At 36.9% G+C, this 72,089-nt stretch overlaps 2 protein-coding genes and 1 long non-coding RNA gene across 10 annotated transcripts; all 3 read left to right on the top strand.

The window, feature by feature from the left end:
- The first annotated feature begins 30,078 nt into the window (after positions 1 to 30,078).
- LOC147496226 (pre-mRNA-splicing factor cwf26-like) lies at positions 30,079 to 35,147 on the top strand. Of its 4 annotated transcripts, none has more exons than XM_086562435.1 (8): positions 30,079 to 30,208; positions 30,471 to 30,574; positions 30,852 to 30,924; positions 31,163 to 31,343; positions 32,276 to 32,476; positions 32,564 to 32,730; positions 34,399 to 34,581; positions 35,080 to 35,147. In XM_086562435.1, the coding sequence occupies exons 3-5, from the start codon at positions 30,874 to 30,876 to the stop codon at positions 32,359 to 32,361; spliced, it is 318 nt and encodes a 105-aa protein (XP_086418561.1). In that variant the 5' UTR covers positions 30,079 to 30,208; positions 30,471 to 30,574; positions 30,852 to 30,873; the 3' UTR covers positions 32,362 to 32,476; positions 32,564 to 32,730; positions 34,399 to 34,581; positions 35,080 to 35,147. The 4 variants fall into 4 exon arrangements, with proteins under 4 accessions (XP_086418561.1, XP_086418560.1, XP_086418558.1 ...); XM_086562434.1 differs by having other exon boundaries at positions 30,204 to 30,337; XM_086562432.1 differs by lacking the exon at positions 30,079 to 30,208 and having other exon boundaries at positions 30,344 to 30,574.
- Positions 35,148 to 36,969: 1,822 nt separating this feature from the next.
- LOC147496225 (uncharacterized) lies at positions 36,970 to 39,818 on the top strand. Of its 5 annotated transcripts, none has more exons than XR_015196546.1 (4): positions 36,970 to 38,274; positions 38,691 to 39,233; positions 39,512 to 39,640; positions 39,768 to 39,818. It is a non-coding gene; the product is annotated as an uncharacterized LOC147496225 (long non-coding RNA). The 5 variants fall into 5 exon arrangements; XR_015196545.1 differs by lacking the exon at positions 39,768 to 39,818 and having other exon boundaries at positions 36,970 to 37,489; positions 38,077 to 38,274; positions 39,512 to 39,761; XR_015196547.1 differs by lacking the exon at positions 39,768 to 39,818 and having other exon boundaries at positions 38,691 to 39,070; positions 39,180 to 39,233; positions 39,512 to 39,761.
- A 2,089-nt stretch (positions 39,819 to 41,907) lies between these two features.
- Positions 41,908 to 43,063, top strand: LOC147496224 (protein CASP-like). Its single transcript, XM_086562431.1, has 4 exons — positions 41,908 to 41,981; positions 42,272 to 42,324; positions 42,523 to 42,685; positions 42,817 to 43,063. The coding sequence occupies exons 1-4, from the start codon at positions 41,928 to 41,930 to the stop codon at positions 42,889 to 42,891; spliced, it is 345 nt and encodes a 114-aa protein (XP_086418557.1). The 5' UTR covers positions 41,908 to 41,927; the 3' UTR covers positions 42,892 to 43,063.
- Positions 43,064 to 72,089: the final 29,026 nt, after the last annotated feature.

The raw sequence follows: 72,089 nt of genomic DNA, 5'->3' as shown, positions 1-72,089 counted from the left end.
AAACCCAAAGCTTATAGAATCAGGAAAGTTTGGGGAAAATTGGCAAGGACCTTACATCATAGATCGTCCAGCATCTAAGGGGTCATATTTCCTCCGTACTGTTTCTGGAAGAATAATAGAGAAGCCATGGAATGCTTACCACCTTCGCAAGTTTTACCGTTAGGAAATTTTTTGCAATTTTACATTACTCCATCAATAACAAATCTATCCATCTATGTAGTTCGTTCTATGTTATCCATCAATAAAGGCATTAAACTTCCATTCTCTTAGTTTGGTTGTCATTTTACATTTCTCTATTCGTCTGTACTTTTACTTTAAACAATGTCATTCATTAACGTTCATTCTACGGAGTTCATTCATATTATGCCTTTTTCGGTCAAAGTAAGTCGCATTCATGCCTACTTGACGGAAATCCGAGTCAATAAGATGGTTATTCTTGCTCGGAACAATTATTGCAATACTCCCACAATACAATATCCGCGCTAATTCCACTACTAAGGCAATGACGTTGTGTTTTAGTTTGGTCCCAGTGCACGGGTGACGACTTTGAACCTGTGACAACTCCAACAGTTGTCAGGCCGTGCTTCACGTTCGGTACAAATATTTTAACACCTGAATAGCTAGGTTCATGGAAGACGATCATGTCCCCTTTACCTTTCAATAGCTTTCCAATGGTTCTATATTGGGAGTTTTTCTCTCTACATGGGGCGCCTCGTTCTTTTACATTCATAAATCAACAACACTAAGTTTTATATCTGGGTATGTTATCGACATCACAATGATATTCAATAGCCAACACATACTTTATTTTTATTTTCATAAAAGAATTTTTAGCTCTACGATATTACATACCGCAATTACATGATCATTGGTTTGGGAAAATCTAATGGTTTCTTCCCAACTTTTCGCGATATACAACTTCATACAAATCCTTGTAATTCATCTTCTCACGTTCTAGTTCATCTCCCGTTTCTATTAAAGTCTCTGTCAGTTGTCTTACGGACGATTCACAGTGTGCCATTTGCACATGATCTTGGCCGAGCCGCTCGTTTAAATCTGTCATTCGCTTGTTATTTTTCTCAACCTCTTTTTGCGCACGTTTAAGTTCCTGATCTTTGGTCGCCACGAGTGACTTCAATTCTATCACATCTGCTTTTAAGTGTTTGTGTTCCTCCGTTATCTCACAGGCTTTCCCAAATTCTTCGTACGCCATCTCTTCTGCTTCTTCCGTCCGCTCGGTTAAGTTTTTGTTTTCGTCTTCTAACTCTTTGATGGTTCCGCTTAACACTTTGTTTGCCTCTTCCAATTTTTGGTTGAGTATCTTCACTTTCTTTATTTCTTCTAAGGCATTGACTTCATTGAGCGATATTTTTTTCTTCGCGACTTTTTCATGAATTTCTTTTTGGCTCTGTACTACGCCCGTTTTAACTGCGGCAAAAAATATCTGATTTCATCATTTTTCCGACTTAAACACAAGTTTGCAATAACTGATAAAAATAATACTATCATACACGGGTTTATACTATCGAAGATCATTGACATTGCTGTCATATTCTCCGATGTTCTCCGTGATACGGTCACATTTTTGATATTTTTCGAGCCCTTCCATTGGCGTAATCCCGGTGACTTCACGCCGTCTTCCAAGCTTGAACATCTCGCTTCATCTGCAATTTTCATTTGGTTTAGTGTTGGACACAAATTTTTACCGTCCTAACGCAATAGTAAAAATCAAAGGTCAACTTATCGTTAACAGATTCTCGTGGTTTTCCTCCATGAGTAGTATTACCCTTGCATTCTTTGCTCCTGCATTTTGTTTTGCCGTTTGTTTTTTTTTTCACCGACTTTGTGTTCTTAGCTGCACTATCTTTTGTAAGTATCATTGTTTTCGTTCTTTTCTCCGCCATTCTTTTCTGTTATACCAAACCAAAGCGAGATATTACATCTCACCACACTTTTACATTTATATGTTTTCTACGGAACATACCTTTTCCTCTTGATGTTTGCATTATGTATTATCTTTAAATGCGGAATGTTTTGTGCATTGTAGTCTCGTCCCTCGAGGCATCATACATTGTAACGTTGGTTTTTTCTCTTGGTCTCCGTTCGCCCGTTTTCTTGTGGCACATCTTCTTTTGTACAATTCACTTTTTTTGCTTGGCAAACTCAGCACTAGTTCTCGCTGGGTTAACTCCGTTCCATCTTCTTTTTCACTCTCACTGTCGCTGCCGAATATTGCATTTCTGAGACTCTTACTCTTCTTCGCCATTTCGCTTTGTGTCTCCTTGGACCTATCGGGCCGTTGTTCGATAACCCCATAATTTCGGAAATCAACGATATCATCAAAGTAGCTAAGATCTACCAATCTTTCATCAGAGCATTCATGAAAGAAGAACCGAAGATTGCTCTCCACTTCCTTGTCCAATTCAATGTCTGGTAGTATACTCGCGTTTTCTGTTAGACACAAAAATAACTCATGTTAGTCAACAGTTTACTCGTAGTATAGTTTTCAATACTTATGTTTTGGCTTACCTCGAAATTTGTTCAGCACTTTAAACTCGGCCGGATTCCACTTCCCTCGTAAAGCGCATGAAATCTATCCCATCCGATGTATACTTTTGGAAACCCTTTAAAACTTCGTTTGAATCCTTGAATTCAACTTCAAATTTTAGGTACCCTTTCGTCGATTATGGCTTTCGGTCAGATATCAGCGAAGATTTCTTGAGCCCCGAACCTTCGTTAAATTCATTTTGTAAACGGTGCTCTCGTAAAGATTAGCCGAAATATATTGGCGGTTGTCCCGGTGCAATTTGCCACCATTCGATGAATTGCGCTTATTTCTTTGCTCAACGGAATTGCGTTCCGCAATTTAATTGTGTAAAGCCATTACTACTTCATCTTCTTCGACTTTTCGTTTCAAATTCGTGACACTTCCTCCATCCCAAATTTCGAGTCCTAGTATTTTCTGTATTTCCTTAAGCGACCATCGACGCGGTTCCAGGTAGTCGCTGTATCTGTCACCTTCTTTCCACCTCACCAAGTCTGCGATCGTCATCGCGTTTCTTCTTGAGTATTTTTCCCCCGTATAGTACGGTAGAGTCCACCTAAAAACATAGAACGGAAAAAAAATCGGGTCAGATTGCTTGAAAACCGGTTTCTCTAAAGCCACAAGGGTGAACCAAATTGGGATAAAGGGGTCCGCAGTGCGGTGCCCCTCCTTAGCAGTAATCGCACTATATCGTATTTGATTTATATCGGTTTACTGAGCCTTCATCCTCTTCATTCTTCACCATCTTTACAAAGCAGCATGAAGAGTTCACGCCAACACCAACAAGTTTGCTTTTTGGCTCGTCTCGACATGTTGAACGAGAGAGTTCCTAAAGACATAGTTCAACAGGTTCAACGCCATGCAACCAAAAAACCAAAGGCATGCTATCTTTTGGCGTAACCCCCGACTCCTCTTTTTGCTTCTAGCATGCTATCACCCCTACCGGTAGCTATCTTTTGGTACAATATAAAGTTCATGAGACCCACCATCGACGTCCGAACAAACCAAGATGGCATTTTCCGTAGGGCTGTAAAGACGAGTTCTAGGACCTTGGTTTAAGCTTGTGGAACCGGCCGCCGAATTGGGCTCACTTGAGTTTCTTTCGGGTTGAGAACTCATACAAACGCAGAAAACGATCCTTTACATAGTACATGGAATCACCACTCACGGAGAAAAAGAGGCGTTCTCTCTCTAACTTGAAGACAATCATACCACCGCCGCGCCTCTAGGGGAGGACTCGACCCTGTGTGATTGCTTGGCCCTTCCGACGAAGTCGCCACAACTTCTAGACGCGGGGTTAAGGGACGGTATGATGTTGGTGCCGTGTTAAGGTCGATTCGTGAACGAGCGAGAAGATCAAGAGAGGCGTGCACGAGAAGAAGACGATCGCGGCGAGGGGTTACCCGGAAGTAGAGGTGATGTAAGGCGAGGTTGAGTATCGGATATAAGACCGCCGCTTTTCTTCGTCTTCCCGCAGCTTTTCTTCGTCGAACCTACTTGGTTTGGATGAGTCTCTCCGTTATTTGGTTATTTATACTTTCCTTGCGCTTGTGGTCCGGTCTTTACAATGCGTGTATAAGTCTTCCATCCAAACCGACGGATGGGAGACTTCGCTGATAAGCCTTATCCAATCGGATAGAAACTATGAGTCCTAGTTTCGGTGGTATTTTCACGTGCACCTCTTCTCATTATTTCGGACATATATCGAATTCCACTTATTTCGTTCCACTTATTTCGGACATATATCGAATTCGCCGTTTTATGTCCGTTCCGTCGGATAATTCGCGGATTTTTCCTACGTTTAATTTTCAACGGTATAATCCAAATATCGCTATTCCGTTGGCACGCTTCATCGAATTCGGATTTCGCGTTATCACGTCACGCGTTCGGTACAGTTTTCGCCGCTCAATTTCTTTTGCACTTTTATTTATGTGCATATTTTATTCTATCTATGCGTTTTCGGCCGTTTTTTATTTCACTACGTCATTGCGTCCAATACACGTTAATTTAACATTTTTATTTCCGCTAATTCACGACTTTTTTCCGATTGTCCATTTTCTTATCGTTTACGTTCACCACGACACTTTGTTATACACTCCGCTTACTCTTCTTTGCCATGTGAACTTTGTTCACCGACAAAGAGGGCGATGTTCGACCCCACCTACGTGGCAAAGCGTCCATTAGTAGGGGTCTCTATTTTATTCATTTAATCAACGGGGCTAAAGCCCGGTCGCAATATCATGGATCAATGTACAGGCCCATTAACTCATGTGTCTAAGGCTGAACCTTAGCCACATGGCTTGCCACTAATATACATTGATTTATGTCCAGATTCATTTCTTATCAAAAAGATAATTATCAGTTGACAGTTATATTCTATCACAATAGCTCAAGCAACAAGACTACTTGAGCTACAAGGACTCTCTACTCTACCTCTATAAATATCAAACTATTTTTCATAAGGAACTACGTGGAAACTTGATCCCTAGATAATAGATCTTGGGTACGTAGGCAGCCATTACTTGGTTCAGTTTCATCTCCCCCAACATCAAAATCCTCTGTTTCTTAGTGCGTTCGTCACCATTGCTCTCGTTGTGTTGAAGCAGTTTATTGCCGAAACACATAACATAGTAACACTCAACCTAGGAAATTACTCCACTTTTTAAGCCTTAAATTGGTCAAGGTGCATCCATAAGGGTTGAACCCTTAAACTAAAAGTAATTGTTGTACCATTCCCTTCTTCAAATTTGCAAGAACACCCTGAGTTCGGCAAGCAAGTATCTAATCAAGCTAAAGCTTTTGATAAACTAACCCAAAAGCTAAACCTCTAGATTCTTTTGAGAATAAAAAATCATGGATCTATTCAAAGCTTTGCGATTTCCATCGATATAGATTTGAATAGACTATATTCTATCAAGCATTCAAGCCTAATTCAATCAAATCTCACAATCTCCAGCAGGGAACCATGAAACTTGTACCGAACAAAAAAAGAAGAACAAAAGGAGGGAGAGAAGATGACTTACCGAAATCAAAACCCTAGTAGCAGCAGCGGCAGCGGCAGCGACAACGAAATCAAAACCCTATTTTTCTTTTTAGCATATGTGATATTTCTCTTTTTAGATTAGATTACATGGGCGCCGAAGAACTAAAAAACTCCCGATTAACTTTTCTTTTTCTTTTTTTCCTTTTTTTATTTCCTAGCATGATGTTTAGCTTTGTCACACATTACTAAGTGTCACTAAATATCCAATAAATGTTACAGAATAATTCAAGAATTTGAATAGATACTTACTAACGGTTAGAAACATTGATAACAGATAATAAGTGTGAAAAATTACCTAATGAATCAATATATGTTACAAATAAGAAATCCCAAAGGTTGCAAAATCACCCAAAGCGCAGGCACCCCCCCCAAGCCGGGATAGCTTTTGCCGGCCTTGTTCACATCACATTTCATTTCTTTCACAACCAAAGGAAGGTATAAAAGGAACAGCTGTGTTTCTTCACTTTAAAAATTCAGGTAACATTCCTAATTAGGTTTTAACCTAAACTTAGCCTAATTCAAGGATTTTATGTGCTAATTATACGACCAAAATCCTTACAAAGAAAATATAAACTCTTATAAAATTTTGCAGTCTTGAAGTGGCAGCAATGTTTTAAACTCAAATTACATCTTATTTCAAAGGATTCCGGTTGTGGAAGCACACCTACCAAGTCCTTGAACCATAATACAATATCAGGATAAAAAAAAATCCCAATTCACAAGAAGAGCGGACAAAATAGAGTAATAATAGAATAGTGAAAGGAGAATATATTCTGTACCTATATCTAATCCTTATTTCTCGCAGTAATATTTGAAATGGTCCAGCAAGCTTCTTTCTTGATACTCTTCTTGTGATTATTTGTTAACAAGCTCAACAGGCAAGGAAGCGCTTGAAAGTTGATTATAGCCTATAAAAAGTAGAAGAAAATCATCAATAAAAACTCCAATTGCTACAAGTTGATTATGAGAACTCTCTATTTAATCACCATGTTTCGCATTTCAGGTGCATGAGTTGAAGAGAGAGAGAGAGAAATTTTTTACGGAGACGACTAGACGAGTGAGAGGGAGATAAACTGCTGGAGTCGTGCAATAAGAATAAATACGGCTATTTTTATTTTTATTGAAAGTGATATATCCTTTTTACCCTTTTTTGTAAACTTATTCTACCGGTTGCCAGTTTGCAGAATGAATGGACAAGAATCTTGCGTATCCCATACATCTCGCGCACCATAGATTTAGCCTAAAAAAAATTGCACAAAGAGCGAACCAAACACCTGGAAAGTTGGGGAAAACTTTATTATGCAAAATTTTAGTGAACAAAAGTTTCCACGCAAACTTTTCTAAATTTGCACCGGCCATTTTGGAAACAGGCGGACCCATAGACTATAGAGAGACGTGATAGATATCATGTGCTTCTAAAAAAAACAACTATTATTTGGGCTTCTAATAATTAAAGCCCAAAAGTTTTAAAATCCAGCCCAACACATTTAACAGCGGCTATCCATAAGATGTTTGTTGATTAGACCCTAGAACAAGTAGGAAAGAAAAGAAGGAAATTGAAGATGATCGCAGTGGAAATTCCTGACGAAGCTCACTTGAGGGAGATCGCAGGCCAAATTTATCACAGCGGTTTATTTATTTTCTTTTCCACCAAAAGTCCATTTCCTTTTATTTATGGCTAAATCTATGGTGCGCAGGTCGTATGGTATGCTATCAAATCTGGGCCACTCATACCAAAGGGTGCGTGTGTATTGCATGGCAAAAGTACTTATCCAAAGGCCCACATTACCTGCGCACCATACATCTCGCGCACTGAAGACATGCTCTTTATTTATTTATATTTTTTCTCTCACCATGTCCAGATCCAGATAATCGAGATGACCCGTCTTGACTACTTGACTTACTCCTCAAGTAGTCACTTCTTTTCTTCCTCAAGTAATCACTTTTATTCGTTAATTCCATCGACTTTTTTATTTTTTATTTCCATATCTAGGTGATTCGGATTCTCATATGGAGGATTCTTCCTCAGGTACTCAAATTTCTACTAGTTGTATATTTTATGTCTTCAATTTTTCCAATGCATACACAATTGCTTCTTTTTCCTATGTATTATAGCAAGTGTTGCGTATGACCTCCCCGAATGGGATGATGGATTTCCAGATTATGTATTTTTCTTCCCTGAACTTATGAATTTTTTTTCTGGTAAGTAAATTCTTTATTCTTGTGTTCTTTCTCGTTCTAGTTGATTAATTCATATTGAATTGTGACCTACCTTTGTTACTACAATATACTTTATATACTTGTGAAAAATATTTTTGTCTGCATCAATGTGTAATGTGTGTAGTGTCTGTTGGACATCAATTTTATTTATTTATCTTTTTTTTTCCCCCTTGAAGTGCCTTGCATGGGTTAAAGTTTGTGTTTTCATTGCCAAATGGATCTTGTTTTTCAATGCGAAGGTGAAATGTTGCATGACCATGCCTTCACCTATATAACGCAATTCGGAAATTGCTTTCAACATGTACGTTTCCAAAAGAAAAGAAAGAAAGACTAATGCAGTTAAAACTACATATTGGTCTAGGTATGCACACCGTTTGGCTTGCACCTAAAGCCTCATAAATTGTTTACATTGAATGTATGATAAATAATAAAATGAATAGTCTACCTACGTAATGAACGAAGAATTCACAACGTAAGTAAACTAAACTTGTTTCTTTTACGAGTCTCAATTATCAAAGCTTCTACTCTCAATGCGAATTGCACTAAATGGAGTACGAAGTTCGTTCCACTCCTAGTTCCCTAGCATGGATTGTTTTCTAAGTCTAACTAGTAAGCTCTTAAGTCAATGAGAGCTTTCGGAAGGGTGTTATACTACGATGAAACTAAAATGAGTCTACGTTGAATTTAACTACGAATACTATGGAAATATGCTTGTTTTGAATCTAGATAAAGGATTAGGGAATTGAATCCACCTCGAATCCAACTTAATAACCTAGTATAGATTCTTGTATCTCGATTCTCACGTTCTTACGGCAAGAAATTCGAAGTTCTAATCCCTAGTGTTCATGGCATTTCTACCGAAAGTACTAACTAGCATGTGAAGTCGTCTACCCATTCTCATGGCGAAACACGACTTTCTAGAGTGGAATGGAATCTACAAACAATTCTACACTAACAACTAAGTTTTCATCAAGGCTTCATCAACCCCTCTAATGGAGGATTTAGCCTTGATTCATCAAACTAACAATTCCCATTAAATCTAAACTAAACATAATGAAAAGATTCTAACTTTATGCGATTTCACTAAACAATAATCGAAATCTAATTAATAACTATGAAATGATAACAAACAATAATGGAATTTAGATCTATAAATCGAAATTGTCAAAATAACTATTTTTATTATCTAATCAATCAAGAACAATAATTTGAGAGTTTAATCTAAAACAAGAATTGAAATGAAATTAAACTTAATTAATCTAATGAAAACTAGATCTAGAATTAAGGTTTAATGGAGGCTAACTAATCTAATTTATTTTCTAACCTAACTATCTACCATTAACAATGAACTTAAGCTTTTGTTCTTATACATTCAGATCCAAAATTCGTGCATGGGCTTGGAGCCATGTTTTGGGCGAGAATCGGGCCCAAAAACCAATTCTTTTCAAATTCAAAAAGGCCTCTTCAGCTGCAGTTGACTTCCACAGACTTTTCGTCCACTTTTGCTCCTCTGATTGGGTCAAGGCTTGGACCATTGCAAAGCTCTTTCCGAGCCGGTCGTTTTGACATAAGGTAGGCCTCAATCCGAGGTCTGAGTCCAAAGATATGGCATTCGGAAGTTCTGCTGACTTTTGCTCCTTTATCTCGCTAAAGTGGTACATTTCTGCACATAATGGACTTTGAAGCCTGAAATGCATAAAAACGCGTAATCAGTGTTAACTCTTACTTATTATTCACATATATGGTCTAACAGTATGATTATTAAGGGGTTAAAACTACAGTTTTGGGCTCTTATCAAACCACCCCCAAACAGCATTTTGCTTGTCCTCAAGCAAATATGAGAAATTAGAATAAGTGACCAAAAATGGAGTTCTAACTACTCGTTTTATTTGAGTGCGATTGCATTGACCATATGCAACAAGGCCTTAAACCACTAGGAATTCCCTAGTGGACGAGTTATAGCCTCGTGAGAGTTTTCCAGTGAAGGTACTCACAAACTTCATCTATACTACAACGACTAAGAAAATAAAACTATTGTTTCCTTATTCATGCTCAACTATCTATACATCTCTCTAGCAATTACATAAGAATAACCAGTCAAAACCCTAAGTTAATATATGCATAATAATCAATCATCTACAATACACATATATACAATGAGTAGTACTATCAAATGTTTAGCAGGGTTGTTTCTGAGAACTCGGAATAGCGTCCTTAAGTAGGTTCTCACAATAATAGTCAAGAAACAACACTCTGATTTTTCACTCAAGTTTCGTTACTCCAGTGTACAGTGGGCACACTTTACCTTACAATCTCCATGACAACAAGGAAGCCGGGGTCAATCAAACACATCCGCCAATTTACTATCACACTAACCTATTCCTAATTGAGCTAGAGGTCTTTATTAGGTGTTACGGGGATTAGGAGATGGTTTAAGAAGGAAGGAAATGGATATTCAAAAGGACAAGTCTGAGATAATAGAGTCTTCGTAGTATGTAACTTAGAGAAAACCTTGTTATTTTCTTTTGCTTCTACACTTTGTTTCCATCCTTAGCCGTATTATTTTTTTTTTTTCTTTTCCTTGGCTTTTGACTCCTTTTTATTCTATTTTTTTTTGGAGTTTTTATTTTATTTCTATTTTTCTTTTCTTTGGATGGAAACTTCTTTTCTTTATTTTTGGAAGCAAGTAACAATTTTTGTTTTACAGGGTTTTCTCTTCTTCTTTCTTCACTCATTCTATTCTCGGACTTATTCTAAATTGGGTAGGTTGATTTATTTTTTTTTTTTTATTTTGTTTTGTTTTGTAACAGGGGTAAAGGAATTGTGGTGTATGGAAGGCTAAAGAACAGGCTCAGAGTGGTGACTAGCGGAAAATAATTCATAGGTTTGAATTTCTGGCTATATCGATCCAAAGAGCGGCCTAAATTCTCACTTAGGATATGGTTTAGTGATCAAGCAAGTGGACGTGTGATTTCTCTATCCGGATTTTACTTCTCCCTTGTGTCATTTCTCAAATGTTTCGCTCATATAAGGCTTTAGGCTATATTCTCACAGGATTTGTAGAATAAGTACTCTAGCCTAGATTTCAGAAACTTACTTGCTAACAATCATAGATACTCATGTAATATATTTAAGATAGATGCAAAGATTATTACCTACGTATTAACCTAAGTTTCTAACAATTATTACGATGCAACAACTATGTGAGACTTCTAGATTGTTAAGAGCATGGAGAAAGAAAACAATACCAATATTCCTAAGTGTATAGCATAAACTTATTTATTTATATTTTTAAATTTTTGAAATTTTAACTAGAAAACAAATGCATATTATATATATCTATATCCTAACGGATGTCTTAATTACACGTGATTCTATGCCCCAAACAAAAGCATGCTTTGTCCTCAAAGCATTTAAATAGAGAGGGTAGGAAAAATACCATTGAAGCGTGAAATTCAGAACATCTGTAAAACAAGGTTAGAACGCACTAATATAGGAAATAAAAAATTTACTTAACTCTATAAGAGTTCCACCCATTATGGGGTTAACGAATGAAATTGCTTGGGACATAAGCGGGACACTAATGAAACTAAAACTTACCTCCACTCCCGGACATGCATATTATCTACCCAATAGCATCATGGGTCTTGTATTTCAGCGGGCATGGCAAGTCCAAGAACAATTGCTAGCAAGACCCATAAGCGGTTCCTAGCCTACGTGTGTGTGATCACCTCATGAAAACCAAGCACCATAAGTAGTGCTTTGGAACAAATCTTTGAAAGACGCTCGTATTATTATAGGAGATGTCATCTCAAAATTACGCTCTGGAATAGCTATGAATGATCTGGGAAACTATCCGTAGAAAACTGGAATTTTTTGGTCCACGGAAGTCGCGGCGCTGGCGCTTCAGATAGGCGCGAGTCGCTCTGAAATTTTAGAATTCCAGTGTTTTAGCTGGTCGCGCTCAACTTGCCGGGCTGGCGCTTCTAGGTCCAAGAGATGAGATGGGTGGGCTTCGGCTTGAAGCGCTGGGCCTCGAGCAAAATTCAGAACAAAATATACAGAGAGCGCCGAGTGCGCCTCTGTAGAAGCGAAAAGTCTTCGGAGTTGCTGAAAATTGAAAAATGAGGCGTAAACGTGGGAGTGAAAGGTGAGTGATGGAAATTAGGTGTAGTGTAGGTTGTGAGTGTAGAATGAATGAAGTTTATATAAAATCATCTTTGGAATAGATAACACCACCCCAAACAGTTTGGGAAGGTGGGATCAACATTAACTAATCACGACAATGAAAATAACGACATTATATTCATATCGTCATTCAAACAACATTTCACTACAAAAGTCAAAATTAACTACGGAATTTAACAACGTAACATCCTATCTACTAAAAATAATAAAAGACAACATCAAAACAACAAACAAGTAGAAATCTAGCTACTCTTCAAGGGGAGAGGTGGGGGTAAGAATAGGAATTTGAGTGATCAAGAATGGAAAAACCAAACACCCCACCCCCAAACAACTTTTTGAAAACAGGTTTGTAAAAATTTGTTTTAAAACGTGGGTCTTTTTAAAGTCGATTTCGAGACTTGCTAGATTACTATTTTTATATATCTTTACACTTTTTACTTTTTATGAATTAGGTTTAATATAAAGGAAAAACAATAAGCAGTAAAGACATAATTCACACCATAGAGAAACATGACTCAAGAACCGAGAAAACATGCAAGAGTGGAAAACGTGAATTATGTGAAACGTGGACTTAGGATCCGGTACTTACAGCCACACACTCCATAGGGAGGGCCCGGTTACCTGAATGGTGCACTCACCAATATATGGAAATGAAAGGAAATGCACCAAACACAAAAATTGAGTCGTTTATAGTCAGATACTCGAGACTTTATCTAAATATATGTATGAATATGCAGTTTATCATATATCAACAACCGAAATAGTTGTGGATCGTTCCATAAATAAATATCACAGAAAACATATCCAAACACAATCAAGCACCAAGATTTCCTACGACGCAGCCTAGTGGAATGAAAGCGAAGTCGAATAGACCTATAACATAACCGAGCATGCACCTTATGTTTCATCTTTGAACGAGAGGGTGTCCTAGTGAATAAGTGTGGAAAAGTGAATGGTTGTGGAAGATATGGTGGATTGGGATAAGTTTTAGAGGGAGAGCATGGAAAAAATGAGGATGTGGGTTTAGTACAAAACTCATTCATGGTGTAGTTAGGGACTGTCTCAAGTCTGAAAATGAAGGTGTCAAGTGGTTTATCCTTGGGAAGTATTTGTTTAATAGGTGGATTTAAAAATCATGAAGCAATGGGAGAAACTAAAGGATCGAAAGTGCAAACTCGAGGTTCCTTTGAAAAGGTGGAGGGTGGGGAATATTGGTGAGGGAAGGTGAATGATTCTCAGCTAAAGCTCTCAAGTCCATATCATCGAAATCTTGATATATGCAAGACATTCCTCAATAGGTGGGTCGAAAAGGACTTTGGGATAGAGATTGAAAAATTCATCTTCCGTCATAGCATCAAGGGATGAATGGTTGTTGGCAAGGGGACTCATGAAGTGGTAAAGAAGTGGTGCAAAAAAGAGTTGCAGGAATTCTTCTTCGATTTCGATCTACTACCGTGGAGTCATTGTTAAAGTCGGAATTTTCGAAGGAAATGAATTTGTTAAAATTTGTTTCTCGAAACATGTTTTTGAAGTAATCTTGAGCTAAGCTCGATCATGCTAACCTCTCCATTTGTAGGTGAATCGGGATCTCGCGGTCCTAGTTTTGAAAACATTTACCTCACCGGAAAGATGGCCAAAGGACAAGGACATCGAACCATCGCGGCGATTTATGAGCCGCGTTGGCGTGTAGCCAAGAAGGGACGCCCTAAAATGATAGGTACTGAGTCGTTAGTGAGTTACGTGTCTAGGACAACGAAGTAAATTTTGGGTAGTAAAAATTTTGGACTTTAACCAGCACGTTTTCAACCACACCCTTAGGATACTTAATAGACCGATCAGCTAATTGCAATGTCATTTTAGTAGGTTGCATCTCCTCTAGACCTATTTGTTTATACAAATAAAACGGGAGTAAGTTAACACTAGCCCCCAGGTCTAGTAGCGCGGTCGTCGTGTGAGAATCTCCTAAGGTGCATTGTACAGTAGGACGACCAGGGTCCTTGTACTTAACAATTCCATTATTTTCAGATAAAGTTGGGAACTGTTCAGTTAGAAAGGCGTCTTTAGGTATGTTGGTCTTACGCCTAGTAGTGCACAACTCTTTAAGAAACTTAGCGTGGTTAGGTAGCTTTTTTATAGCTTCGAGAAAAGGAAGGTTTATCGTTAGATTTTTGAAAACGTTCCTAATCTCCTCATAATTTGTATCCCTAGTTAACATGGCTAATTTTTGGGGAAACGGTGTTTTCTCTCTATAATTAGCATATGAATCAACAGGATGTTTAACCTTGGCTTTTTGTTTCTTAGGTTGTGGTTTAACTGGTACCTCTACAGTTGTAGGCTCTTCAGTTTCTATATCGGTATCTAGTTCGATATCCGTTGTAGGGAGTACTGATGGGGTAACTATAGGCATAGTTACTTTGTTATCAACCACTCTTCCAGAACGGAGAGTGGTGATGGCATTTAGCTCACCCACGTTTGTAGTTTCCGTACTAGTATTACCGTTTACCTCAAAGGTCGTGGTTTTTGTTCTAGGGTTGGGTATCGCTTTGGCACGGAAACACGCCTTTTGGTTGGGCTTTCTCTTGGGCTAACTGTTGGTTTAAATTATTAACAGATTGTAGAATGTGTTGGTTAGATTGAGCCATGGTTTGGAAAAGTTGTTGGCTCACTTGTATGAAGGTGTCAAGACGATCGGTTTGTGGGGGTGTAATAGTCACGGGTGGTGTGGATCGAACTATGTCGCGTTGATTATTTATAAAGCGGATTGTGATAGTTATTATTTACCGGAACGATACCTCTATTAGCATTATAATTATTATAACTATATTGACCTTGTGCTTGACCTTGTCGAGGTTGTGCTTGGTTGTTATAATTATTATAATTACCCTGACCCTGTCCTTGTCCTGGAGGAGCTTGGTTATAACTGTGTGTTGGCCTAACATATTGATTATTGTACCCTGGAGGTGTGACTTGTTGGTTATTTCTCCAACCGAAGTTGGGATTTTGTCTCCAAGGGGCGTTAGGTTCACTATTAATAGAACAAGAATGTTCATAGGCTATAGGACAGTGGGAGTCGGGATGCTCAGGACTCCAACAGAAACTACATGGATTTGAATTTACATTCATGACGGGGATAGGCTTTTGTTGTACAGAAATGGCCTCAACCTTTTTAGTTAGAGATTCGATTAAATTTTTAAGTTCTAGATCGGGTTTAACCTCAAACATACTGGTAGCCTTAACTGTGGAAGAAGAACTAGCGGAGCGGGAGTAATCGCCACTACCCCCGGTTGTTATTTCGCTTTAGTTTGATCCTCTAAAAATTTGTAAGCCTCATTGGCTCCTTTACTTAGGAAACTACCCCATTCATTATGTCAAGGACTTCTTTATGGTGGTGTAGAAGTCCTTTGAAAAAGGCACGAACTAACGTGTCTTTAGCTAAGTTATGGTGTGGACACTCTATAAGCAGATCGGTGAAACGATTCCAAGCCTCAGAAAATGATTCATGAGGATTTTGTCGGAAAAAGTGAATCTTGGAAAGCATTTCATCCGTCTTTAGGGGTGGGTAAAAATGTTCCATAAACAGCTGAACAAGTTTGGCCCATGAGTCCACAGAATTAGGCGCTTGGGCAGTTAACCAAGACGCCGCCTTATCGGCTAATGTGAAAGGAAATACCCTTAGTTTAATCTGTTCCGTACCAACCGTAGGATGATGGAATGTTGTAAGGACTTGTTCAATCCTACGCATGTGTTGGTAAGGTTTTTCATGGTCTAGACCATGGGAAAAACGGGTAATGATTAAATATGTTTGGGGAATTCGAAAATCCCCAACCGGTCCGCTAGAACGATGCAAGATTTAGGGCTATCGCTCAAAGCTTTGTAGAAGTCAGAGAGAGGAGTCTCTCTTTCTTCAGCCATTATGTCAGGTATGGTGTGTGTGATATTAGCTAGAGGTGTCGTGGGTGGTGTACTAGATAGATTTGTTTGTTGGCGTATAATTACGTTTGTTGTTTTTGTTCGACCAGATCTTAATCTCATGCAAGACTAAGTTAAGCTTAACTAAACATGCAACACTCTAAACAATTCTGATATACTAGTAGAAAACCTCTAACTGGAAATGCGAGGTATGGAAGAAAGGAATACCTGATAGCGTCCTTGCTTCGCTTATGAATAGCGTCTTGTGTACGCGTGTTCAGTGTAATAAGAGATTAGAACACTGAAAAACTTGACAATTCGAAGTTTAAATCAAACTGTGGAAATCCTGGAATTTCGAGGAGGGAGGCTGGCGCATCTATCTTAAGCAGCGCAGCGCCAAGGCAAAGTCGAAGCTCTCGGTAAGATAGCTGGTGGTCTCTCTTTAAGCTGGGCGCCGCTCGTATATAGCGAGAAGTCCAAGAAGATAGCTGGTCGCGCTCTCTTTTGCTGGCTTCAGTGTATAAAGCGAAGTCGGTAGAAGATAGCTGGTCGCGCTCTCTTTTTTGGCGCTTCATCGCGTTTTCTCGTGAATTTTTCCAAAACTGAAACGGCAACCACAGTGTGAATCAAACAAGGGTGGGTGGGTGAAATGGGACTTAAAAATAACTAATTATATTATGAATACAATGCTAAAGTGCAACTAAGATGGCAGCGGCGCCATTTGATTAATGTAAAATGAATAGTCTACCTACGAAATGAACTACGAATCCAAAACGTAAGTAAACTAAACTTTCTCACTTTTACGTGTTTAATTATCAAATCTTCTACTCTCAATGCGAATTGCACTAAATGGAGTACGAAGTTCGTTCCACTCCTAGTTCCCTAGCATGGATTGTTTTCTAAGTCTAACTAGTCGCTCTTAAGTCAATGAGAGCTTTACGAAGGGTGTTATACTACGATGAAACTAAAATGAGTCTACGTTGAATTTAACTACGAATACTATGGAAATATGCTTGTTTTTGAATCTAGATAAAGGATTAGAGGGGAATTGAATCCACCTCGAATCCAACTTAATAACCTAGTATAGATTCTTGTATCTCGATTCTCACGTTCTTACGGCAAGAAATTCGAAGTTCTAATCCCTAGTGTTCATGGCATTTCTACCGAAAGTACTAACTAGCATGTGAAGTCGTCTACCCATTCTCATCATGAAACACGACTTTCTAGAGTGGAATGGAATCTACAAACAATTCTACACTAACAACTAAGTTTTCATCAAGGCTTCATCAACCCCTCTAATGGAGGATTTAGCCTTGATTCATCAAACTAACAATTCCCATTAAATCTAAACTAAACATAATGAAAAGATTCTAACTTTATGCGATTTCACTAAACAATAATCGAAATCTAATTAATAACTATGAAATGATAACAAACAATAATGGAATTTAGATCTATAAATCGAAATTGTCAAAATAACTATTTTTATTATCTAATCAATCAAGAACAATAATTTGAGAGTTTAATCTAAAACAAGAATTGAAATGAAATTAAACTTAATTAATCTAATGAAAACTAGATCTAGAATTAAGGTTTAATGGAGGCTAACTAATCTAATTTATTTTCTAACCTAACTATCTACCATTAACAATGAACTTAAGCTTTTGTTCTTATACATTCAGATCCAAAATTCGTGCATGGGCTTGGAGCCATGTTTTGGGCCAGAGAATCAGGCCCAAAACCCAATTCTTTCAGTCCAAAAAGGCCTCTTCAGCTGCAGTTGACTTCCACAGACTTTTCGTCCACTTCTGCTCCTCTGATTGGGTCAAGGCTTGGACCATTGCAAAGCTCTTTCCGAGCCGGTCGTTTTGACATAAGGTAGGCCTCAATCCGAGGTCTGAGTCCAAAGATATGGCATTCGGAAGTTCTGCTGACTTTTGCTCCTTTATCTCGCTAAAGTGGTACATTTCTGCACATAATGGACTTTGAAGCCTGAAATGCATAAAAACGCGTAATCAGTGTTAACTCTTACTTATTATTCACATAATTGGTCTAACAGTATGATTATTAAGGGGTTAAAACTACAGTTTTGGGCTCTTATCAATGTACATTTGGCAGCAAGATGTTGTGCCTTTCACACACCTAGAATGTAAACGGTGTAGATTAGCAGTATATCCTAAGGTCATAATGAAATTCCAATGCCGAGGCATTGATAATTAATTAAAGTTGGCATTTCCACACTCATCCATCAAAACCGTGAAAATACTTTAAGCGATGAATTGAGCTAAAGAAAAATCTATATCTAGAGAAAAAAAATTAAGGATCGAGTATTAACATACATCAGGTACATTCCTAAGCCACCCATGTGCAAATCTACTCTAACATCCTTCCCCAATGCATTTCTGTTGCGTTCTGTTGTAGCATGGTGACTATACATATGCCGAAATAGGATAGGGTTCTATTGATAAAAAAAGTTGTATCACGGATAATTTCAACTAAACGAAGTTTTACAGAATATGGCCCATATATGTTATGTTAACTATTTATACGACAAAACGACTCAATTTCAAATCAATTCGACCATAAAACTGAAATTGATATCGAATGATAGTTTTACTTGATAAAAGTCAGCGACAGTATAAGATCAGGCCTCACGGTTATAACTGGAATCCATAAATTGCCTAGGAAGAGAAATTAAGAAATGAGACCTAGATATGTGTGAGATTCATCCTAAAGCAAATAACTCAATAATAAAAGATATTTCAACAGTCACCTTACCTCTGGTCTTGTCTGGGTGGTCTTTTATTAACTGGTTTTAAAACTCCATCTAATGCCTTCATTTTTGAGTTCTCCACCTGTTAGGAAGCTTGAAGCTTAATGCTACTCTACATTATCAGCCCTCCCCGAACTCAAAAAAAGGAAGCTTGTATTAGTAGCCAAAATGTAGCAAGTTACATAGTGTTAATCTATACTAAGTTCCAAGGACTTTTAAGAGAAAGCTTTGTTAGTTTTAACTCTTTTATAATATTAAAAAATCTAGAATAAGTGAGTCCACCTGTGTAGGAATCCAGGCTTACCTCCCACCAATGTGCAGTTCCTTTAGCGATGGATTTTCCTTTAGCTTTGGCTTTGCATACATCCAATCTGATCTAACCTTCTAGTTCACCTTGTTTGCTTGGAATGCCTTTTTTCTGCTTCGGCAGAATTAGACTCAACACAATAAAATTCCATTCCAATTCATTTGGCCTCACTAGTCCCTTCGATAAGGGCCGCACACTGAGTTACATAGCTACTGTCTACACAAAGCCCTCAGTGAAAGAAAGTGTTCTGACTTCTGAGTAATACACCCCCAGCATGCTACCCCTGGATTATCTTTAAAGTATTCATCATTTGACATATGTTATGAAGTTAAAATTTACTCTAAACTTGTGAATACTTTTCTTGTTTGGATTTTTTCTCATAACTAAATCCGAAGGCATCTAAGAATAATGAGAATGGTATATACATTACAACATAATATGAGGCCCTTTAAATATCAGGATTATTTGATACGTAATCTCGTGTATCCTCAATTTTATGCCTAAGCCCTTTCCAAGTAAAGAGTACATGATCTAAGCTAGTTCAGTCTTTGCCCCTTGTGATCATTAGTAGTAGAAGATGCATAATGCTCAAATATAAGGCCATTTTTAGTATGAGTAAATTTATAATTCCATTTAGAGTAAACAAACCAAAAACAACCTATCAAAAACTTATTATTTCAAATATAATAGAGAGTTCATGATAGGGTGGGTAGTAAAACTTTGAGCAATTTGAATAAATCACATCATATAGTCATACACGAAAATGAGGTGGTGGGGGCTGCTTATCTGACAATTCTTCCAAAAAGAAAGAGAAGGAAAACATTAAAGCAGCCTACAGGAAAATGGCAAAAGGAATAATGTTAAGATTCAACTATAAAGCCATATCTCAATCCACAAACTCATACTTGTAGAAGGCTATGGACTTTCTGAACTAAATGCAGAATCTTAATTGAAACACTATGATCCCCTTAAATTGGCGTAAATGCGTTTATACCCATGTTAAGAAGCTGCTCCCCAGGATTATAGACTGTAAATCAGTTGCACGATAAGAAAATAAACAGGTAGTATTGAAGTTAAGAAATCATTAGGCTAAACTCACAAATACCAAATCTCAACGCCATCATATTGTTACTAAAGGTAGAATATCATCACACTTCTATAAAGAAAAAACAATTGGAATTGCTTTGGCCAAAACGCATCGTTTCACACGACCATTACATAAACTTCAGAGAAAAATAAGAACGAAGATATAAACAATTGATTGGAAATTGAAAATAAAAAGGACCTCAATTGATGAAACCTTTTAGAGAAATTAGAAATTGACTTGCAAAATCGACCATTGTATCATGCGCCATTTTAACGTGGAGAAGTAAGATCGTTTTTTTTCTTCGTTGAGAACTTTGAGCACTAAAGGGCTTTTGTGAGCTTTGGAGAACGAAAGTTTTTTTATTCATTTTCACAATTAAAACTCAAATTAATTTCTAATCCTATTTGGTTGCATTGTAACCCTTGATTTATCCACCGTTAGATCAAATCCCAACCGTTGGCTATAAAATAATAATCCCCACACAGACCAAACCTTTTAAATCCCCTCCGTGTTTGGGCACTCACAGATTAAAGTTAGTGGCTTCTTAGGATTAGTAAGCAAACACATGCACTCCTTCAGATAGTTTTAATTTTTATTTGAATAGATTGCATTCGAGTCATTTTAATTGACATTCTAATCGACCAAATTCATCCATATAATATAAAATTCAAGCAAGATAATAGCAAGTGAAAAAGCGAAGCCGACTCACCGACAATCCCAAATTGGAAGGAGATAAATTTTTACTTCAAGAGATGAAAACAATTTGGGAAAGATCTGTAACGTGCTTCTGAACCTAATTCACTGGAAACGACAAAAAACAAATATTAGTGAGGAACTGCATATTTTTTCGTATGAATAATCAATGATTATCTAATGAATATTTAGTATCAGGTAACAATTCAAACTCAATGAGCTTATGCGAACTTTCGGAATGAAAATAATAAAAATTGCATAAAAAAGGAAAAAAATAGAAACTTAAACTGGGGATGCCCCAAGTTGAAAATAATTGACTAAATTGGGTGAGCAAGTTCAAAATAACTCGGTGAAGATGACAGTTGTATTACCTATTGTGTGTACTTGAAAGGAGTTCCATTTCACAAAATAAATTGAGAAAAATAGAAAAACGAAATAGAAAGAAATTGAGTTATGAGAGAAATCCCAAAAAAAATGGAATGAGGAGAATAACCCTTGAGAATTTAGTGGACGTCTCTTTTCCAGAGTCAACGTTTCGTCAAAATCAGAATTACTTTGACTATGAAGCTCGAGAGTATTGTGATGAAATTACAATTAGAATGTCTGTTCGGTTTCAATAATTCAGACACAAATAACTCCTAATCTCATTCAGCGCATTGGGTGTTGGAAGCATACCAACACCATTATGGGTGCTGCAATGTTCCTTTTATAAGTTTGGGTCTTTTTCTTTTAAACATGAATTCAAGGAAGAAGTGAATTAGTAGGGATGATGCATACTTGAACCTCAGTTAACATTTGTCCAGAAATATACATACTTTGATAAAAAAAAAATTTATATGATTACCTCGACTGCAGTCACCTTGTTTGCTCGAACTTGCTCCGGCATACTTGTCTGAGAAGCTTTCACATTCCTTCTAAAAAAAATGTAGGAGGGCCAGACAAATAAGTTAAAAGAGAAATCAAACCCGAAATAAATGAGTCTTTAACAGCTGACCCAATCTAGTGTTATCACCACACACACAATAACATAAGCACACTGAACATCTTAAGTTGCCGCAAGCTGTCAATGCTTGAAATAATTGAGAATCCAAATTCGTAAATTTTACTTTCATTTCTTTATTTTTCAAAAACAAAAGACCAAGACATCAATCGACCTTCCTTTCCGACAATCAAGTAAGTGACATAGTAGGAACGAACTTGTGTAACAATTATGATAAACGAATTTCACTATCCAAAATTTTTTTAGTAATATAATTACAAAATCAGAGGAAAAATATTGGAGGGTTCACATTCCTTTGTTAGAACTTAGAAGATAACAACCGATATCCCTTTCGACAATCAACTGATAATTGATCAATTGAACGAGATATCAACTGATCTTCCATAACGACAATCAAGTAAGCAAAATAGCATGGACTAACTTAAGTAAAGAACCAAAATGTCGGAGGTTTTCACAACTAAGCACATCCGAGTTTAAAAATAAATAACTGAAAGAGATACTTGACGTACCAAATAGAACTAATGGAAGGAAACCAAAATATGGAGAAGAAGAGGAGCCGCAGTGGGCGTCTAATATTTGATTGAGCTTTAGGCGTTTGGTAATTGGTTGTAATAGAAATGAATCACCAAGCAAGGTACATAATTTTCTGAGCTAAAGGAGAACCGATCAGGAGACAACCATTGTGCATGTAAAGAGTTTGAAGCGTAAGGTTTACTTTTTAACTGTTAATATAATGTGAGGAGGAGAGGCAGAACGATTGGGTTTGCCATTTATTTCACATTTCATAATTTAATTAATTAATTGTCGGGCTAATTTCGCTCACATTGTGGCGCATTGATATTTTGTTGAAGAAGGTAAACACGTATATAGATAAAAAGTAACTTGGAGAACCCGAAGGGTTTATTGGAATAAAGAAATGTAGGTTTATTGGAGTCAAATTATTTGTGTTAATTAATTACTCATTAATTCTTTTCTAATTTTACACATGCCTTGGGTTTTTACCCTCAATTTATACCCCCTCAAATTGAAACCCAGCCGCGAGTCAGAAATCGAGCTGTTTTGTTAAGTAGGTGAAATAAATCCTAAAGCCACCCCTTTTAGATTGCATGCAGGAGACATATAAGCCTTAGGCACGACTCTTTTAAATTTATGGCTAAAAATGATTGAAATAAATGACACCCTAAACACGTGTATAAAAGACTATATAGCCCCCTAAATCATATACTCTTTCATCACTATGCTACTTTTAAGAAGGTTATAGTATATTTGATTCTTCTACCTTGTTATCCAACATCACAATTTGCTCTAGTTCTTGAGACATTCTTGATTAGGTGGCGTCGTTGCAAATGTCATTCCTTTGTAGTTGGCGATGTTGTAGACCTATTGGAAAGGAAAATTTAGAGATCGATCATGAGCATAAAATCCACCTCAATTAAACTTTGACCTGTTAAGTAGACCGAACTCAATGAAATTTAAGTGAATTTGGCAATGCGACCTAGGACATTATAATCTGATATGAGTGTTTATTAACATGAATTAAATAACCACTATCCTCAATCATTCGATTATAAATTACGATCTAGCTTAACTTGTATAGGGGAGAAAAAATAGAAAAATAAAACACCACACAATTAATTCACATCACATTAATGTAATTCAACTAATGAAAAGTACGATGGTTTAAATATGATGAACTTGACACTAACTTTGATACGTCCTATGCACAATTGTGTGAACCAAAATACTACAGAGAAATCAAATTTCAATACGTAAATAATTTAGATATAATTTGTAACCTCATGCATAAAAAAAATATAAGAGAAATCTAGCACACACACACAGAGATATTTTCACGACTCATGGGTCATTAAAGAGTTGTAGGAAAGAAAATAAGCTAGCAGCTATTCATAATTGGCCAAGGTCCATAATGATCGATCCCCGCATATAGTAAGCAAGCGACAATTTTGATATGGCTGGACTTGAATGCAAAGTAAAGGACTCATGGGTCATTAAAGAGTTGTAGGAATGAAAATAAGCTAGCAGCTATTCATAATTGGCCAAGGTCCATCTTGATCGATCCCGCGATATAGTAAGCAAGCGACAATTTTGATATAGCTAGACTTGAATGCAAAGTAAAGGGCTTTTAAACATTTCTACTTCTCGGTTTGTTTTTTCTCGAGTAAAGCATTGCAATTCAAAGTAAAAATATTTAATATAAACCTTTGCATGTGACATTTACAAAGTATATCTTAAAGCAGTCCATAAAACACGCAGAAAGATACACAATTTGCATGGGCTTGGAGGGTGCCTAGACTTGAATGCAAAGTAAAGTTGTTTTTGTTAATGCCAGTTTGTTTTTCTCTGAGTAAAGCATTGACACAAACGTTTGCACGTGACATTTACAAAGTATATCCTAAAGCAGTCCATAAAATACGCAGAAAGATACATGATTTGCCCGGTGGAAGATGTTACCGCTATTTGTACATGTGCCGAGTTGCGTGATATGGTTGACTCTTGGGTGAAGAAAACGAAGGAAAAATTGTTGATTTTTTGGTGAGTGAGGCTTCTAGATTAGGTAAGTTCTGAACCGCTTAAGATTATTAGAGCCTTTATCTTTAGCTTGATTGATTCTTTTGTGTGTTTTCATCGTAGGTGATAACTTATGAGATTGGTTTTAATAATTGTTTTAGAAATGGCGGTATATCGACCCGATTTTCTAAACAATTAAAAATAATGAATATTTGAAATATAAATATCTCAAACATCATTATGTTCAATTGTCTAAAAACCCAGGCTATGACGGGGTGATACAACACATGTCAAAACCTAAAACCCACATCACAACAGGATCAACTTAACAACAAAAATCTCCAAATTCCTCAACTATCACTTTATTCAGAACTTTCTTCCATCCCAATACAAACATAAACAAACTTTAAGAATAAAAATTTCCAACATCGTATTCTCATGTCATATAAAAATGTAACCTACGTTATTAGGTCATTCTAATAAAGAATCAGACCTAAAAGAAAACTAACGGATCTGCTCCGACGCTAATCCCAATCACCCCTTGATTCCATCGCCTTCCACCTATGTTCCCAAGAACACACCCACGTTGCCAAAAACAAAGCAAACATGGGTCAGCAAATTGAACTTGCTGGTATGAGTAGACTAACTACATATAAACATTATCATACTTTAATTATCCAAACAACACTTTCCCTCTATCATAACCTAATCATTCTCAGCTTGGAAGACAGGTAGTTCCGTCATCTCAACCGGCATAGTTCTTCCCAAGCAAAACTTATATTATCTTAACTCATTCAAATCACTCGTTTTAATATCTAAATAATTGAATTACACTTACCGATATCCGCCGCTGTATAAGGGTAGGACCGCGTCCCTGCACAAAATATTATTAAGTCCTACCCTCCTGCAAAAGAAAGTTAGAACTTGTATATAACATATGTACATATCCTATATGTATTCAAAACCAAGCCCAAACACACTTGCATCATCAACTAAATTTCTCTTATCACTTAATCAATTACTTTTCTTATACACCCACCCTTTAGTACCTACTCCATGATTTGCACTCCACACATTTGCCAAATCACACATTCCTGTGTGCCTCTCTCCCACCGAATACCACAATATCATAGCCATCTCTGGGCTTTCATACCCATATTTCACAGCCTCTTTGGGCACAAAACTCAGGTCATTCATGGCACATTCAATGAATACCTTAGGTCATTCCCGCCACATTCAAGGAATACCTATCATATCACTAACGGGCCATTCATGGCACATTCAATGAATGCCCTGGGTCATTCCTGCCACATTCAAGGAATACCCAATCATACATTCCCGTACACTCAAGGAATACAACTAACCCAAGGCTTAATACCTTAGTTCCTCTTTAGGGCAATCAACTACAACGGTCATTCATGGCACATTCAATGAATACCCGGGTCATTCATGGCACATTCAATGAATACCCTTATATAACACTAACGGGCCATTTATGGCACATTCAATAAATGCCCACCTAACATATGACTTCATCAGTCATAAATTCAATTCCAAAACTTGAGGCGTGGAGAGTTCTAAAGGGTGCGGTAAGTTTTGTTTACGCATTATTGAACTTTATTTCATAAATTATTTCAGAGAACGAAAGAGTATCTTTATTCCTGTATTGTTTATTTACGCGTTATTAATTTCAGGGATGTCTTAGTGTCATAACGTTGCATATCATAAAATCTTGCAAAATCACATAGTAGTTAAATACACATACATTATTATATATATAGAGGTCTTAGCCTAAAGTCAAGTATGCTAATAGCCCTAGACCTATCTTAATAACCCAAACCATAATCCGAGTTAAAAGGTCAAATTGGGTCAACTGGTCAAAGTCAACCCTGGTCAACGGTCAAAGGTCAACACCTCATGGTCAAGGTCAAACTCAACATGTCATGGTCAAAGTCAAACTGTCCTAGTCAAAGTCAAAGGTGAAAGTCAACCGTCCATGGTCAAAGGTCAAAGTCAAACTGTCCTAGTCAAAGTCAACATGTCATGGTCAAAGTCAAACTGTCCTAGTCAAAGTCAAAGGTGAAAGTCAACCGTCCATGGTCAAATGTCAAAGTCAAACTGTCCTAGTCAAAGTCAACATGTCCTGGTCAAAGTCAAACTGTCGTTTCCGTGTTCGACAGGTTCATGGTCATAGCCATGGTTTATGGCTAAGGTCAAAGGTGCATGGCTCATGGGATCATGACCAAGGTCATGGTTCGGACCCAACTGGCCAAGCCCAAACCTTAGAATCCGAAAGTCTAAAAGTCCACTTATTTATTCTACCTGACCCAATTGGATCTATTTTAAGTCCTATGGACTGGTCCCAAGCAATATTAGAAAACTGGCCCAAAACAGTTAAGTGGTTCGGTCCAAAAATACAAATGAAACGGGCCCAAAAACTTATACTGAACTGGCCCAAAACATAATTTGGAGACGGCCCAAACAAAACTTAATCAAACTGATCCAAAAATACAAATGGGTTCGGCCCAAAAATAAAACAAAGAGAACTGGCCCAACATAACTAATGTGGTCCGAATTTTTAACTGAAATTTCGCCCAAACTACCATCGAAATTTCGCCTAGCCACTAAAACAAAACAAGGTCGGCCCAACTAAAACAAAACCGGCCCAAAACAAAACTTAAGGTTTTGGCCCAAGGCCCAAACCAAAATTCAGTTACTGTTCATCATCTTCTCTTCTCCAATTCTCCTCCACCAGCCACCAAAACCGACCACCACCATTCCAATCGACCACCCAAACAAACCAATCGGTTTTAACCCTTGCAACAACCCCTATAACATTAACAAAAGCTAAAACCTCAAATCCAAAAATCCAAACTTCACCAAACTAGATCTGGAAATCAATCCCGCCGCCATTAATGAGTTTTGGGAGCTTCCAACAGCCCCCATCCATCCCTACTACCCCCAAACATCATCAAACCACCCACAACAATATCAAATAATCAACAAAACAATCAAACACATAAAAAAACGATTTACTGGAGGACGTCTGGGCGTCCGCCATTGATGGACCTTCAAGCTTCGAACTCACCCCAACCCCGATACAATACAACAAATTTCAACACCCAACTCTCCCAACACACTAACCATCCCCAACAACAAGTTCCAACCAAACCATGGGGACGTTTTCTCTGTTTCGGTTTGGCGATGCCATTACTGCCGGCTACAAAGCTGCGACAGTACTATGTTCAGAGTTCCAAAACCACGACCAAACAGAGTGTACACGAAACACAAGCCGACGTCCTGCTGTGGGGCTTGCGCCGCCATTAACAGCTTGTCGAGCTTTGACAGTTCAAAACAAATTTTAGAGTTTAAAGTTTTTAACTAACACGACAAATACGACGTAGAATAAAACCAAAGAATGAGCAGTGTAAAAACAGAACTCTATATACCGATATAGGAAAACTATAACTTCGGTGAACTAGCAAAAATAGCTACTCACCTTAACTAACAGCTCGACGAATTTTCCTAGCCCGAATCGTCGTGCTCCACCTCTCCAGCAAACCAGCTTCTTTCTCTGCCTCCATTTTTATATTTTTTTATCTTCCAAAACCCTATTCTCTAGAACAATGTGTTTATATACTTGGGTCCGAAACCCAAGCCCAACACCGACTCGGGCCCAAAACCAAGCCCACGTATCCCGAGTCCAATCCGACGAATTTTTAAAATAAATTATTAAATTAATTAATTAAATAGAAAAATACGTATATATAAATAAAACAAGGGGTGTTATAGCGGCTATCCCAGGGATATCCTCATAGGGAAGAGCTACTCTGACTGGTAGATCCACAAATCTCAACATTTATCATACAACTAAAAAAAAAAAAAAAAACCTGATGGAAAAAAAAAGGTAGAAAAATATAGAGAAAACGATGAGCGAAGCAAAAAAAAAAAAAAAAAAATTGGTCGCCCTCTAATTCATCTTTTGCTCTTCGTGATACCTCGCTAGTGGAATCCCTTTTGGTTTTGGTTTTGGTTTTGGTTTTGTTTTTGTTTCTTTTTCCTTTTCCAATTCTTATTAAAACAAAACTATGGTTCACATAGATTATGGAATCCCAAGGAAGCTTTTTATAAGTATCAAGAACTTTAGGCTAGAGAAGTAAGTATCAACATGAATTACCATGTTAACATCAATCAAAATTAGAGAGAGAGAAATCAAAATTGGGAAGTGCAATGAAGCTACAGGTAACATATGATCGGTTTGGTTAGTTGAGTGGTTGGTCACTTGCTCTCATTTGGAAGAAGAGAAAGAGATTGGTGGTGGGTTCTTTGATTTGGAGTTGACATTACATATTGACTGTTTTGATGGGGATCTAGGACTCTAGCAGTTATTAATTTCTTCAAATTAATGAAACATATATTTCAATTCTACTGATCTAACTTGGTAATATTCAAGTATATGTGGGTATGGATGAGTAGATCTTATGCTAGCAATTTTGATTGATGTTAAAGAGAATTAGAGAGAGAGGTTAACTTGGGAAGAAGACGAGCACACAAGCATGTACATTTTCGTCACTTTGCCATCTGTTTTGGTCAGTTAATGAAGTCCGGGATACGAGTAAATCTAACGGGCATCAGTAGCTCATCCCTATGAGGATATACCGCTATGATATCGAGGGGATAGCCGGGCTCATTGTTTTATTACGAGAATTATGAGAATATATTTTTCTTGGGCGAAAGTGATTCAAAGTTATAGAGTTAAAGATAGTAGGTACATTAGGATTTGATAAAGTAAGACCGATATGAAAAAACATACATCAAGATTTCACAATATTCCAAAGAATGCGGAAAGAATGCAAGATAAATCCATCAAGCCCCGGTGAGCTTTCATGGTTTAATTCAAATACCGTTGTTTGAATTTTTTTTTTCATCAAGAGAAAAGTAGCTTTGGGATACAAGTTTAGACTGTTGATATTGGATTCTCTTCTAATAAAACTGAAGAATGTGGTCTTGAATGGCATCTTCATAATTAAGAACACTCCCACCCTTGGTGTGCACTTCGTAAGTAGAAATAATCCTTGCTTCATTTTGTTCATGGAAGTAGTTAGTGGTTTTCTCACCTCTCGTCTTCCCAGTTCTCCTCAAGAGTTATTTGTTTGCTTGGAAGTAGTTAGAGCCTTATTCAAGTCTAGTTCTTTCAAGAAACGGTTGTTACCAGTGCATTGTTATCCGGATCTTCATCAACATTATTCTTAGCTTTAATGAGATCTTCAACAAGAGTGCCTTCTCGATATTGCCATAGATCCCTTCTCCAAAAGTTAAGGTCTTGCCTTAGTAGCCTTTGTATCTGTTTCATTAACATAACCTATGCAGGAGCTCCAAGTTCCTTTTGCCAATTGTTTTCACCACGTCTAAGAAAGTTGGATCTGATGCCCAACAAGTGTTGAATCTGGAAGGAGCACTTGCTGGAATTTTTTTACTTCCGATTAGTAAATTTTATATTCCATATTTCCATTCTTCGTGTTCCTAATCTCTATTAGTAAAATACACCATAATTAACCTGGCCTTTTAAATTAGACCAGCCTTTTTTCTACCACCTAATACCCCTGATTAAATACAAAAAAATATTATTCAATGTCTTAAAAAAGGACTATTTCGTCATTTAATTTTTGATTTCTATTTATACCCTTCAATTACAACACACAGACAAAGGAGTTTTATGTAAATTCAAGGCAAAAACCCAAATCCACGCCTATATTGACATGTACGCGGTGTTACCTTGCCATTAATACCCACTTAACTACCATTAATACTGAGTTCTTTCAACTTCCCCTCCTTTCTTCATGAACTCTTTCCAGTACTGGTTTTTGCTTTATGCTTCCAATTCCGGTTATTGTAACTAGATCTGGCAGTGAAGGTTATCAAACTTTCATTGAGTTCTGAAATTTTATGATTCTATATTGTATAGTCGACATATTTATGTTCCCTGCTTTTTGCTCATCTGCTTGAAACAAGATACATCGGGCTTAATATCTTCTTGAAATCGGTAATTGTTTGTTAAGAAGCAGGATGTTTCTCCATATGAATGTCAAGGAAATTTGTAGTAAAGGTGGATGGATATTTCATGAAAACAGCTTAACCGATGGTTGGTAATCCTTTGTCATGTTTATTTTTTCAAGGAGAAGAAGTTGGAATGGGGCAAAGGTTTGGCTCAAAAGCGGGAAGCTGAAGCCAGGGAGCACGAATTAGAACTTGAGAGGGAGAGACCATTTGCCAGGACCAAGTAAGCTTACACCATCTTAATCATGGTCAATTTGCAGTCCTTCACCTTATCTTATGTAGGTAGCTAGCGCACGCATAAATCAGTTGGGAGAAATTAATGATATTTTTAGTATATGCTTATCAGCTTATGGTTTTTGAGTTAACATGCACCTCATCGTCATTTTTTAGTAGGCTTTAGAGCGTTACTTAAATATTTCCTTAAGTCTGTACCTATCACGGGCATAAATACTATCCTAATTGTATGTAGACATTGACCACATAAATGATCTTTATTGCAGAGATGATCCGGAACTTGACAAAATGTTGAAGGAAAGGGTTAGATGGGGAGATCCAATGGCTCACTTGGTAAAGGTAATAAAATAAGTTTTTCTTTTAAGTAATAACAAGTTAGCAACACACGGTAGTTTAAAAAAAAACTGTGTCATCCATGTATACAAGATACTGGCATATTGAAAGGTTATATACCTCAAGTTTTGGTATTTCACCATGTAGGATACTGTTAGACAGCTTTGTAAAGTTCACTTTGGTTTTTTTCTATTGATGATTTAACATGGTTACCAATGTTCATGTTCTTTTTATCTTTTTGCAGAGGAAGCATTCTGACCTGATTTTGGAAGATTTGGGCGACAATGAAAAGATGAAAGAATCTGGATTTATTATTCCTCAAAAGGTTCCTAATCATAGCTGGATAGTAAGAAGAATAGATGCTGCACCAAACCGTTATGGCATAAAACCTGGGAGGCATTGGGATGGGGTTGATCGTAGCAATGGTGTGTTCCCATCTACCTTCAGTTTAGAGTCTGATTTATTTTAGTGATGAGTATATACACTTTCCTGTTAATCATTGTTGTGGTACATATAAAGGAGTGGGAGCTTGATTATGTTTGCATATTCTTTCTCTTACAAGTAAGAATATGATCGTCATATCTGAAGTTGCTATCTTTTTCGTGTGATATATTTTCTTCTTTCTAGGGAAAGATTTGTCATGGTAATGTGCACATAAAGTTGCCATGGTTATGATCTGTGAACTGTAAATCAGAAGAATCATTAAATAATCCCGATAGATCTTTTTAAAGGGGTTCAAAAGATTCCAGTTGTCTATTATCTGCTTTAGGTTGTAGTTTGAAATCTTTGAATCATAAGTATTTTCTGGTGATAATGTCTTTGAGTTTTTGTCTATAGGTCACTACCCCTATTCATTTAAGTAATTTCAAGAAATGAATACATGTGGACATGTGTTGTGTTGCGTATGTATTGTTGTGCAAAGATATCTAAGTATCTCTCTTGCCTTCTCTTAAAATTGTACTTTTATTTTGGTCAATCGACAAATGACCTGGAAGAGAAAGCAATACCAAAAAGCCGTACCCCACTAAGTTTGAGTTTCGGGGATACTTAGGACCTTAACCTATAGTTGTCGGGTGTGATATTATTCCGAGAAAAAAAATATCATTTGCCGAAAAGGAAGACTAAAATAGTGTTTTGAAAATAAATAAAAGACAAGGATATAAATTTTGTAGCCTTAATATACTGAATCATACCTTTTGCAGTTTCCTTTCGACTTTTTAGTAAAATCACATCTTAAAGCCTGTTGAATTCAGTATTACGATGAGTATGATGTAATTCTATGAAATATGGCTCTGTATGGTGTTTTTACATTTAGAGTTGCAATAATGAAGTAATATGTTCTTCTGTCTTGGTGCAGGATATGAAAAGGAATACTTCAAAAGAACAAACGAAAAACAAGCTACTGAAAGAGAAGCGTATCTTTGGTCGGTCTCCGATATGTAATTGAAGGATACCGTATCAAATTTTGCTTCCATTGTATGAAACAGTTGATTGACATATTTGTAACTGCTGGCCAGCTGCCTTGGTAAATTTCTCTGAAACTCCGTAGAAGCTACAGGTGTATACAAGTTGTTTCCTATAAGTTACATTAATGTGTATTGTCTTCTCTCAAGATTGTTGACTCTTATATATTTTTGTGCATAAGATAACCACCGACACTAAGTTACTGAAGCTTAGGGGAAAGGATGGGAAAGCACCAGTCCATACGTGTAGATAAAGAATACAACTAAGGCGAGCCTAGCTCTCCTATGAAGAAGCCCCTACTGAATTCAAGTAGCAGCACAATATTTGGCGATAGACATCATTCAGTGGGTAAGATCATTTGTGTACTTTCACTATTGGCTATATTTGTGCTGTAATTGAGTCATAAGTTCTAACTAATATATAGCCGTTATCCAATATATGTGTTGTGTGGGTACTTCAAAATGGAAGTCGTACCCGTGTCGGACACTCCATATTTTAACTGGAAATGCCATGTCTCTGGAGTGTCTTTGCTGTGTCTCAGCCATACCCGTGCAACACAGTCCAATATCAAATATTCATTTCACCGATTATTTTTAAAAGGCTGCTCATCGGCTTATTGTGCAAGCTGGAGATATTAGATGCAAGTTCAAAACGTAGATGAAATTGGGAGTAGGATGTAACCCGTGGCAGACTACTGGCAGCTACTTTTGGTCACTGTTTTGACATTATACGCTGGCTAAACAGTAGATAAAAATGCAATAGGTAAGTGTCTTTAACTTTGATAATTAATTTTTTGAACCACTTACACTGTACGAAAGTTCATTATTAAAGAGTTGCGTGTTTTGTGATTCAAATAGCTGTACAGATGGGTGATAATAAAGTCTTCAGAGAGTCATCCTGTAAAAGGAGTTTGATGCCGATATTTCTCGCTATAGTTAGTGTATTTTATTTGTAAGGTTAGATAAGAGTTTGACCACCATAGGTTGTATTTTTTTTTATGGTAATAGGTTGTATTCCATCTATAAGTTCCATTGCTAAGTTCTAATAGAATTTGTGTAACATGTCATAATGATTATAATACTTTTGCGTAAACAATTCGTGCTATCAGAGTTTCACTAACAAAGTATCCCAATTGACGTACAGTACAAACTATGCTATATTTCAGCTCAATTCATATTCAAATTTGAATTGCCCACATAGGTGTATCAAATTTGGCAAGCATGGCGTATTGGCTTATGTTGTTTTTTGTTCTTTGTCAGTACAGAGAGTCTAAGCTTCAATTTAGGTTGTTATTGATGTATTACATTTTGATTTGGCGAAGCAGTGGAAATAACTTAAAGGATCCTAATTATGCTACTACTTGATTTTGTCTATATATGGCATTGCCGTTATGACTGTCTGCATGTTTTTCCTATCAGTCTGTTAAGTGGTACTTTCTCATGATTTCAATTTACTTTTATGACTTCATCCAACTGAAATTTGTGCTGCACTATCGTGCTGATTTTTCAAGTACTTGCATGGGAAACTTTACGAGATACTTCTACGCTTTTGACTTCAACTGGCAGATGGTTGCCATTTCCAGGAAACACCATCTATAATGCACACAAAATGACGCTAATAAATTTCTAAGATAGTTTGAGAGTTGAAGTTGGCCCTGATGTTGAAGTTACAGTAGTGACTCATGGATTTATGTTAGTCCAAAATGGCCAAAGGAGGCACCTGTTTAGGGAAGATAGTAATCAATCAAAAAGTAAGTAATGAAATGTTTGATGTTTGTGTTGGTTATTTATGTATGACCATCATTTTTACATTTTTGATCTAGCTGGAGTATTATGGAAATACATGTTTTAAAGTGGTTACATCATTTCTAAACACAAGGTTTCCAGTAATATTCTTGCAACGATACCTTTACCCTGTTACATGTTCGATTGAATTCGTGCTGACAATCAAACACACCTTAAATGATTGATCCATTGGCTCAAATTTCTATTTTCTTGGTGTATTATATTGGTGCAGTAATGCAGCTCAAACAAGGGCAAACACTTAAGATTATGCATAAGGAAGTACGATAACTCCTAGAAGCCAAGGGGTTCATTTTCTTTCAAGCTTTTATTCAATTGCAACAATGGATGGGAAGACTGCTGCTCACCTTCAACAAGCTATTTCTAAATATTCAAGAGAAGAGATACTTAAAATAATGTGAGTCCCAGCTTTTCCATTTTTTTTTTTTTCTTTTTACCTTGTGATGCAACATAAAGCGTTCTGAGAACTTCCTCAACAATGGATGATTTATAACCGACATTTGGTATTACAGAAATAGAGACCATACACATAAATGCTTTGTCTCATGAATGTTACAGTACTTATGCTTTGGTGTCACTCCATGAGACATTACATCCAAGTAGTTGTCACCCAATTGATTAATTTAATGCTCATGCATCATCAACATCAACTTAGTAGTTGACTCATTGACTTGATCAAATTGTTTCTTTCGAAATCTTAAGTTGATTTTTCAAATCATGTAATGTTTAAGAAACAAAAATAAATCAGTACGATGCAAATATTGTCTGCTAAAATAAAGTGACCAGGAAACTGAAATCATCCATTAGTCCATGCTAATTTTGATCTGATTTTCCAGTTCCTAAAAAATATTGGTATGATCCTTTTTTCGCTTAAAGCTGATTAGCAATTTTACAGGACTCAAAAGAAGATCCAGTGACCCCATTTCCGTCGAAAATAATTACATCATCACCCACTGAATGCAGGTTGGTCGATATCATTTATCGTGTAATTAATAAATTATGTCTTTTAATTGATAAATTTTCTCAATTTTGAAATCTACTGAGGGATACTCGGGCAAGTTTAGAAAGAGTTGCTACAAAGCGGGTAACACTTAAATTAGAAATGTGCATTCTTCTTCAAAATACTGCTGTTATAATTTAGGCTTTATCAGTCCGAAGCCTTTTATCCAATTGGACTTTAACCATCTTTGTCTCCTATGCTTAGGTCCGCAGCTCGAGAATCTGCTAGGTGGCTACAACTCCTCCCCACTTTTTGTCGTTCATTGAGACCTAATGTTTTAAAGAGCTCGAAGTTCCTTGATTGATGGAAAATGATAAAAAATGTTAAAAAAGGCCTAAGCGTATACAAAGGAGCTTGAAGATGTAAGTAACCTATGGACTTTACACTGGTTATAATATGTTACTAACGGTCTAATGACATCAAGTATTGAACAAATAAGGTTGGGAGAAACTTCCAAACTCATAGTTTACTTTTCTTTTCTTTCCATTTTCCCTTTCTTCTTTAATTGCAAGTAAACTTGCAGTCATTGAGGAGAAGGATCCTATGAATGTATTTCCTTTTTGTGTATGCTATCGTTCTCACTTTTCATTTTTCCTTATTTGCATCGACGATACTTAAAATCAGAAGGACCACATGTAAGAAACTTCTGGGAACAAGTTCTAGGAACAATTGTATTCAATATCACAAATGTGTCACATAATTTTGCAGAGGCAACTGGTTGTATATGTTTAGCTTTGCATTAGCTTCTGAGTTTGCTGCTACTTGCTACAGGTTTAGAACTCTTTATCCCAGTCTAATATACATTTTCCTATTTTGAGCGTATAATCACCGTGGTACAACGGTAAGCAACAAAAATGCATTTGCCAAGGATGCTAGAGTAGATTTGCACACGGATGGTGAGGATCGATGTGTGTTGCTATTCAATCCTTAATCCATTTTTCTAGATATAGATTTGTCTTTAGCTTAATTCACCGTTAAGTATTTCATGGTATTGAGATGGAAGAGTGGGAATGCTAACTTTTATTTATGAATGCATAGGAATTAGAATTTCATTCGACCTTAGGATATTCATCTAATCCAAACCATTGCAATTGATTTGTTAAAAGGTTTCAATGGTATTCTTTAAGGTGATGTAGTACTGATAACATACCCGGAAAAGCGTAATGAACTCAAATTACTATAAATTTATGAGAGGGCTGGGATTCAAATCTTTGTTGTTTAAATCTCTATAAATCGAGGGTCAAGGCTTAAGACACCGGATAGACACCTCGACCATTTAGAATTAAAAACGCCACTATTAAAATGCCTGCTTAACTAGCCACCAATTTAACCACTCTAAACTCTTTCGTTTTCAATCTCCCACTTTCTGCCCCTCCATCTACCCCCCACTCAAGTGGATTTCGGTTTTGCCAAGGAAGTTTGAACAATTTATGTATTTTGAGTGTGGTTGTTTCACTCATCTCCTTACTTTGCTCATTGACATTGTCAGCAGTGAACTTCACACTCTCAACAAGTACTAACTCGGTAACTTTGGTTGTCTCTTTTTGAAACTCTCAATGTCTTTGTTCGAATCCACCCACTGTGGTTATCGAGGTATGCCTTATAATGCATATTTCTCATAAAAAAATACGTAGTAAAATGGATTACAAAGCAATAGGCAGGCATGGTTAATTGTTTGTGCAGGATTATATTCCATAAAAGCGTGTATACTTTATTTTTTTTTGTTCATGTAATTTGAAACTCATTTCAAGTCTACAATGGTGTATTTGGATATTACAAGTTGTTTCAATAGCTAATGATTAGATTGTCTCATCCCTTGGTCATCCACGAAGGGATGCAAATGCATGATTTAGTAGAGGCATGTATATATCTGATTTTTTTAGAGTTTCATTGCCCTTACATTTTCAATTATTTTTGTTGAACGGAAAACAGTTCTACTTGAGTCGATATGAAGTAAAGAATATTATTTTTGATAGGTACGTAATTTACTGAGTTATTAGTTGCTTTTGGAGTCTAAATTCAGTGTTTCAGACCTATATGTAGTTGGAAATATAAAGCCCAAAAAATACTTCATGTAGTGTAGTTGTGACTATAACCAACGATGGTGGTCTATGACACGGCTGAAATCAACTGAAATCGACATGACCGTCACAAAATGAAGACAAGTAGGTGATGGTGCAATACTAATCTCACCAGTTTACGGCAAGTCGCTACAGTGTTCTATCTTAATGACACTATTAGGAACAAATTTTAGATTCCCGGCCGTGGAAGAACAATATTTCATTTCCAGTGAAGGAGTACCAAGGTACTGTGATTCTTGACGTGTTTGTGAACTTAGAATTTCAGTTTAAGTAGGTAACTTATGCATTTCTTTTATATTGTTTGCATGGATAACTTTCTTTTTGGCTTATTATCTTAGACAATCTATTGGTTTGTATTCCCTTTCTATATGTCTACAAGGTATTGACATTTGATATACATCCTTTAATTATAACATACTAAAGTACTAAACTGCTGAATGGGCGATCTTCAGGTACAACTCATTTAAGGAAAATGGTCAAATCTTTGTGTGCAATTAGCGGAACAGTGTATTTTAGTTGGATGATTTTTTAACCTATTGTGCTCACACAATATTCACTCAAAACTTACTTGCATAAATGAAGGATTTGCCTTTCAATACTACTCTTGCTTGGTTGAATATCCTAATATCGTTCTTTGCCATGTTCATCTTAACAATTACAAAGTTTTTTATGTTATCTTTTCTGGAATTGTTGAGGTACTCCGTCTGTTGCATTTTTAATTTTTGTTTTTGTTGTAGGTGGATGTTCTATTAATATTGCAAAACATCCTGATTCATAGCTCTCTTCTTTTTGTATGTGATTTTACTTGCAGCCATACTTATATTCAGTGAAGAAGCTGCTATTGATAAGTTGCTTAGCACTTCAAGACAATTGATAAGAATGTAGCAGTCAGCATGGACATGGAGCTTATATATAGAGATGAAAAGAGCGTGAACGAAATGGTTTATGATCATGCAACAACAAGCTTTCTTTAGGAACACCTCGGAAGAGAATACAATGGAAGTGCCAGGTTAGGATGCTAACCAACACATCACGGTGTCATGGTTATTTATCTCTTTGTAATTAACTCTTAAACCTGGTATGTGGTTGCCTGATGTTTGCAATCATTCTTTCATTTCAACTTCATGCTACCAAGAGGAAAAATAGATAATTCGAGGCCGATATGAAAGGTACAAAATAGGGTTCAGACTGTGAAACAACTACTAAAGTGTCTATGTTATGTACGCAATAATTTGCATTATCTGAGGCCCTGTACTTATCCAATTTTTTATGCCAAGAGTAGGTTTTAATTGCTTTATCTCTTCATTCCTTTTATTTGATCTCATTATTTTGCGTGTGTGCATATTTATGTATTTGAAGCCTTGAATATAAATTGCGTTTTCCTAAGACATATTTCTCTTTTGCTTTTGCGTGTAATCTGAGAAGGGCATCCTTGGGGCGGTACTTAGAAGCATTCAAAGTTATTAAAGATACACGAAAAGTGGCATCTAATACACCATCAACTGAGAAGAAAGAGGAGCTTGAGATACTTGAAACTCAAATAGCATCTATTGCCACTGATGCAACTGATGTGCATCCAGAGGCAGAGGCCACTGTTCAGAGGAATCCCAAATGTATTAGTGCCTGGAACTACTATTACTGAGTTAAGTTGAAGAGTGACTTGAAAAATCATTCTCTAAGTTTTTTAATATAATGATGCGTTCAGATCACACACATTTCAGGGCATCGGTTTACACTGATCGACCAGCATCAGGTAGCTGCAAGTCAGTATCTGGAAGCCTATAAACTATCAGGCCTCTAAATACGTATGCTACCTCCTTAGTTTGGGATCTGGGGCCTATATGTTTAAATGATTTGTAGGTAATGAGTTCCTAAATGGGTTAATCTCTGAAGATTTTAATTGTCTATTTTCAGATTTCTCGGAAAGCCTCAAATCGTAATCTGATCTTCTTGAGTAGAATACTGCAGGTACTTTTTCAGATTAAGCGCGTGGATTAGATTTAATAAACTTTTTCAGATTAAGCATCTCTAAACTTTGTACACGTTCTGATGTTATTCTGCATTATTTTGTTCATCTTTTCTATTTGTTCTTGGTTCATGTGACCAAGTGCTATATGGCATTTTTTTTAGAGGTGATATGGGAATTGAGTTATAACAAAAAAAAAGGGAAGTTGCAATAAGGTGACCAACGAAGAAGATGATTTTGCGTAGACTATGTCTGACAGATTATATCCGTTTTGTTGCAGTCTGTCATGCATGGAGGTCCATTGCAGTAAAGCACATACACTACCTTCATGGACTCAATCGACTTCCTTGGTTAATGATCTCTCGCGATGAAACCACACAAACTGGAATGTTCTTAAGTCTCTCAGAAGGTACAATCTATAATCTTAAGCTGCCAAAGTTAGCAAGTCGGAGTATCTGCTGTGGATCAGCCCAAGGCTATTTGAGATGGCACATCACAATGGTAACTTCCTGTTTGATCTTTTTTCTGGACGTCAGATCAGTCTTCCACCACAATTAAGAAAATTAACTGTACATAAGAACTCTACAAAAGTTGATTTGGAGGAAAATAAAAAGGCCCATTAGACGCGATTCAACAAGCGATCACCATGAGGTTAGTACATAAGAACTCAAGACATCTGAAGAATCTTTCACGAAATCAATTTTTCGGGCGATAATATGGAGGTATCTCAGAATCATCTCAAAACTATATATCCCCTTTGTTGCCTTGATCCCCATCAATGTCTTCTTTCGGTGAGTATTGTGGGAGATTTTACATAGGATGAAATTGAATCTTGCATTCGGATTATCCGGGGACAATTACCGGCGAGGAGAAGTGCCGAGCAAGTGCATGGATTCGATCCAATCATGTTTCGACCTTCACCATCGATCTTCGGGCCTCTCAACAAGTAATGTCGACCCAGGTCATCGACCTTCACCATCTGATCCAATCATGATTCGATCCAATCATGTTTCGACCTTCACCTTCACTCAGAAGTTATATGAGGCTCCGGATCCTTATCCAGCTATTGCTTCAATTGTTGTAAGTTTTTTTAGTACGCTTGCGTTTTATGCGTTCGATTTATGTTGTTGCAGAGAATTTGATTGTGTTTTTTTTTAATGTAGGAGCAAGATGTGAAAGTTTCTGAACTAGAGTCTGAGAATAGAAAGATGAAGGTTGAACTAGAGGAGTTTAGGATTGAAGCTACTCATTTGAAGAATCAACAAGCGACTATCTGAGGAGACTTGAAGACCTTAATCGCCAACTAGAACAACGGGTTAGCATAGTTTATATGTCCTATTCATGTTTTCATGAAAAATTATAATACAACTTGGTTTATTTATTATAGTCTTGCAAAAGATGAGTTTCCCACATGCTTCCTTGAAGTAAAATTTGTTTTGGCAACCCCCTATTTTGTTACCATTACAGACTCGGGTGGATGTTGCTTTAGGTTCCTTCTGATATCTGTCATTCCCAAGTGACGTGCTGAATTTGGGTTGGCACCCTGGCCATTTGACATAAAACTCTCATAGGGGCAAGTGGGGACAATAGTGACAGTAGGAGCTGGCTTTTGCAATGTGGTATCATAGCCCCAAGGACGGGTTCATCTAAAGGTGTGGGACTTTGATATTCTGAGGTTATGCTTGGGAAGTGCCTGGGTTAAGGAGGTGAGAGTTGAAGCTAGGTTTGTAGTTCTACGCCTTTAGGTTCACTCCTAGACATGGGGTTCTGATGGAGATCATTTTGCAAATCCTTAGAACCTAGGTGTTTTATGGCAAATAGACTTTGTTGAAGTGTGATTGATCGAACCAAGCAACGAGGTCTTTTGATTTTCGCACACCTCTTATGGGGGTTAATTATGGAGACCGTAGCAGATAGTAGAAGGGCGTTGTCGCATGTACTGCTCCTTTATATAGGTTGCTACTATATCATGGTCTGAACTTCTCATGCTTTGGCATCTGTCAGTCGAAATTTATAGATTACAATAGTAATTGTTATTATGCTAATGATTATTGTTGTTTTTCTGATTTTTTTTGAGATGAATTTAGATGGAGGAAAAAGTGAAAGAAATTGTAGAAATCAAGCAACGTGGCTTGGCGAGAAGAGAATCGAAAACACCGGACGCCCTTAAAGAAAGGTATACACATTGTTGTTAAAGAAAATTTGACTCATGTTCTTGACTTTTGTTACTTTGTTTTGGTAAACATGGCTATGTGAAGCTCTCTCTCTCTCTCTCTCTCTCTCTCTCTCCTTTCATTTTTTAGGTTGTTTTTGTATGCTCATGGAATGTGTAACATGTTTTTGTGTTCTTATGGAGGCAGGGCGGCGATTGTTGGGGATCGATTCACGGCAAGCTAAAGATAGTGTTTCAAATATGGAAGCTGCATGAATTTGCCTGAGAGCCAGTTATTTGACTTCCGTGCTCAATCAAGGTATGTATATTGCCATTGTTTTAAGAATAGGTTTTGGCATTTTATTTATGTCACATGCAATGCTGATGTCTACTCTCTAAGCATTTTATATTTTTATTCTCTCGAGAAGCTTGCTTAATTATTTAAAAGGTACTTATGAAAATGCGGTTATGTAACACATTCTCATTTGTCTCTTTTCGGATGAGGATCTGTACGAGAACAAAGCAATCAGAAGTTAATCTTCTTATGGATGAAGTTGAACGGGCTCAGTCACGACTACTTAGTCTTGAAAGGGAGAAGGTGAAAATTATGATAAATGGTATCATTTCAAATGTCCGTGATCATGAACCTTTAGTTTAGACATATATGTGCATCTTCCATCCGTTTTCTGCTATTCTTCAAGACTGTAGATTGTTCATTGTAAACAGTCTATTGCATCTATTGATAATCGTCTCTTCATTTCACTTGAAGAAAAGGAATCCACATGATGTCCTTTTTGGGATCAACATTAATGGAAAAAAAGAAACACCTTATTAAATTATTACATGATCTTGTGAAAACACCTTATTTTGCTTTGGACTTCCCTGCAGGGACTTTTGCACTCTCAATTAGAGACGACAAATGAAGAAAATGGAAACAAAAGGTGAGGTTTCATAAGTCAAATTCTACATATGAATTCAATCATCCTTACATTTTAGTTTGGTAGACCCCGGTGGTGATAAATTGCATTGAATGTAAGATTAACATTGACGGTAGCTAATAAAAGGCGGTTTTGAGTGTTATCATGCTTTTCTTCTTCGTATTATGTTCCTCAGCTTGATGTTACTCTTTTTTGCATCAGTAATATGGATTTAACTACTATCCTGGAGAATTCATTGAGTGCGAAAGAGAAAATAATCTCCGACTTGAATATGGAACTTCACAATATGGAAACCACTTTGTCAAATGAATGGGAGGAACACATGAATGAGATGAAGAAGTTGAATGCATTAATTAGTCAAAAGGTATTTATTTTATTTCAATGAGACATGATTCAACAAAGAATTTAGCAATTTGAATGAGGAAAGGGGCGAAGTCAATTACTTATGTTAATTCACATGCAGTTTTCAGATGCTATTTATTTGTTAATTTGCAGGAAACTTCTATTCAAGAGATCAAGAAAGAGCTTCAAGCAAGGCCAACTGAAAAACTAGCCCAAGACATTGGTTAAATATGAAAATTTAGTCTGTTATAAAGTACTAAACTGCTATGGTTAAATTCTTTGTTGAGGCGCACTTATACAAGCCCAATAACTTAAGGTCGATTATATAAGTGACTGTGAGGCGCAAAAGGACACAAGCTATGAAAATTTCGCAGAAAACACTATGGTTAAATATGGAGCATCTTAACTCTCTTCTTAATAACTATGTTAACATTCTCTTCAATAAGTTTTGTGTATTGTTCATGTGTAGAGCACGTGCATTTTGCTAGTGTTGATAATGCTCTGTCAATTTTTGAAGCTAATCTACCCCCACCTATCTGGTTAGTGCTCATTACACCAGTTCAGCCCAAGTCCCACAATTTTGAACTTCTACTAGGGTAGCGTTCATAGCGTTGTGATGAAATTCTTTACTGTGAGGTGGTTAGGCGGCCTGCTCCTTTCTTCTTTATAATAGAAACACGGTTGAAGTCTCCAATAAATCTAATGAGATCATGGCCATTTGATTCAATTAAAGGTCCACCGACGGATTAAATCAAAACTACTCGACTCTAGTAAATCCTTTTTAGTCTTCTAAAGCATTCTCCTTTCTTGCTCCTCTCCATAAAAGGATCTTTTTTAGAAGAAGTGGAGGCTTCTATTGTGGCTTCGGGTTTTTTTCCCCCCTTTAACCACTATTAATACTGTCCCTGTGTAGTAATTCTATTATTTCCCAACTTTGATAATCACTAGTATATTATGCTTCAAAGTGCATAAAATTTTCTGTCTTTGATGATTTTGAAGTATACTTACGATCACTTGAGTTTCGATTTGATTGGAATTTGTTGTGGAAATCGACCCGTGCATGTGGGGAATTTTGGACATGTTCTACTAATTAATTGAAAACCACAAATCATGCATGAGATGCTTCCGCCTAGAATTAATATTTTCTATTTTAGTTTCTATCTATTATGTTCAGTTAATCGGGAACTTCTATCTATATCTATGTGTTGTGTTCGGGTTATTTATAACCATCTGGTGTTTAAACACTTTTGATCATGGCGTTTCTTGATACTTTCACATAGCAGTGGGTTCGGGTTACATTACAAATTTGAATAGGTACAATTATTTGCTTACATGGCCAATTACAATATGCTAAAAAAGTCTGTGCTACCAAGTAGAAGAAATCCTATTAAAGGTCATGATTACTAGATAAACAACATAGCAGTGGGTGTGAGGGCGGTATAATAATTCTATTCTATTATCTGTAGAGAGAAAATAGTGGGAGAGAGCATGAAGAGATGAGGATATTTCATTTTTTTTTTAGGGCTACCAAATTAAGTAGCGGTGGCTTTAGGGCGGTGTAATAATTCTTTTGTAATAATCCTATTGAACTCTTTTTTTTTCCGATATATATTGGAATTTCCGATATGAAATTTTATATTGCCGATATAATCGATATTTCCGATATAATTGATATATATTAGTTGATTTTTTGACTATTTTTTAATATAAACCCGATATTTCCGATACATTTTTGATATTTTTGATATTATATGTCCGATTTGTCCGATATTTTTGATATTTTAAATAGTTTGGATTGGTCACCAAAAAAAATAGATATATCCAATATTTCCGATATATATCGGTTTTTGGATACATCGATATATTGATCGATATCGATATTTTGGGCGGCGGTGTAATAGTTCTATTCTATTATCTGTAGAGAGAAAATAGTGGGAGAGAGCACGAAGAGATGAGGATATTTCATTTTTTTTTAGGGTTACCAAATTAAGTAGCGGTGGCTTTAGGGCGGTGTAATAAATCTTTTCTATTATCTGTAAAGAGAATAGTGGAATAGAGCACAAGAGATTAGGAAATATAGAATATTTCATTTTTTTTTTTCGGTTATACCACATCTTTCAATTTTATTTGTTGGTCTTTTTTGGGTTTTTTTTTTTAAGAAAATAGTCAAGACCTCCACTACAAAAACCCTGTCACCTTCCCCCCAAATCACCCGACGTTTTCTCCCCCAAAAAACCACCCGACACCTACTACTCCAAAAAACAGACCCCAACCACCGCCTTCCCCAACCCCCAAAAACAGACCCTGACCACCTTCTCCCCTGAAACCCCGACCATCATCTCCCACCACCACCACATATATATGCCTCCACCATCTCTTTCCTTTGCCTCCACCAGTGATTCGTTCTCCACCAATTCGCCAGCACCATCTCCCACCATCACCACTAACCGACATAACCTACTCTCAATTTGCGCACCCCTTCCCTAATACTGTACAAAAAAAAAATACCCTAACCCCCGAAAATAGACCCCGACACCTTCCACACCGAAACAGACCTCACAACCACAACTTCAACACCCGACACTGACAAAAAAAAAGTCACGATGGTTTGGTTTTTTTTTCCTGGCTGTTTTGTTTCTGTTTTTGTAGACTTTGGTTTGGTTAATTGATTAGCTAGTATAGTTATTTGTTGGTTTTGATGGAGTTGGGTTTGTTTCGATGCTAGGTTTGTTGTTTGGGTTTGATTTATGGTAGCGCTCTTGTTTGTTGTGGTTTAGATTTGGTTTTGTCTATTTTTAGGTTTGTTAGAGGTGTCGTCATCATGCTCTCTCAGAAGAAACATGTGCATTGCCCCTTTCGTGAGTTTGATAAGTGCAAAGATGAGGTCAATGGTGGTGGCATCTTTACGGTTACGTATATCGAAACTCACATTAAGAAGCAGCACTTGAGTGGCCAGGGATATACAGATAGACTGTGAGATAAAATTAAGGAGGACATAAGTTTATTTTTTTCTCTTCTTAACTTTTTGAAAACGGTGAACAAATGGATATGTGTGTAGGAACCGTTATTTCAGAATGAATATTTCTACAAACCGTGAAAACCACGCGCAGCGGAATTAATGGTTCTCACGATTTTGGAATGGAAAACATACTTGTAAATCAGCTTCTTGATAATTCTGAGAATCCAATAGCTATGAATCCAAATCAACAATCAACCCCTTGATCTTCTGTTGTATTCCTTTCAATAGATTGGACGTTGTGTGGGCAACGATCTACCAACCCCCTTCTTTCTCACTAAGCTAGAACCAATTTTGGATCTATCTTTCCTTGTTTATCTTTTAAATCCATATAAATAGTGAATTCGGCCAGGAGAGAAGGGTTTCTATTTATAGGTTACAATAGGGATCATGAGGAGAAATTAGGGTTGGGCTCCTGACGGGCTTAAGCTTCCCATGTTCGCCCAGAACACACGGCCCAAGTCCGTCAACAAAAGACTTATTCCACTAAAGGCCATTGTTGCACTACCGCCCTAATCCCAAATTATGTGTTACGTTTATGGGCTCCATATTATATGCTCGTTGATCTCCCCGTGTTTAAGATATCGAATGTCCGTTGATTAAGTCAAGTTACTGACAACTACATTAATAAACTTTTTATGTCCTTGAGTAGTACCACTCAACCTCATTGTCATGTCGGAATCAATCCACTTACAGGGTTTACATGACAATCCTTTTGAGCTCCTCAAGGGGACATCATCAACCCGACTTCTTACGGGTCACAGATTCCTTCTATAATCAACAGCACACCTTACATACAATGTCATTACTCAATCCATCGAGTTTGTTGATTCACAAATGAATCTTACTCATTGATGATTTAAAGCAATGTACAATGCACATAAGTTTCCGTTATTATATCCGGATTAAGAGGACAAACATCCATAATAACAGAGGTGTTTGTTCTCTTATATAGTCAGTATAAAGAGAAACAACCTCACTTGGTCCTGTTCAATACACACAAAGTGTACTACTGTAATCCTATAGTCAAGATAGATTAATACCAGATTATACTACAACCGTACCAATGGTTTGTCCAAATCCATCTAGGTTGTGAACGTTTACTTATACTTTATAAGGTACTGATGATATGATCTTCTGTGTGTCACCACACACCATATCATCTACAACATAAAGTATTAGACACATGCATATAACTAATAACAAATATAATATGCATAACATTTGCCCATATGATTCTCATTCAAAATATAAAGAATTAGAGTTAATATAAAAGTAATGCTTTTAATATATAACCCTATCAATGTGGCCATTGCCTCAGCATGCATGCATTAACCATACCATGTCGTCATTCAAGAGGCATCACAAAACCACTGGAAATGACTGATAATGGGGAGTTAGGGTGTCTTATTGTCAGTATACCAGAGCCACTGCCCATCCTTATGAATATGCAACCGACACTCTCATCACAAGGAGATGCTAGCGCTATCCTGAGGCCTCTGGGTGTTGTTACCTCTCTTGATGAGACGTACTTGATAGGGCATTCTGTATACCCTTTCACACTGTGAAAAGTATACCACGTGCTTGTTGTTTGGCTTTTTCTGGTGCTTTGAAGTCTGCTTTCTGGGATATTACGGTTGATCCTAGTTTAGTTATGTCATGGGTTCATCTTCTCCTTCTTTCGTGCTGCACTCTACAGGTTTTCCAACCACAAAATCGTCAGGAACGTTGGTCTGGTAATAGGAAAAACCTTCAGCAGAAACAGATTCTCCATGCTTTGACGATATAGAATGAGCCTAGTGGACTATTTTGCCTCTTAGAGTCTGCAGTAGAGCCTCCCTTAATCCAGCCACCCCAGAGATCTGTTTCAACTTAGAATGTGCGTTGATGCTTACAGAAAGTTGCTGATGGGCATTTTACTGTAGCGGTAAAAGTATTGTCATCATCAGGGGTTGCCCCTAACTTGGCGGAGACTATTCAAGCATTAGAGGAGAAACATCCAATGCGACAACCACCTGTGAGACCAACTGTTCCTTTTGCTGAGCCCCTTTATTGGTAGAGAGAGATACCCTATTGTCATGCATTAGGTAATTTCCGAAAGGTATTTCTTGTGGCCGTGATGGTTTCCGACCTCAGCACTTGTTAGATGCCATGAGTGGTGCTGCAGCAGCTATATCATCTGATTTGCTAGATGCATTGACCCCTGTGGTGAATAATTGGTTACAGGGGCGATGTCCACAACCGTTAGCAGAATTCATAGCGAGTGCTGCGCTTACTCCACTTCTTAAGCCGGATAATAATATTCATCCTATAGCTGTGGGCATGGTTTTGGTGCCGTCTCGTCTATAAGATTGCAATGAAAGGAGTTTCCAGAGATGTGGTTGGGTACTTACAGGATTTCCAGTATGGGGTGGGTGTTTCTGGTGGAGTAGAGGTGATTTTGCACGTTGTCAACTGTATGGTGTATGCTAACGGTGATAATACCTCTCTTTCTATGTTGCTGGTAGATTTTCAAAATGCTTTTAACATGGTTGATCGGACCACCATGTTGAGAGAGGTTCGTATTCGATGCTCAGCTAATGCCCCTTGGGTCGAGTACTTGTATTGTCAACTTGTGATTTTATACGTGGGGGATGGCTACATATTGTCTGCTACGGGGTCCAGCAAGGCGACCCTTTGGGTCCCCTTCTATTTGCACTGGTGTTGCATCCTCTGATCTACGGATCTAGTCCAGTTGTCAGTTATTGCTACAGGCTTGGTGCCTAGATAATGGGACTCTAATCGGGGATACAGAACAGGTGGCGCCAACTTTGGGTATGGTTCAGGAAAAAGGACCTTCTTATGGGTTGGTTCTTAATGTGGCTAAAACTGAGATATTTTGGCCATCACTGGATACACGTCGCTCTACTCCCGGTTTATTTCCTCCAGATTTGTCCCATCCTCAGCAGGGGGGGGTCAGGTTGCTTCGAGGTGCAGTTAGCATTGACGCATCTTTTGTCATAGGCCTTGATCGTAAGCGTATTGACAAGCCTGTGACTTTGATAGACCGTTTAGCTGTATAAGAAGATCCACAGTGTGAGTCAGCGCTCTTACGAGCTTGTGTTAGGCTCTCTAAGTTGGTCTTCGAGATTCGTACTTGTCCACCACCCTTTTTCAGAGAGGCAGCTCAAACTTTTGATCATCATCTCCGCAGTGTTCTCTAGGGTATTGTGGTTTCTAATGGTCCTGGCTTTGGTGATTTGCAGTGGCGTTTATCGACACTCCTATTACGTCTGGGTGGTTTAGGTATTTATTGTGCCACTGATGTCTTTACATTTGCTTTTGTGGTATCTCGTTTTCAGATTTCTGAGCTTCAGAACCACACTCTTAGGAGTTGTGGTCAGTGCCTTTGGATAAGATTCTTGATGTTGCTAGCAGTGCCTTGAGTCTATGCCTACCCAATTTTGACCTCAATTCTCTGGCTGTGAATATTATCGTCCCCTCAAAACAACAAAATGTTTTGGCAGAAGGGTTCTACGGTAGGATTGTTGCTGGTCTTAAGAGGGAGTTTGATTTATCTGTTCATCAAAAGGCAATCATGGGATGTTTGTTTGCAGTCGAAACATGCAAAATATTTTCTACTTGCTATTCCAATGGAACTTGGACAGCGCATGTCGCCGGTGGAGTATCGTTTTATTCTCCGATACCGTCTCATGATTCCTTTGTACTCTGACGGTGGTTTATGCCCTATTTTCAAAAAGAGTAGATTGGATGCTTTCGGGGACCATGCAACACATTGTCGACATATTCCAGGTTTCAAATATCGACATGATCATGTCAGAGACATTTTATGCGATGCATTTTGGAGGGCTGGGGTACAAGTGAAGAAGGAGGCTCCTGTCAATTTTCTCACTGATCCGAATGAGGGAAGATCGACACTTCGGCCTGCGGATGTATTGATCTACAGTTGGTATGAAGGGAAGCATGCATGTGTTGATGTAACTGGAGCCTCTCCGTTGGTAGGGCTTGGGAATGGAGTCTTTGAGGTTGGAAAAGCAGCTAATAGAGCAGCGGCAGGGAAGATTGAGAAACACAAGGATGCTTGTAAGGCTAACCAGCATTGTTTCATTCTGTTCAGTTTTGACACTTTTGGTTTCTTGGCACAACAGTCTGTTGAGCTCCTTAAGAGATTGCAGAAAGTTATGGACAGTAACGTAATAATAACAACTAGGTGTAACTAGTATGTATTTAGGAGGATAGGATTTATCATTCAGAAAGGACTTGCAGCGCAACTTGTTGCACGCTTGTCCTAATCATTTGTAAACCTCGTTATCATTACCAATAAAATTTTCACTTAAAAAAAAATAATAATAAGAATATTCCATTGGTGTCTAGGAAACTTGAAAGATTGGGGTTTTCTAATTAAGGAACGTGCTTGCACGGAAAACCTCCCTCATATCTCTCATGTGACTTGGATGTTGGTCTATGCACACATATTCCTTACTTCACTGCTACATTAGCAGCAGCGTAGGCCTACGTTGTTCACTTCTAATACTTATGTAAATGATAAAATTCATGTATAGATAAGTTCCTTTTGCGCCTCAAATTTCAACTTTGTGCTTACATAAGATTAAAGTCTGGTCATAGTAAGGAATTTGAACATACTTATGGAGAAAATACGATAGGCAATTGCGTAAGTTTTCACCTCAGAAAAATTCTTCATCTGTTAATAAAAATAATCAAAATCCTTTTTCGCCATTAACTCCATTAGCTATGGCCGGCAATACTCCACCAGCTGAAAAGCCCCTTCCGGACTTCTATACTGCCTTACAGGAATGACCTTCTTCCTGCATCAAACTCGAGGATATTGAAGGTGATTTTCAAATCCCGCCCAATGTTTTTGGATTGTTACCTGTTTATCATGGTTTAGACCATGAGAAACCGTGCAATCACCTTCGTAGGATTCAGCAAGTAGCCACCACATTCCAACATCCATCCGTCTCCAACGAACAAGCTAGTCTTGCTAAGGCTATTTCCTTTTACCTTAGCCAATAAAACTTAAGTTTGGCTAGCAGGTCAAAAGCCACAATCTCTCAACACATGGGCTAAACTTGTGCAATCATTCATGATCAAATTCTACACTCAAAAGAAAACTACTGAAATGCTTCAGAAGATCCAATTCTTTCGCCAACATCCTCATGAATCCTTTATGGAAGCATGGAGTCGATTTACTGATCTTCTTTTAGAATGACCCCATCATCAGCTCGACATCGCTGTCCTCATTCGTTCATTCTTTAACAGACTTTCCGAACACCAAAAAGAAACACTTGATATCATGAGCGGCGGTTGTTTCATGGACAAAGGAGCTACTGAGGCATACAACCCAAGCAACGACGAGAGGTACCCATTGGGGTAACACTGATTCTTCCAGATCATCTAAGGACACTGTTCCCAAAGCTACATCTATGTTTGAGGTAAAACCTGATCCAGAATTAAAACCCTGATCGAATCCCTGACAAAGAAGGTAGATGCTTTCGCAGTTCAAGTGAATGATCAAAAACCAAAACAAGACATGAACATTAACACTTCCCCATGTCTTCTTTGCCTAAGTCCTGACCATCCTGATGTTTATTGTCCCCTGCTATATGATTCCATTTCACAACCCTCTGAAGACGCTTGCGCTTTCAACATCCCTAATGTACTTTAGAGACAGAACCCGAATTTCGCTTGGCAACCAAATACACAACAGATGGCTCCTCCAGGTTTTGCCAATCCACCTATTAGACCATCTACCAATTATACTCCATACCATCAAGGGAATAATCTGCAGTACTGAAAAAGCACGCAACACGTAATTATTTGTGTCGTTGTTTGTGTTACGTATCTTTTGCAAATCTTACTTAGCCTATTATATATTGATTAGTATAGTGGCTAGCAAGGTATCAATCCTACTCTAAATAACTAGTTGATAGTAATAGAAATTCCTAATCTAAATTACTCTAATGGATGCAAGTAAAAGATGTGGCTAAGTAATAAGTAATATATGGTTGATTTGATTTGAGATTTAAACTATGTATAAAATAAACTAAATTAAATATATGAATATGAATCAAGAGAGAGAATATCTTGGGAGAGATGAATCCACCAAAATCATAGAATTAGTCTAATAGATCTACCTATCATGCTTAATATAAATCACCAATAGAAACTCACCATACCTACAAACCTGATGCTCATAACCATGATGATAATATGTGGATTTCAACGTGCTTTCTATCTTTCCATTAAATACTTCTTCAATCTCCAATGATATCTTCTATCTAACCAAATTGTGCTTTAAGTGGCATTCAATATACAACTCTAGGTGCCATGGAAAATCCACATGTGGCATTAACCATACAACTAATTGAGGTGCCATAAAGAATCCAATCATCACACTAGAACACTAAAAACTAGAAGAAAAGAATCTAGGGTTTGTGGTATTTGGCTCTACACAATCTTGAATTACCCTAAGACCTCCTAACCTCCACAGGAGCGTTAGATCAATGGACGAATAAGAAGAAACTCAATGAGGGATTTAAACTAAAACATGATAGAAGAAGAACTAAACTAAAACATATACGAAAAGGCTTCATCTCCCCTCCCAAGAGAAGGGAGATTAGCCCCTCATACTATGCTATGAACACAATATGAAAAGGAATAATCTTTATAGCTATTAATGGTGAAAAGGTCTGAACTTTTTTCTCTCTTAATTCTAGATCTAAGATGCAAACACTAAATTTCCTAGATGATCTAAACTGAGGTTTTTGTGCCTTATATATTGGCTTACATGCTCGTCTGGATAAAGATCCGAATCCCATGTTTATTTGGTGTCAAACTCTCTGTAATCTTTCTAGAAGCAATCCTTATAAAGTTGGATTCGGTTGGGCCAAAGTTGGACGTGGCCCACTTTGTTCTGCAGGCTATTTCGTAAGCTGCAGCTTCTGATAGCTTTCAGTTTCCTAATTCTTGTGAAACTCTGACTTCTTTTCCATATTGATCTTCTCTTTCTATGAAGTCGAAATTAAGGCTTTGAGATCAGATTTAAGACTCTTCTAACTCAATTATTATCCTCTTTTAGAGTCCCATTAGGCTTGGCACTTATGGAGACAAATATGACATTTTTGCCCTAGGCCTTTAGCTGTAATTCCCAGTGACTCCTTTTTTACTTGTTTGACTTCTTTTCCCTCCATATTTCACATTTAGGTTCTTTGACCTGCAAAATCTCAAATTGCATCATATTAGAATATTTAAATATAAAATGGAGACTAACATACACATAATTGGGGTTATAAATCATTACTTTTGAGCACTTATCACAACCCCCAACTAGCATTTTGCTAGTCTCTTAGCAAATATGTGTTATACTAGAGAAGTGTTCAAAGCTAACAATACTAATTAAATAATAAACTAACTCACTTTCACAGGCATCGCGGTTGCATTTACCATATGCAACAAGGCCTTAAACCTTTAAGTTACCCTTAAAGGACGAGTTATAGCCTCGTGAGGGTTTTCAGTTGATATACCCACAAAATCAATTTTACATATGAACTATGGTGAAATCTAGAGAAAACAACTTTTTCAGTTAAAATGTCTAAATCAAAAGGTTACAACTTATCACACCCATGATCATAAAACATTAGGCTAAGGTTCTATTCATAAAGATAGAAAAGACTGACTAATCATCCTAACTAGAGCTTATTCATTTTTAACCATTTTGATTCCTTTCTTTTTTCCAAGCAACGGAATTTCTACCTCACCTTTGGATTAGTATTTCGACTTCAAATCTCACCATTTCATACACTCACAAGGAAATCTCTCTCAGATAAGTTTTCTATTTTACCTCTATATGCAAGGAAATGAGTAAAAAGTATAACATCCCACATATTTAGTCAGAAAGACGGAAATTTGCAAATATATAAAGTCTCATGGAAAGAATGTCAATCACATTTGAAGTGTCGGGTCCTTCACTTTAGCATCCTCTCACCTATTCTACACTTCATATCATACTTTAGTGATAAGTCTGGGTATTAAAATGGGGCTTAGGACAGGTTAACAAGAAAAGGGTAAAAAGGATTCAAAAATTTCTGAGAATATACTAAAGACTTTGTGCTTTTGACCTTCTTGGAAATTTTCTTCACTTGTAGACTGCAACACTTGAACTTTATCACTACTTTTTTTTTTTTTTTTTTTATATATATATATTTTTCTTTGAGCAAAAGAAATGATTTTCTTCATTTGACTTTGGTCAAATTTCCTTCAAAATCTTCTTCGTTCTAACTTTCTCTTTAGTTCTTTAGAAATTCTCATAAATATGGGTAAGGCTAATAATATGGGATATACTCCCTTGTGCGGAGTTAGGTTTTAGGTGATTGGTTTAAGAATAAAGGGCTTAATATATAAGGCTCAAAAGTGGTTAACATGATAATCCTACTAGGTGGGATAAAGGCTGATTGGTTTACTACTTGACTTATCAGTATGATATTCCGCTTTAAATAGACTACAAGACCTAATGGCTATCTCCCCAGTTGATGCCACCTCGTGATTGACCAAATCAAGAATAAATGAGACTACACAACGAATTTAAGCACTGAAAAATGGTTGAGTCAACTTGGACTCAGATTTACGTAAAGACTCTCCAAGAAATTAAAATTGAAAGGCTCAAGTCTCACAGGTCAAGTCTCTATACTATTCCTCTAGTTTGGTAGAAGTTTAAGTTGCTTTTTCATTTGAAATTCCTCTAGTGGTGTATTATATGAACTTACTCTAGACTAAGACTTTTATCAGTGAGATCTATTTCTAGTAATAGAAACTTAGTCTAGAAGTCTTACTAATCCTGGTCATGACTTATAATTTCCTATTTCATTAGCCAGTTTAAACGATAAAAATATACTTTTCACCTAGAATCACCATAATTCACATATAAACTTTCCAAATATTGTAATTAAAATATTGCAAAATTTTAATTCTCACCCCCCTAACTAAATTAGGCATTGTCCTCAATGACTAAATAAAATAAGTGAAAGCTTACCATAATTGAAATAATCAGAGAAAATGAGGGATATTACCTTAAATGCGTGCAAAGTTACATCAGCTAAAATCTGTAAAATTTATATCCTTAACAAAAGAAATAGGAGTAATGATTCGTGAGGATTAAAATTACTACAACGACTAAATATTTGTCATGTGCATGTCTATAGAGTTATACGTCTCCAAAAAAGTGGAGGTAGAATGTAAGAGTCACATGTACAAACTACACGACTGAAAATTTTAAACAATGAATAATAATAATAATAATAATAATAATAATAATAATAATAATAATAATAATAACTTAAAATAATAGTTTCATTGTTGCACGGAATACAAGATTTGTCTCTGCCTATAAATAAGAGTGATAAACCATAATAGACAATCAAGTATATAAGTGATCATAAATAGTTATTAAGAAAATGTGGAACTGTGAGCTGAGTCCAAATTTTTCTTCCAGAAAATCAGTTATAATAATAAGCTCGGATTCATTATCCCAATACAACTCCATTTTCCTACTCGCCTACTCATAATCGATTCTGTAGTCGTAAAAGCATCAAACAATATATCTTCAGGACATTTGTCTCCATTAGAATAAAAGAGACAGTCCCAACCCCGAGTTTCGCATTCTTCTTTAAAAAATCCGTTCATGGCATTGTTGTCAAACAACTCTCCATAACAGAGTTCGGCGTGAATCTTTCGTTCGGTCGTCATATTCGACTGTTTGCGAACTTATCCTAGAGTTGTCGTAATGGAGATGGCCAAACAGAAGGTAAACTAACATAACAACACTACTGGAACAATACTGCAAACAGTTGCTCAGTAAACCCAAAAATTCGTCCTGTACAAAAAAACTTGTTTCTCTAAATTTTTTTTTCAAGCCTAACTACAGCACCCTTCCTTCTTCACAATTCAACACCCATTAATACCTTCACGTTTTTTCCCATTCTCCTCAATCAACAACCACCAAAAAAAAGAAAACAAACTGAAAAATTAATTCAAATCGCGAATTTCAGCCACCCATAATCGAAGCTGAGCGGTGATACATTCATCGTGGTTAATATGGGAATCAGGACGTCCCATTATGCTTGACCGGCGGTCGATCTTGCCGGTGAGCAAGTGTTGAGCACGACTATAAGTGCGTCTGATCGGCTGGAAGTTGCGGGTTGTGGTGGGGGCGGCTGGAAGTGTGTTTGGAGGTGTGCAACTTGTGGTGGGGGCGGCTGGAAGTGTGCAACTCGTGGTGGGTGCGGCTGGAAGTGTGTCTGGAAGAAGAAGAAAAAGTGTGGAAGGGTGCGGCTGGAAGAAGATGAAGTCGGGTTTTTTTTTTTTTTTTTGGTTGTTGGGCTTTTTTGAGTTTTAAGGCCCAAAATCGATTTTAGAGAGTTTTATTAGGATTGGGATTCTGACTTACTGGTCAGGAATAGAGATCTAGTCCGTAATGGAGAAGAATTCCACCTTACTAAAGCACAACTTAGCATATATATATGTGTCGCGCATACACTTCAAAGCTCATATCAATTTCATTCTTATTCATAAAAACTAATCACTCACTCCATAAACTATTGATATTTTAAGAAATTAAAAACAACTAATCCCATGACAGTAGAAAATAAAATTAACTTCTACGTAAACTCTTCCAAATACTATACCCTAACTAGTAAAAATAGATTAATTCTCCGTACTCTCGATACTTCAAGCTCCTTCTCGAACTTTTTGTTGTGATGGGATAGAGGATACAGAGATGTAAAAAGTGTTGAAGTAGCGAATTCAGGATACGCTACAAAATATAGCTTTATAGGGGAAGTTTTCGAAGTGCTCCACGTCTCTACTAGTCCTAATCGTAAAGCTACAGCTTCCTGACGCTGGGTAAATTCTAACTCCTATTTGAACTCGAATTCCAAAATCTATCGCACTCTCCCTCTTTTTCCTTGCATGAATTGGGTTAGTTATCCTGGTTATATTGGGACTTCCCTAATCCTCTATCATTGTTTGAATTGGATTTAGAGAAAACTACTCACAGTTATAAAAAGCTAAAGAATCATCAACTCACCGAATTCTTTAGCTTTATATTTCAAACCAGGTTCAGTGCAGCATCTTTTTTTTTTTTTTTTTTTTTTTTTTTTGATAAGAAATAATTTTACTATCTATTTAAACTACTTGGGTTGCCTCCCATAAGCGCTACGTTTAATGTCGCCAGCCGACACAGAGGGGGGAAACTTAAGGCTACCCCCCTAACTAGCTTAGGTAATTAATTTTATAAATTTGTGGGTCTTTTATTGTCAGATTCCCTAGACTTAAAACTTGTTTGTAATCCAATTTTTGCTCTTTTTATCTTCCTTCTTTTCCATGCGTGGCCTATACATTTTAGTAGAGGGCGAGTCATCTTAATTAAATCTTTGATAAATCTACGATTAAAAGTAGCTTGACATAAAGATGCTCGAATGTCTTCTATTTTTGTATGAGGTTGACCAGTGTCTAGCAAAGTATTAATATGGTGTATAACACTATCATTGTTATAATTCATGCCTAATTGTGATACACATGATAAAAATGGATCTTTGTAGTGAGTGTTCCTAAAACTTTTATTAGCAATTGTGTGTATTGCACATAGATCATCCATCTTTTTCCGTATCATCGTCAGGGTTTCTAAATAATGTAAAGATGTTTACATCTACTCTCATATTCCCGAAAGTGATAGACATGTTCCCATTCCTACAATTAATTAAAGCTTCTGCTGTAGCTAAGAATGGTCTACCTAAGATGATAGGAATTTGGTTTCCATTTGTAGGTAAAGTGTCAAGAACTATAAAATCAACGGGGTAATAAAAATCAGAGACCTTGATAATCACATCCTCTATTATCCCTCGTGGAATCTTAATAGATCTATCAGCTAACTGTAGTCTAACAGGTTGTTGGTTTCAAGTCCTTTAACCCTAGCTGTTTATAAACTGAGTATGGTAATAAATTCACACTAGCACCTAAATCCAATAATGCTTGATCAGTGTAGTCCTCTCCTATTCTACACATAACTGTAGGACTACCGGGGTCCTTATGTTTTACTACGGCTTTGTTCGTAGAGAAAAGATGAACAACTTTGTGCAATAAAAGCGTCCTTAGGAATATTTGTTTTCTTCTTTACTAGGTCTTTTATAAATTTAGCATATGAAGGTATTTGTTTAATTGCACTTAGAAAAGGAATATTGATATGTAGATTTTTAAAAATATTCATGATCTCATTATATTGTGCTTCCTTTTTGTTATCTTTTAACCTAGAGGGGAATGGTGCGGGTGGAATTTTTTCGGTTACCTGCTCTTTGGTTTTCTCAGTTTCAACTGGCTTTTCCTTATCTTTTGTTATAACAACTTCATCAGAATCAGGTATGTCAACTTTGTTATCTACTTTCTTTCCTAACCTAAAGGTAGATATTGAGTTAACTACCTCGTGGAGTCGGATGAAGGGGTGGTTTCAACTTGATAAACATTTCTACCTTTAGGGTTTTGTTCAGTTGACTTGGTAGAGTTCCTTGGGTGCAATGCGCTAGACTAGCTAGTATCTGATTGAATTGTTGGCTCATCTGTTGAGTTATTTGTTGAGTTACCCGAGAAATTTGTTGTGTTACTTGTTGAGCCATAATATCAAATTTTTTGGTCAATTCTTTTGAATTCATTCTCGGTTTTGGTGGTTAAAGCTTTCATGGTTTCCTCTGTGGTGTTGGGTTGGGTTTGGTAATTAGCCATAGGATCAATAGCTGATTCTCTATTTACGTTTGGTTGTTGTTGTTGTGGGTATCTTGTGGAGAAGGTATTACTAGCGCCTCTATTATTCATGTATTGTTGCCTATTGTTCCTTGATTACCTTGAAAACCATATTGGTTTCTTTGTGGAGACATGTTACATCTCCATTGATAATTATTTCGTGGATCTTGGTTATAGTTATTACTAAAGTTATGGGCAACAAATCTTGGACAAACTAGTGTATCATGGTGCGTGGCAAAACAACTTTCACAAAATTGATTGGCACTCATTGCTTGTTGAGGTTGATTATTCATTGGAGGGTTTGAAGTAAATGAATCAAATTTCTTATTTAAGTTTTCGATTCCTGTGGTTAAACTAGCAATGGCACCTTCAAGTTTCTCATTAAGTTCATTTTTAACCTCATACATACCTGGTTTACTAAAACTTATCCCCCCATCTACCCGTGCCATGTCCTCATGGTCACTACTATTGGCCCAATCCTTAGAACTCTCAGAAAAGTTTTGCAAAAAAGTGTAGGCTTCATCAGGAGTAAGACTAGTAAATCTTCCAACATTCATTGATTCAATTAACTGACGGTTCATAGGTGAAAGACCTTTTATAAAGTAATGTACGATATTAAGTATGTCAAAACCATGATGTGGACAACGGACAAGTAAATCATTAAATCTATCCCATGTTGTATGAAACTCTTCATTAGGTTTTCCTTTGAAGGTTGAAATAGCCAATTGCATGGCTTCAGTTTTACGTAAAGGGTAATATTGTTTCATAAACTTTTGTGATAGTTGCTCCCAAGTAGTTATAGAATTAGAGGGTAGGGATCTATACCAACGTAGTGCGGCATCCTCAAAAGTCAATGGGAACAACCTTAATCTAGTTTCTTCAGGTGAAAGATGAGGTGCTTTAAAAGTACTTAATATGCTCAAGAATTTACTCAGATGATTATATGGTTCTTCATTTGTTTTGCCATAATATCTTGGCAACATATTAAGAATGGTGGGCTTAATCTCATAGTTATTGTTATTTGTCGGGCATCACTATGCGATTCGGTGGTTGAACTGCGATAGGTTTGAAACAAAGGTGCTAAGAGTTCTTTGATCAGCCATGGTGTCTAATGGTACTCTCTACGGTGTATCCTCTAAATCTACTAGTGGTGTGTGTGTTTTGAATCAGAATTAGATCCGAGTTTGATGGTGTGTTCTCCTAAAACCGAATTGGAAGATTGTTACAAGAATTAGCTCTTACGATTAATTTTTTACGAGGTGAATCACGAAACCAAGTTTTCATGCACTAGATAATAAAGCTATATAAAATAATCTAATATGCACTTAATTAACTAAATTATATTATCAAACTATATGATGCTAACTATTAATGCTAATTATGAAACCGCTATGAGGGGATTCACGGTGGAAGAGAAGCACTTACTGTTACAGCAAGCAAAACAAGTCCAAAAATTTTGAAATTTTTATAGCAGCTACCTGATACGTCCAGGAAGTAGTCTGTAAAATATCAGAGCAATCGGAGCTTGCTAAGTCCCTCTTCTTTACTGTTCAATCCTGCAGAGTCAAGTGAGAAGTTTTCTGCACACACTATAAACAATCGATTAAATAAATAAGTAAAAGAGCACTAAAAATCACGAAATTTTTACTGGAGTCTCCTGACGTGTCAGGGATGATCCTGTAAAAAGTTTGAATTATTTGGAATTTTACAGATCCTTCTTCTCGACTGTTCTTCCAGAGACCTTGGTCCTGAAAAGCTGCAGAAACACACTGAAAACAAGCAACTAGTTAAGTGGTCAAAACAGGTCAAAAAATATTCAAATTTTTACTAGAAGCTCCTGACGAATCAAGGTTCCTCCTGTAAAAAATTTAGAATTTTTGATAATGTGTAAATAACTCTGCTCGACTGTTTTTACAGATGCTTGCGTCCTGAAAACTGAAAACGGAGTACTGCAAAGACGATGTTAGTTACTCAGGTAAGACAAGTACTAAAAATTCCATAAAATTTCAATAAATTACCGATACTGTACAGATCAACTCTGTAAAATTTCAGAATTTTTTTAAATTTATAAATATGTTTTCTGCACTATTCTTTTCTGTTAAACAAACACTAAACTTTATGCAAATACTTTCTACTATGCAAATCTAATTGAATTAAACTAAATTAATCTAATTATGCTAAATATACAATTTATACTATATGAATTCCTAAATTAAAGTAATCTAAACTAAATATTCTATCACCTAATCAATTTAGAGAGGGCAGCTTATGCCAAAAAAAAACACATAACACGTAATTATTTTTGTGTCGTTGTTTGTGTTGCATTATCTTTTTGCAAATCTTACTTAGCCTATTATATATTGATTAGTATAGTGGCTAGCAAGGTATCAATCCTACTCTAAATAACTAGTTGATAGTAATAGAAATTCCTAATCTAAATTACTCTAATGGATGCAAGTAAAAGATGTGGCTAAGTAATAAGTAATATATGGTTGATTTGATTTGAGATTTAAACTATGTATAAAATAAACTAAATTAAATATATGAATATGAATCAAGAGAGAATATCTTGGGAGAGATGAATCCACCAAAATCATAGAATTAGTCTAATAGATCTACCTATCATGCTTAATATAAATCACCAATAGAAACTCACCATACCTACAAAAGCGATGCTCATAACCATGATGATAATATGTGGATTTCAACGTGCTTTCTATCTTTCCATTAAATACTTCTTCAATCTCCAATGATATCTTCTATCTAACCAAATTTGTTTTTAAGTGGCATTCAATATACAACTCTAGGTGCCATGGAAAATCCACATGTGGCATTAACCATACAACTAATTGAGGTGCCATAAAGAATCAATCATCACACTAGAACACTAAAAACTAGAAGAAAAGAATCTAGGGTTTGTGGTATTTGGCTCTACACAATCTTGAATTACCCTAAGACCTCCTAACCTCCACTGGGGGCGTTAGATCAATGGACGAATAAGAAGAAACTCAATGAGGGATTTAAACTAAAACATGATAGAAGAAGAACTAAACTAAAACATACTGAAAAAGGCTTCATCTCCCTCCCAAGAGAAGGGAGATTAGCCCCTCATACTATGCTATGAACACAATATGAAAAGGAATAATCTTTATAGCTATTAATGGTGAAAAGGTCTGAACTTTTTTTCTCTCTTAATTCTAGATCTAAGATGCAAACACTAAATTTCCTAGATGATCTAAACTGAGGTTTTGTGCCTTATATATTGGCTTACATGCTCGTGCGGATAAAGATCCGAATCCCATGTTTATTTGGTGTCAAACTCTCTGTAATCTTTCTAGAAGCAATCCTTATAAAGTTGGATTCGGTTGGGCCAAAGTTGGACGTGGCCCACTTTTTGTTCTCAGGAGGCTATTTCGTAGGCTGCAGCTTCTGATAGCTTTCAGTTTCCTAATTCTTGTGAAACTCTGACTTCTTTTCCATATTGATCTTCTCTTTCTATGAAGTCGAAATTAAGGCTTTGAGATCAGATTTAAGACTCTTCTAACTCAATTATTATCCTCTTTTAGAGTCCCATTAGGCTTGGCACTTATGGAGACAAATATGACATTTTGCCCTAGGCCTTTATTTTGTAATTCCGGTGACTCCTTTTTTACTTGTTTGACTTCTTTTCCCTCCATATTTCACATTTAGGTTCTTTGACCTGCAAAATCTCAAATTGCATCATATTAGAATATTTAAATATAAAATGGAGACTAACATACACATAATTGGGGTTATAAATCATTACTTTTGAGCACTTATCAAGTACCAACAAGGTCAACATCAGTTTTCAAGCAATTCAATTCCTAACTACCAAAACAACCGCAACCTTGTTCTAGTCAATCCAAGTTATGGCTATCATCCTCAGCCCGTCAACAATAATTGTGAACTAGTTCCTATTGCACCACCTTTGCAACCTTCTGCTAATAAGGTAAGTGAGACTTTCCTGGCATACATGAATCAACAATCTCAAATCCTAACGTCTATCCAGCAATCTTTTCAACTTTTAGCACAGGATAAGAGTCAAATTAAAAGGGTGTGTTTCTTGGACAAGCAGTTCCAAACCTTAAGCCAACAAACACTGGCTTTGAATGCAACAATGCACCAGGAACAAGTAATCCAACCCAGGGTGAGGTACATGCAATCGTTACTCTTCGATCTAGCAAAACCGTAGACAATAAAATACGTATGCTAGATGATCACCTAACTGTAACTAAAACTCTCAATGTACCTGTTTCTGATGTTGAACCTACGCTTGGAGCGCTAATTCCAACCAAGGCAACATCTACAGAAATAGGAAACGAGCAAGTGGATCCGTATACCAAATTCTGACCTAAGGCACCGTTTCCTGCAAGTTTGTCAAAGAACAAACCTGATGAAACTTTTGATGAGATTCTAGAAACTTTTAAGAATTTGACGATCAACTTACCATTTCTCGATGCCTTCAAACAATTACCAAAACATACGAAGTTTTTGAAAGATATGTGCACCACAAAAAGGAGAACTAATGTTCCTCAACAAGCGTTCCTCACCGAACAATTTTCTTCCATGGTGGAGTTCAATGGTATAATAAAGTACAAGGACCCAAGACGACCCACTGTTCCTTGCACTGTGGGAGACAAGTATACTGCTACTACACTACTAGACCTAGGAGCAAGTGTGAACTTACTTCCATATTACCTATTCAAACAATTAGGCCTGCATGAGCTCAAACTTACCAACATGACTTTACAATTAACTGATCGCTCTATCAAACATCCCAAAGGAATTATTGAAAACATCCTTGTCAAGGTCCAGGATTTTTACTATCCCGTTGATTTTGTCATTCTGGACATGGAAGTTACATACGACTCCATTCCTATCATTCTAGGGCGTCCATTTCTTGCAACTACAAACACCCTCATCAACTGTCGTGATGGTTCCATGACCATGTCCTTTGGAAATCTCACTGTGGAAATAAATGTTTTCAAACTGATGCCACAAACTAAGGATGGTGAGATCAAAATGCAATGATCACCAGTTCGGTTGATGTCTTAACTCCAACGTTGGTACCCATTCTTCTTACGAAGGACGACAAAGATCACAATTTCTTTGCTGGCTTCACTACCGAGGATATTGAAGATTTCCTTAAGGATGCACATACTTTTGTAGATGAAGGTTATCTTGTAAATCCAGACAAGCTGGATGATGAATACTTCGAATTCTTGAGAACCTATGATGAGTTACCACCTGTAGAAACCCACCCACCTTCTACCACCACAATTTCCCATCCTCCACCCTTTCAATAGAACCTTGAGTTTGCACTCAACTTTTTCGCCTATCCCGTTCTTCATGAGTTTTTCAATCCTTCTAGCGAGAACGTCATACCCATGAACGAACCACAGGAGCGTTTATTTTTCAAATACGAAATGGTAGAGCCCCACTCATTCAAAGAGTTTAGTGCTAAACCCACTTTCTCATTCCTTCTAAAATATCTACATCCTAAGTGTGTTTTACGAGCATCATTTTTCTCATCATCATTTACTCGAATACCGTTCCATTTGAGAAAAAAAATGTGCACGCACGTTTAGGTTCTCGGCCTACTAAACCTTGGGGTAACAAATCTTGGTGTCTAAATCTGTTTGGGGGTGAACAACGTGTTAGTTGGACAGACCTACAACTTTTTCGGTTGTTGATTTATAATAAGTTGTTTATTGATAATTGAGGACCCCACACGGTTTGATTAAAGTCTCGAGCATATGATTTTAAACGACTCATCTTTTTCTTTCGGTGTACTCTATTCCATTCTTATATAAAGGGAGTGCACTATTTTGGTACCCGGGCCCTCCTACCCTTTCTTCTCTCAATATTATTTTGGAGTGAGTGGTTGCAAGCGCCGGAACCGTAGTCCACGACAACTCTATTTCAAAACTGAGTATAAATGTCTTCTGATAATTGAGCAAATGTTTTTTCTGGTACACGATGGGTGCCCAAAATTTCCCTTCCTTCCTTGTCTACCTATTTCTACTCTCTTCCTTCCGACATCCAGCTCTTCATTCGGTGTAAGTCTCACCCATCGCGGATAGGTAATAGTTGTAATTCTTTTGCTCATAAAATGACGTGTGTGAAGGATGGGGTGGTGTATCCGTTGTCGAACGCCTTTCTGCCCTGGTCTTCAATCATTGGGCGATGCTTGTCGGTATAAGGTATACATTTTGCTTGACACCAGCTGAGCAGGATAACCTTCGTCGCCACGCCGTTCCTCCCACATGATGGGATTTGTCTTGAGGATCTGACTCTAAAAGACTCACCTTGTATATACTCGTGTCTTTTACAATTCACCTTTGCGCTATTGCTGCGCACAAAAAGATTTCTTGTAGGCCATCATATGTTACCTACTAGGAACATGGGCAATGGATTCCACCTAGACCAACCCCTGGAAGTATGCAATCTCCATTCTTCTAGAGGTAGTTTAAGGATATGCCATATGTAATAAGGGTAGCTTAGTCCACCGTGCTCCTCGCAAGGTCCAGGACGGTAATGTCCTGAGCAGTAAATCCCCCAAAACATAAAGGTGAGGCCACAGTCTGGCTAGATTGGGTTTGTTTATGAGCTGACATGAAAGTTGCTTAGGATCATCTCGATTGAAAAAGAGTTCATTAGCATAACAAGGATGGTAACACATTAATCTTCCCTTGTACAGACTAAAAAAAAATGATGACTAACGTCCGTCAGCTAACAGACGTCACCAATGTCATCTCAAAGGTCGTATCTTAACGGTCGAATTTTAAAGGACTAATAACGGTCATGTCCAACGGCTCTCTCTTCCCTCCTATAAATTTGGATTTTCCACCATCAATTCTTCCTCCTAATCTCAATTCACATTACCAGTTAGATTTCATGGATCCATTGGAGTGGATGTATACACAAGATGTTAAAGATGCAAAAATGATCCTCATGTTGATACTAGTTATTTGTGTCATGTTGTTACTTTTGCGTCACGTTCTAGTTAATGAACTCTAGATCTATGTAATTTTCTTTCGTTTTCTCTTGTTGTACATATGTGTGATATGTGTAATAATTCCTCAATAATTTGTACGAGGTACGAATTATTTTGAGACATTATCAATGTATATATTCTTGTGTAAATTAGTTGTATTTTTCTCTAATCCTAAAAAAAAAAAAAAAATCAAATAACATCCTTAAAAATCAAAAAAATAAAAAATAATAATAAAAAAAAATCCTCAACCCTCAAGTTGAGCACGCCACTATTTCAGTAGAGCGCTGCTCCTTTAACTTTCCAAAACTTCCATTTTCGGGGTTCTCTACATCTTTTCAGAATATATGTGTTGGTCTAATTACCCTGTGAAACCTTCCTCCATATGTTCTACATCTTTACAAAGTCTCGATCACCGTCTTAGGGATCTGACATTAAACGACCTATTTTCTGAGATCCAACGTAGAAAATACGTGTTGGTCCAACTTCATTGTGACACCTTCCTCCGTATTTTCTAATATTGTTGCACAACTTGTTCTTCGTCTTGGGAATCTGAAGTTAAAAGTCCCACTTTGAATACTACTCCCTTTCACATGCATACCACGTACAAGTGTTCAGACAACAACACATTTGAACGAATCTGGAGCTACAAAATGGAGCAAACTATGGCAAGCCATTATCAACTAGTGTGATGCTAAATAGTGGCACTTCACACGTGATGATCCTAGATTGGATGCGCCCTGAATTTATATGTTGAGCTGTATATGTATGTATTTGGTGTGCTCTATTTGTATGTTGTCTGTTTTCTTTGCTTAGTGTGCGATTTTCATCTTTCTTTTAATTTACATACAATATATTATGTTAGAATAACTTTCTATTGCAGATGTCCAGCACTATTTTTGCTCAAGGTTCTCAGGTAATTTCTTTCTTCATCCCTTGATACTTTGAGGACTAAACATCATTATGTTTGGGGGTGGTTAGAATCTGTAGCAAAAATTAGGCATTTTTAGGTTGTATATAGTTTTATTTTCTTCTTAAATAAATGTACTAAGTGACAAAGTCATGTTTCCTTTTCTGTGATGAAAATTGTCTAGAAATCGCACCTTAACACTAGGATGAGAAATTGTTCTTAAAAATTTATGTTAATACGTACACAATAGTTTTTACATCTTTTCATAATCATTCATGTACTGAGTGTCACTGATTGTACATAGCAGTAAATTTTTGGAACCCACGGTTAGCCTACTTAAATTCCAAATCCTGCAAGAATTTAACCAAAAAGCCTCGATATGTGTGATACATGAGTGATGACATAGAGGGGTAGTTTTTCCGAGTAGAGAAAATCACGTGTCTACTTACTTGATCACTATCTGAATCCTAGGCGAGAATTTAGGCCTTCTTTGGATCGACATAGCCAAAAATTCATACCTATTACAAATTTTACCGCTAGGCGGGACTTTGTAAAAAGTCAAATTTTGGACCGCCATTGGTCGAAGCATGAGGGACCCATTGTTCGGACCCACATAATTTGGTGATCAAGCTTACACATCAAGTTTCCACACAAATCAAGCTGCATTAAAACCATGAAAGACTTTTGTGCATAACTTTGGCACAAAAGTCCTAATTGGTGGCATGATTAGGTGGCAAACAAATTTATTTGATTTTGGCACAAAAGTCCTAATTGGCTACTTGATTAGGTGGCTTAATGTCTTGATTAGAAAAAAATCAAGATTTCTCATTTAAGGATGTGGTTGGATGGTAGAAATTAATATGGATGCAAAGAAAATGGAAGCTATAAAAAGGAGGCTTCATTAGCAGGAAATAACTTTTGCTCCATGAGCCAGTTTTAGTCTGGTGTAGAAAGTTTCCATGTTTGTAACTTTTGGTTTTGTTAAGCTAAGCTTGTAATATGTTTTCAATCTATGTAGTTAATTAAAATCTTTTCTAAGTAATAACTAGAATTTTCTTTTCTTTTCATATTTCTCATAACTATCTCCTAATCTTTTGATTTTTACACATGAGCTAAAAATCTCCACCTATCTTTCTCTCCATTTCTCTTGTTAATTTTTAGTAACTTGCATATTAAGTCACCTAGGAAAGTGGTTTAAATAATATTGGTAAAATCCTGCTCACATAATTTCCTTAACGAGAAATCTTCATTTGGTTGTTAACTAGAGTTCTAGCCTTTTGGTTTGGAACGAAACCCCTGCTCGAAATAAATTGCAACGTGCACGTGAGCGAGGTGTTTGAATAAATATTCTCGAGTGTCTGTGAGAACAAGTTTTTACATATGCAAAAGGATATCTATCATGTTGCATTATTGCTTCATCACCAACTTGACTTGAGATGGTTTGAGAAGTGAGAACCCAATCCGAAAATAAGAGAGGAGAACATTGATAAACGTTAATTTCAGGTTTATTGTCCTTTAAGTCATTTAGTCCGAAGTTCGCAGTCCAAAGTCCAAAGTTCGTTAGTCGTCCGTTTAGTCAAGTTACCTTACTCACGTGGGTTTGTAGGATAGGTCGACCAAGGGATCGTCCATACGTTAGGGCTCGACAAGGTTCAAAACTGGATTTACAGCTTTTAGTGAGTAGGATGTTAGGTTATTTAGTTGGTTTAAGTAAATTAATGGTAATGCAAGTAACATAAATTAATAACGATGATTTTGACGTAAAATAAACAGGGATAGAGAAATAGGAAAAGGGTTAACCGTACTCATGCCAAAATCAGTTTCAACAGTTTGAGTACCATATCACTACAACTTTAATCCATCTCGAGTTCATAGACAAACCCGAGACGGCGTCGAGTATCGATCCCTAGTAAGATGCACGCATCTCTGGGCTCATCTTACTAGCATAAGGAGTTGAACCAATATTCCATCTCTAGAATATCATTTCATCTCCTGGTTCGATTCTATATCAGCTGGACAAATCAGAGGGCTATCTGACACCATAGAGTCGCGCGAGAGACATTTTGGGTCTCTTGCAAGACTGTTCTGGAGCATTAGCACTCCAAACTTGGACAGTCTCAATCATTTTGGGACCGGATGTATAATCTACACCTAATTCCTAAGTAGTGATTCTAGAACATTAAAGTGTCAATCCGAATCCTCACACGAGCATCATTAACCCTCCCTTGAGGGTTTAGCTCATGGTCATTGGATAATTAATTGAATTTGCTGTATATAATAAATAAGTAAATACATAACAAGAATTAAACTTGAAAAAAATGACTTTTATTAAGTAAAAGGACTTACAGTACTGAAGCTGGTATGAAGGCTACTGGAAAGGAAAGCTACGTACTGGAATGAAATAGCAAAAACTATAGGCTAAAACTAAAACTAATAAGCTGAAGACCCCTTCTCACATATATAGCCTCCAACCCCTTCACGTGAAGCCCCTCATTAAATGTTTTGTTTCCATTCAATTTGATAACCTCAAAACTTTGTAAAGTTTTGTCCTATTATGTATTGATTTTGTTTTGTCATTTTGCCAAATCAATACAAACTTTGAATTGATTCGTCCTTTTCCTTTTGCGAGGTGGCACAAAATTGTGACCATCACTTGCCACCTGCCTATGCTGACTCGTCATGCCTTTTGGGCCCGCAGAGTGGGTCCACGTGGTGTGTCCAGTGGCGGCGCCGATTTTAGCGTTTTTACAACTTTCTGTCTTTATGTAGAGTTCGTCACCCTGGTTGCTCTGACAGTTCACTAGCTGAAGTCGGCGTCCAGGTTTGAAAGATGTGAGCTTCGGAAGTTTGGTGCTTCTTTACATGTGGACCCGTTCTGCACTGGTTTTGTCCCTTTGGAAACTTCGGCTCTAGTCAGCCTTTCTTGGGCTTCACTGGGATGAGTGTGAAGACTTCAAATATGCACAGGATTCCTGTACTATGTGAAGGAACCGTTCTGGTTTCACCGAATGATTTACACTACAAACCGCGAACACCGACGCACAGCGAAATAAGGGGTTCTCGCGGTTTGGGTTAGATATTCATACCTTTAGATCAGCTCCTTGATATCTTTGAGAATCCGAATTCTACTAAATCAGCAACCTCTTGATCTTCTGTTGTATTCCTATCTTAGAGTGGACGTTGTGTGGGCAACGATCTACCAACCCCTACTTTCTCCCTTGGTCTCTCTTTCACTCACAAAGATTGGAACCGATTTTTAGATCTACTTTTCTTGACAAAAACCTTGGTTTCTCTCTTGTGAAAAACTGCCAGAGAAAGAGGGTTTCTATTTATAGGCTACAATAGGGACCATGAGGAGAAATTAGGGTTGGGCCTCCTGACGGGCTTGGGCTTCCCATGTTCGCCCAGAACACACGGCCCAAGTCCATCAACAAATGGCTTATTCCACTAAATGCCATTGTTGCACTACCACCCTAATCCTAAATTATGTGTTATGTTTATGGACTCTATATTATATGCTTGTTGATCTCCCCGTGTTTAAGATATCGAATGCCTGTTGATTAAGTCAAGTTACTAACAACTACATTAATCAACTTATTATTTTCTTGAGTAATACCACTCAACCTCATTGTCATGTCGGATTAAATCCACCTGCAGGGTTTACATGACAATCCTTATGAGCTCCTCAAGGGGACATCATCAACCCGACTTCTTGCAGGTCATGGATTCCTTCTATAATCAACAGCACACCTTACATACAATGTCATTACCCAATCCATCGAGCTTGTTGATTCACAAATGAATCTCACTCATTGATGATTTAAAGTAATGTACAATGCACGTAAGTGCCCGTTATTATATCCGGATTAAGAGGACAAGCATCCATAATAACAGAGGTGTTTGTTCTCTTATATAGTCAGTATAAAGAGAAACAATCTCACTTGGTCCTGTTCAATACACACAAAGTGTACTAGTGTAATCCTGTAGTCAAGATAGACTAATACCAGATTATACTACAACCGTACCAATGGTTTGTCCAATTCCATCTAGGTTGTGAACGTTTACTTATAGTTTATAAGGTGCTGATGATATGATCTTCTGTGTGTCACCACACACCATATCATCTACAACATAAAGTATTAGACGCATGCATATAACTAATAACATATATAATATGCATAACATTTGCCAATATGATTCTCATTCAAAATATAAAGAATTAGAGTTAATACAAAAGTAATGCTTTTAGTATATAACCCTATCACTATGATGCATGTTTTAATATCATATTCACGTTAACTGCGGAAACCTGCAAAAGTACGAAAATATCATTATTTCGTAATTATTAAACACATAAATAACCAAAACACTATGTCTTTACGGGGTTTAGTATTACAGTTTTGGGTGCTTATCACACCACCCCCAAATAGCACTTTGCTTGTCCTCAAGCAAAGAAGAGACATTAAAATGATAAGTGGCCAAAAAGTTGTTGTCCTAAACTTAGTCTTATTTCATAGAGTGCGGTTGCATTTACCGTATGCAACAAGGCCTTAAACCACTAGGAATTCCCTAGTGGACGAGTTATAACCTCGTGAGAGTTTTCCAGAGAAGATACTCACAAACTTCATTTTACTACAACGACTCAGTAACAAAGGCATGTTTCCTTAATTAATCTCATATATCTATACATCTCACTAGCGGGGGGAAAACAAGGACTAATTCTTTCAAAATTCAAGTTAATATACATACAATAATCAAAATATCTACATATGAGCATGCATGCAATGATCTTTTACAATGAAATGTACGAGCATGGCTGTTTCTGGATCCTTTGGATAGTGTCCTTAAGTAGGTTCTCACAGGTATGTGTCGAAATACGATTTCTCTCTTATTTTTCCACTCAAGTTTTGTTAACTCCAGTGTGTAGTGGGCACACGTTTCCTCACATACTCAATGACAGTTAGAGGAGCTAGCCGAGGTCGAGAATTCACACCTACTACTTATTATCATACCACCCTACTCCTAATTGAGATAAATGTCTTTATTAGGTTTTATGGGGATTAGGTGGTAGTGTAGAAGAAAATGGAATGGAAAATTAAAAAAAAATAATAATAAGTATAAGAGAATAAGGTCTTCGAGATATTTATACTAGAGAAATCCTTATTTTCTTTCCTGCTTCTAACATGAGTTTCCATACTTGGCTTTTTTAAGCTTTTGTATTCCCTTTTGATTTTGGGGGAAATTCTAACGTTGATATTTCTTTTGATTTTTGGAAACATTTTTCTATTCTTATTTTTCTTTTCTTTTGAAGCAGGTAACTGATTTTGATTTGTGACAAGTTTTTCTCTTCATTTTTCTGCACTTCATCCTATTTGTCATACTTATCATCTAGGTGGGCTTATTTATTTGTGGTTAATAGATGGGTAATGAATTTTTTGGTGAAATAGAAAGAATTAATGAAAGGTTCAGTGGAGTGATTAGCGGTAATTATTTTTATAGGTGTGAATTTTTGGCTATATCGATCCAAAGAAAGCCTAAATTCTCGCATAGGATTCGGGTAGTGATCAAGTAAGTAGACGTGTGAACTTCTCTATTCGGAAAAACTACTCCTCTGAGTAATTACTCACATATCACACATTTTGAGGCTATTTAGTTAGATTCTCACAGAATATGGAAAT

The sequence above is a fragment of the Coptis chinensis genome, chromosome 5, assembly GCF_015680905.1.
Source record: "Coptis chinensis isolate HL-2020 chromosome 5, ASM1568090v1, whole genome shotgun sequence".
NCBI classification, from domain to species: Eukaryota; Viridiplantae; Streptophyta; class Magnoliopsida; order Ranunculales; family Ranunculaceae; genus Coptis; species Coptis chinensis.
The sequence above is the reverse complement of the archived record's forward strand: the minus strand, read 5'-3'. Positions and strand labels throughout refer to the sequence as shown.

What these genes read in the sequence shown, in the direction of transcription:
- LOC147496224 (XM_086562431.1), top strand. Translation starts at nt 41,928, where the DNA reads ATGGATGAAGTTGAACGGGCTCAGTCACGACTACTTAGTCTTGAAAGG. An exon ending in TTAGTCTTGAAAGGGAGAAG is followed by an intron (nt 41,982 to 42,271) that starts GTGAAAATTATG and finishes ACTTCCCTGCAG; the next exon opens with GGACTTTTGCACTCTCAATT. An exon ending in ATGCATTAATTAGTCAAAAG is followed by an intron (nt 42,686 to 42,816) that starts GTATTTATTTTA and finishes GTTAATTTGCAG; the next exon opens with GAAACTTCTATTCAAGAGAT.
- LOC147496226 (XM_086562435.1), top strand. Translation starts at nt 30,874, where the DNA reads ATGTTGAAGGAAAGGGTTAGATGGGGAGATCCAATGGCTCACTTGGTA. An exon ending in CAATGGCTCACTTGGTAAAG is followed by an intron (nt 30,925 to 31,162) that starts GTAATAAAATAA and finishes ATCTTTTTGCAG; the next exon opens with AGGAAGCATTCTGACCTGAT. An exon ending in TGGGGTTGATCGTAGCAATG is followed by an intron (nt 31,344 to 32,275) that starts GTGTGTTCCCAT and finishes GTCTTGGTGCAG; the next exon opens with GATATGAAAAGGAATACTTC.